Raw genomic sequence first — 60,948 nt, 5'->3', positions numbered from 1 at the left:
CCTGGTATATGCCTCCCCATGCTGGACCCCTTCCTGGTATATATGCCTCCTCATCCTGGTATACAGTATATACTCTTTATCCTGTGTTCCTGTCTGGTATATATGTCACCCATCCTGGTACAAATGCCACCAATCCTGTGTTCCTTCCTTCTATATACCGTATGTCCTCTGTCACACACACACACATGATGCGAGTAGTTCGTGGACCCTCTGTGTCACGGGGCCGGGCTTGCCTAGGAGGGGCGTAGCTATGCGGCTACATGGTTTTCACTAGAGCTCTTGATGGTGTAGTTAGACTTGAGCTGCAGGAAGCCACCAGGTGCCACTCCTAGACAGTCCCTGTTACTGCAGCTGCTGACCCCCAGGGGTCAGGATCAAAGACACAAACACGGGCTAGGAGTGACAGGCAAGGTAGGATTCAGACTCAGGTTCTGTGTCACCAGGCAGAATGGATACTTACACAGAATCACAAGCAGGACTGGATTTGGATACTGGAGCAGGCTCTTACAGTACGGACTCTGGAATGCTAACCAGAACAGACACTGGTGCTGTTTCAAGTACTAGCGGAACCCACTAGCGGCTACTAGTTCAGGTACCACTGATGTGGCTTCAGGTTTAGGTACCACTGGAGCATCTTCAAAGTTCAGGAACTGTGGATGTGGCTTCAGGGTTCAGGTACCATGGGTGAAACTTCAGTTTGGGTACCGTGTGTCACAACTCTTTTATCGGAATACCTTCCCTGTCCCTAACACTAGGCCCGCCATAGCTATTCCTGCTCCCTGGATTACTTCTGATGGTGAAGATGCCGGGGTCACGTGCCTTGTTGAACTTCTTAATCAGCCCTATATCTGTTCCCCTCCCTCACCAAGGGAAATGGGGAGTAATAGTGTATGTATATTCACATACCAGATGTCACGCTGTGATGGTCTTCGGTAAGGAAGGGGAGCCTCAAACTGTCCCTGGAACTGGTACCCTAACTATCCCTGTCCTCGGGGTGCACTTGGAGGTAGAGAGGCCCGAGTCTCTGACCTTACTATGCTCCTATTAAACCCTGATCTGTCCTCTCCCCAACCCCATGAGGCATGGGACAGAAAGATAAGGTAAACAAGACACAAAGACAAAACAGGGATAGCAGAAAGCAACAAACATACAAATACCACAGGTAGATTGTTAGCCCTTGCGGACAGGGTCTTCTCTCCTCCTGTACCAGTTGTGACTTGTGTTGTTTAAGATTACTGTACTTGTTTTTATTATGTATACCCCTCCTCACATGTAAAGCACCATGGAATAAATAGAGCTATAATAATAATTAATAATAATAGGTATATAGGGAAGAATAAGAATGTACCAACCAAATGGGAACAGGATAATGAGGAAAGCATACACCCAAAAACAGTAAGCAACAATCTCCAGTAGCAAGAACGATCGCCAATTCAGCACGTGTCCAAGAAGCTAGGAAGCAAAGCTTTCACTGGCAAGGCAGAGAATGTCTGGCCAGGTTTTATAGGGAGAGGTAATGACCTGATCAGAAGCAGCTGAAATGGAGCTGTAAGTTTCTTACCAGCATAGAAAGGGTCATTAACCTCTTCAGCACCAAAGGAAACCAAATCCATTTAACATGGGACACAAACATATGCTAAATGGAAGATTTGTGATTCACAATACGTAGTGATCTTCTAACCTCAGATCTCCCAGGAGGACGTGACACACTCGTGTCACCAGACTAATAAGGGAGGACATACAGTGATCAATGAAATGGAAAGCATACAAATATGCACTACAGACAACAGAGAGGAACAAAAGGAAGGAAAAACCAAATAGAGGATTAGGATTTGCACATAGCCGAAACACCAAGCAACAGTCACAGATTAAAACTTCAAATGCCTCTACCAACAACCGATTCCTCCACACCAGGTAGTACAAGACTAACACTGGCAATCCAGATTAACAGAGGTGATTATATATAGGAGAGGAGTGGCCAATACTGAACAGCTAAGATCATCCAAGAAGGAAAGCTTCAGATGCTCTAAGCTGAACAGTTTATCCTCTGCACTGCTAACAGAAACCTGCACCCTTTAATATGAAAGAGAAGTCTTCTAATCAGTGCAGGAGTACATGAAATCGGAGTCTGCCATCTTCTCGCCCCTCACTGTTGCAGTAAATCTGTAACACAGCGGGTGCGGCTTCAGATATCAGATGCCGCCGCTGCAGCTTCAGGATTCAGATACCACAGGGGCAGCTTCAGGCTTAGGTACAGAAGGAGCGGCTTCAAGGTTCAGGTAACATGGGTGCAGTTTCAGTGTTGGGTACTGCCAAAGTGGCTTCAAGGTTCAGGTAACGCGGGTGCGGCTTCAGACTTGGGTACTGCCGGAGCAGCTTCTAGGTTAAGGTGCCGCAGGTGCAGCTTCAGGATTCAGGTACCAAAAGTGCGGCTTTGGGGTTCAGGTCCTGGCCACACACAAACTAGAGGATCCAGGTTCCACTTAGAAGGACGTTGTACAGGCACATCCTTACAGGGACACGTGCCTTAAACACTAGATGTGTCCCAGCTATTGACTGAGTGCATTTCCAAGATGCGTGCATGGCCCTTTAAGAAAAAAGACACGCGTGTCGCCGGTAGCCCTGTGTGGCATGCGCAGGAACCCGGAAGCTGTGCAGGGCACGGAGGCACCGCTGTGCAGCTGGGACAGTGATTACGTTGCACCTTCTGAGACCGCGATCATTACATCCCTGGATGGGAGACCCTAAGAAAGTGGGGACCCTAAACAATTGCCCAGTGTTGAGCCCCCTAACGCTGGTCCTGACCCTGAAACCAACCTCCCTCTGCCATGTTGCACCCTTTAGAGTTGTAGCTAGCTTTTCTTCACTCATGGAAAGTTTGCTGCCCTGTACTCTTAATACCCTCCGCCAAGGCACAAACCCCACCATCATCCCTCTTGTCTAGAGATCACAGGCAGCAAAAAAAAGCGCCAAACGCTGTTCTGAGGATGCTCTGCTCAGGGCTCATCTCTATTCTGGCCAAACAAAACAGGTGTCATCAGCGTGACAGAAGACAGTCACCATTAATAGAGGCGACGCCTGAAAAACATTAACCCAATAAACCCGCAAATGATACAAACAAGAAAATAGTCAGTCCTTAGAGAGAAATCCATGGAGAGGCAAATGCAGAAGACGGCTGATGCGCAATGTTGGATGGAGATAGTGCGCATCCTGCAGATGTAAGACCTTAACATTGTCAATTGATAGGGTCTTCACAAAGCTAAGACCTCCATCATCCTGTTATTCCCACCATTGGGAAATCTTGAATCTGAGCCATACAAGCCAGCTGGCTATTAGTTATGCGCAGTTGTTTGGAGATGATCATTGTATGTTTTTTGGCACAGTATGGCAGTATTATTTATGCAGAATAATAGGATATTGCTCTTCTTTCTTGCTCTAATGAGTTTACGGATACTAAGTAGCACAGCTTAGGCTCAGAAGTATATCTTGAAATGTTGTGGGGGTGCGACCTCTGGGACCCCCGCTGATCCTGAGAATGAGGGAGATGCAGTGCTTCTATTTCTTCCTTGTGCACAGAGCAGCAGTTGCTCCACAGTGGGAACGCCTCAACGTGCAGCCTTGGCAGAACTATGGCATGGTATTACTGTATACCACTGGTCAAGTGAATGTAAAAAATAGAAGAGAATTGTGCAAAATGACAAAATTAAGTTATTGTGATATCAGTATATTTATTTATTTACACTAAAAATACAACGCAAACATTGTGAAATGTTGTTTATTTTTCTTTTATCCCTTACAATAAATTAAAGGGGTTTTCTGGGACATTATAACATTTGGCAACATGATAACATTAGTAAAAACCATTAGCTCACCTTTAAGTCCTTGCTGTTCCAGTGTCGTCATTCAGGTGGTTCCTGCTGATCCGGTTCTATTCCGGTGGTCCCTGCTTATTGTGTGCTATTCTGGTGGTCCCTGCTTATTCTGTTCTATTCTGGTGATCCCTGCAGTTCCATTATTACCATTCAGGTGGTCTCTATTGTTTTAGTATCACCATTCAGGTGGCACCTGTGATCCTGTCATATTCTTGTGGTCTCTGATGACTTTGTTCTCTATTTTGGTGTTCCCTGTCGATCCTGGTCCATTCAGGTGGTTCCTGACAATCCTATCCCTGCCTATCATCTTCTCTTTAGTTGGTTCCTGACTATCCTCTTCTCTTCTGGTGGTCCCTGACTATCATCTCTTTTGGTGGTCCCTGCCTATTCTCTTCTCTTGCAGTCCATGCATATATTCTGTGCTGGTGGTCCTTGCCTATCCTGCTCTGGTGGTCCCTGCCTATCCTCTCCTGTTCTGGTGGTCCATGCCTATCCTCTCCTGTTATGGTGGTCCCTGCCTATCCTCTTCTGTTCTGGTGGTCCCTGCCTATCCTCTTCTGTTCTGGTGGTCCCTGCCTATTCTCTTCTGTTCTGGTGGTCCCTGCCTATCCTCTCCTGTTATGGTGGTCACTGCCTATCCTCTCCTGTTATGGTGGTCACTGCCTATCCTCTTCTGTTCTGGTGGTCCATGTCTATCCTCTCCTGTTATGGTGGTCACTGCCTATCCTCTTCTGTTCTGGTGGTCCCTGCCTATCCTCTTCTGTTCTGGTGGTCCATGCCTATCCTCTTCTGTTCTGGTGGTCCCTGCCTATCCTCTCCTGTTATGGTGGTCACTGCCTATCCTCTTCTGTTCTGGTGGTCCCTGCCTATCCTCTTCTGTTCTGGTGGTCCCTGCCTATTCTCTTCTGTTCTGGTGGTCCCTGCCTATCCTCTCCTGTTATGGTGGTCACTGCCTATCCTCTCCTGTTATGGTGGTCACTGCCTATCCTCTTCTGTTCTGGTGGTCCCTGCCTATCCTCTTCTGTTCTGGTGGTCCCTGCCTATCCTCTCCTGTTATGGTGGTCACTGCCTATCCTCTTCTGTTCTGGTGGTCCCTGCCTATCCTCTTCTGTTCTGGTGGTCCATGCCTATCCTCTTCTGTTCTGGTGGTCCCTGCCTATCCTCTCCTGTTATGGTGGTCACTGCCTATCCTCTTCTGTTCTGGTGGTCCCTGCCTATCCTCTTCTGTTCTGGTGGTCCCTGCCTATTCTCTTCTGTTCTGGTGGTCCCTGCCTATCCTCTCCTGTTATGGTGGTCACTGCCTATCCTCTCCTGTTATGGTGGTCACTGCCTATCCTCTTCTGTTCTGGTGGTCCCTGCCTATCCTCTTCTGTTCTGGTGGTCCCTGCCTATCCTCTCCTGTTATGGTGGTCACTGCCTATCCTCTTCTGTTCTGGTGGTCCCTGCCTATTCTCTTCTGTTCTGGTGGTCCCTGCCTATCCTCTCCTGTTATGGTGGTCACTGCCTATCCTCTTCTGTTCTGGTGGTCCCTGCCGATCTTGGTTATCAGATAAGACCCTATTTGCGCTTTTTATCTCTCCAGTTTTACCATTTGATTTTCAGATTTCAACTTGTGACATCCCCCGGCTATCTACACCTGAGCCCAATGTCAGCAATAGGAGGTATACAAAGCAGAGTTGCGCTCTATGGTGCTGAAGCATGTCAGTGTGAAATAGATGAACTATGAATAGCTATAGGGCTTCTGGATACTAGGAAACAATGAGACGCGTAGCACATAACTTGTGGCAGTCTTTTGTTATAGTAATATGAGATAGCTCTGATTATAGTACTGTTCTTTAACCCCTCACAGGCTGCGGCACTTAAAGGGGTTGTCCATATTTGGGGTCTTTTTTTTAACTTTACATAAATGCATGTAGTTGGGGCTAATAAAGAAAAACATTATGGCAATTGAGTTTTATTATACGTTTTGCACTATTTAACTATGTAAAACAATATTAGGAAAAATAAACATATATATACACACACAGATTGCTAATATCTCATGTTACCATATGTTCCCCAAAATATGACTACAAGTACTGTAACATAAAATGATGTATGATGGCACACATTCATTGCCCTACCCCGAGTCCATGTTCTCCCCCATAAATGGCAGCGCCCAAATTCCCTGCAGTGTTGTATACGTGGGTCGCTGTACTTTCAGGCTGAGTTTAGGGGGGACGTGCAGACTTGTACATGTGTGAGCTGCAGCCACACGTAGCCAGTCTATGATGGGGGGGCAGCCGAAAACAACAGAACGCACTAAACCACGCCCATCCCAAGGATTTCATTTTTCTATTGGATCATACTTGAGACTCCGCCCCCGACTGGTATGTCTAAGCCAATAGAAGGGGCGGTGAGGCGTGGCCTCCGTAGCTTGTTGTGGCGTTCGGTGTGAACGTGTGTCAGTGTCTGTCCGGAGCGGCTTGGAGATGGCGGCTGTGATGTACCGGCTGCTGCGCGGCTCCTCCTGGAGGTCAGCGTCCGCTGCATACAGCACAAGCACGGATGTCGCTTCCGGTCCTGCTGCCGTCTCCCCCGCCCAGCCCAACTCCTCCTCGGGGACTCCTTCCCCGGCTCAGCCTCATCTCCCCCAACCCAGTGCCCCCACTCTTGGCCGCCGCTTCTCCTCCTCGTCCATCGCCCCCCAGATCGACAGCAAAAGCTTCTTGTGGTCCCGGTACGGGGAGATGAAGAAACTGGTGCAAGGTACACGCTGCAGTCACTTCTATAGGCAGCACTGCATGGGGGGGGCAGCTCCAGCAGGCCATGCTGGGAGTTGTAGTTCCCCCATGGGCTTCTACCTGCAGAGCAACTTCTAACCTGCACTGACTTGTGTTGTGGGCTAGCCTTCATTAAAAGGGGCGCTCCACCTGTGCAGGCTGGACCGGGCTGATCACTGGGGGCTGTCAGCTGCTCTAGGGGATTATTACAGGAATTCACGTAGACTTCAATGAGAAAACAAAAAATCCCCCCCTGGCTATGCATTGTACTGAGAGGGTCTTATGCTCAGACCACCATGGATGGAGAGCATTCTGCCTCTGTAACCTAATGGCAAATACTATTGGTTTACTTGGAGGCTTGTAAAGCTTTCACACTGTCCCTACATGCTACATCTGTAGAGGACTTTTTTTTTTTTTATATATATATATATATATATATATTTTATTTTAAAGAACCTGTCACTGTGTTATTTCATTTATTTTATCCCCTCAGTGTAGCGTAAATGCTTTTATTCTCCTGAATCCGGCAATGGTTTTTCTGTTCCCGATCCTCTCCATTCATGAGGTATGATCCTATATGTAATTTAGTTCTTAGCCAACTGGGTGTGGTCACAAACATCTATATTGGATTACTTGGAACCACTCCCTCTTAGCTAAAAAGGCTAGGTATTTTTGCAGAGATGAGACGATCTCTGGGAATAAGGAGACATTGTTGTACTCTGGGGAACAGCAGCATTCATACCAGGTGAAATACAAGCCGAAGTATTTATCCCCTTTTTTTTGTCTATGCAAAGTGGATGTGATTTCATAAACTTCTGCCCATTGTGTGTGTGTTCTATAGGTTCCTACGGGGAGCTTGTGGGAAAAAAAAATTTATATATATTATTATTATTATTATTATTATTATTATTATTATTATTCTCGTGTAATTTTGGTGCTGACACCTGCAGAGACCGTGTAGTGGACATGTATGAGATCAGAGGGGGGAAGATGCAGGCTGAGCTCATTTTGCCGTTGGGCCGGCCTAAGTTTTGACAGATTCTGCTCTAGAAGACTTCTTTACTAGACCATGGCTCCTCTGGGCATGCCTTGTTATCTATGGTCCCCTCTAATGCTGGCCACATGCATTGAATCCTTGGTGTAGAACGCTCAGACCTGAGCCGGTCCCATGGCTGATGTCCTGAGGCTCATCGTTTCTTTAGTACTGTGCACACCAGGCTTTTTTGGAGAGACTTGACTTTACGGTTTTCTTTGGAAAGTGGCCAGCCCAGTGCTCGTCTGCTGCCGGCGAGTGTCTCACTGCTGGGGATGTCTATCACTACCTGTGATGGAGAAGTCTATAGAAAGTGCAAGGTGTGGCCCTCCAGTGATGTTTACTGGTCCCCAGCACTAAGTGGCAGACTATCCCTGTATAAGTTACACCATAGTCGCTGTAATGCAGATGATGGGTTGTTCTTCTCCTTCCCGTACCTCGCCCCATTCATGTGTTGTGCCGCAGCCAGTCCACGCTTCCCCCTGATCGGTGACGGTCTTTGTGTCTGAAGCCTTTGTCCCGGCTTCTTTGTATTGTGATGTGGTTTGGGTGGGAATGCTGTAGACGCAGCCATGGTCCATTGCAGAGTGGATCTGGTCGCCTTTACACTTTGCGATGATTGTTACCACATATGATGCTGCTTCTGCCTCACCTTCATGTGCAATTTTTCATATAAAGAACTCCCATGGGGAGGGGGCGCTGTATTGCCAAGCCTAGTAGTTATGGGTCTGTCTCTGTGGAGAGAGAACTTTTTAGACTGGTTTAGAATAGAGTGCATTACTCCAATTGTTGTTTCCTTTTTATTATTTTTATAAAACAATACATAAGAAATAATCTGATATTATCGGTAGGGTCTTGGCTGAAACTAGCTTAGCATTTTGGAAACCCAACTGAAAATTTTGGCGATTAATGTAATGCCTCTAAGCAAACGGCAGAATGGAAAACAGATGCACTGGAACATTATTTATTTTGTTTCTCCTCTCCCCCCTTCCAGTGCGTTTTGATAGCTTGGCATTCCGTTAACAAAGCTCCTTGACTTCATGCTTTTATTTCAGTGCCAGTAATGAATGCCCTTGTGCCCACTGAGCAGTGTCTCCTAATCCTATTGTATAGGCACGTTGTGGCAGGGGATGCTCAGGCTACATTGCTGGCCGCACGTACCAGGAGGGCCGCTTTGTATTCAGATCCAGAGAAGAATATATGTGGCTGAGTCATTCTGCGCACCTCTACTTGGACTCCTGGGTGTCCTGACTATTACCTTTAATTATGGCTTTATAGACGCCTATGATCTGTACGGCACAATCTGCCTCGTATTAAGGAGTGATACATTGTTACAATAGAGTGCTACAAATGTGACTACTCGCCTTACGACATGTTACACCACAAAAACTGTCCGCCTTTCTTCACCTGGTAACCTCTTTAAATTAGTTGCCCAGGATTATAAAAACAACACTGCTTCCCCTCCCCAAAAAAATTACAAAAACACTGCCACAACTTCTCTATTACAACTCCTTCCTATTCACTGTATGGCAGCTGAGATGCAATACCAGACACAACCATGAGAACGTGTGGCACTGTTTCTGAAAGGAAGCAGCCCTATTTTTTTTAAACCTGGACAACTTCATCAGAAGGACATGTAGAGAAGAGTTGTAAGGTAGTCAATCACTTTAAGGGAACACTCCTAAGTCACGGCTTCTGTTACAAACTGTTCTCACTTCTGCAGATTTGGGTCATTGATGGTAAAAGGGAGAATCTGCGTTTATCAGTAGGATCATTGTGGATGTCACTTTCTATAATCCACACTGAGAAGAAGCACGGTTTCTTACTACAGTTTTATGTTGTGTGGTTAGAACTTTTCTATTTGTTAAATAACTTCATCCAATACAAATAAATGTATCAACTGACAACTTCGCAATAACAAGGTGCTGTAAACTCCAACCTTTAAGAACTTGCATTCTAAGGGAAGGTGCTGACTTTTTGGGGTATAAATGATCCTTTCTCGTCAGATCTCGGCAGTCTTTAACTGGTGACGTGGCAGTCCCTGAAGACTGGCAATGACGCGGGGCGATCTGTATCATTCTGTTGCCAGTTGCCGTCCTCTGCTTGGTTATTATCTATGGAAAGCTGTCAAAATTGCTGAAACGTACATTGCTGGGAGGGCGGAGGATGTCTGACATCTGTGCACATTGTGAAAGCATGCAATGTCAGCACTTACTGTTATTGTTGCTTTCACATATATTATGCTTTATGCAGAACTTCTACTTTTTTTTGCCTTTTAACTAGCACTTGCAGCATTCTTTTTAGTAGAGGGCATTTATCAGGACTGACCATTGTACACATCCCTGAAGTCGTATAACAATTCTAGCTACATGTGTATCAACCCATTATATTAACTGTAAGGGAATGTTCACATCTTACTTTTTTTTTTTTTGCTTCATTTGCCTATCTTATGCTTTGTGCTATTACAACACTATGTTCATGATTGTTTACAAATATTTTTTTTTCTTTTTGTTTTTATCAGCGTAATGAATTTAAATGTCTTTTATATTGTACCACCTGGTCCCCACTAGCCTGATTTTGGATTTGTGGCCCCTTCCTCAACCACAGCCATGCAACTTTTGTTTTGAAAGGCTTTCAGATTGGAGGAGGGTGTAAGGCGTAGTTCAAAGGAAATTCCTGTAGTTAGAACTCTTGCCGTGTGTGTGTTTTTTTTTGTTTTTTTTTGTTTTGTTTTTTTAATTTATTTATTACAGAACCCCCAAAGAATTGTGATTTGTGTTTGTTCTTGCAGAAGTCTCTGTACCTTGCTCTGAGTAGCACAGTCCATACATTGCTCTTTGCAACATTAAATTGGGTAAATGGAAAAGGATAGTAAACATTGCACCAATCCCAAAAAAGACTTAAAATCCATAGTATAATATATATATATTTTTTTATTTATTTATTTTTTCTGTGTGGTTTCTTTGTCTGTAGACCTCCTACCTCCCGGGGTGTGTAACCTCCTGAACTCATCCACCATCTACGCTAACAATGAAGTATGTCTCGGAGACATAGAGATCTATGGCTTTGATTATGACTATACGTTGGCGCTGTACTCTAATGCATTGCACTCCATGATCTTCAACACGGCCAGGGACATCCTGGTGGAGCAGTACAAGGTATGTGGGAAGCGGCAGCATGGCCCGGTGCTTACACTTGGATGATGGTTCAGTTCCAAGAGTGAATCTTCTTGGTGGAATGATGGGGGTTGGAACAGCTGCCTCACACCTCTTATGTTTCTCTGCAAGGAAGAGGATATGTAACGCATTGTGGTTGCTGGGACATTTATGGGACCTGATCCCTGTGATCTAAAGGTCAGCAACAAGTGGCACTCAGCTGTTCTGAAACTACAAAGCCCAGCATGCCATGCTAAGAGTTGTAGTTTCAGAACAGCTGCAGCTCTACAAGTTGCTGACCTCTGTCATAGTTGATCAAGTCTAAGTTACGACTTGCCCATTACACTACTCACAAAGTCAGGGATATTTGGCTTTTCGGGTGTAATTTATAATTTACGTAAAGGCTCACGCTTTAGTGATATTTTATCATGACAATTGGGCATTTAAGTAGAAGCCCCCAAAAAAGGCAGTGTCAATAACTTGTCCTGTGGCTATGAGAATCAATTACAGCTGACAACGACGTCTCCTGATGTTCACAAGTAGAGTTATTGTCTGCTGAGGTATGGCGTCCCACTGTTCTTGAAGATCAGTCCTCAGGTCATTGAGGCTCTGGGATACAGAGTTAGGAGCCTCTACAAGGCGGTGACTCGGCTGATCCCATAGGTTTTCTGGAGAAAGTCCAGGCCTCTCCATTTAAGGTCCCCCAGTCTCCAGCAGCCGCTCCCTAACGATACGACCTCGATGAGCTGCAGCGTTGTCGTCCATGAAGATGAGATTAGGCCTGTGTTGTTAATACTGATGTGAATGGTCAGACGTGACACTTTGGGTGCCTCACCTCCCTTAAATGTGCCTGGAGTTGTGTGGCATTCATCATCACAATTAATGGTCATCAGTGGGATGTGGCAGAGGACGTCCTCTTCTTTTACTGTGACTCTTCCAGTCTCTCTGTGACTATAAGCTTAGTGGCCACTTCCGTCAGAACATCTTGCCTGAAGCCTCACAATGAGGTCCTGGTGATCAATTGTTAGGGGTAATCTTGGTCACAATGTTAACAGTGTGATGAGGAGGACAGTTTAATACCAATTCTAATTGAACGCCAAAATGTATTGGCCGACTCATGGATCAAACACCTGTTGTGAATTTTGCCATTAAGCTCCTTGTTGGGGAACCGCAACTTGTGCAAAAAGTCCTAAACCATTGACCAGTTGGACATTGGCATCCCAAAGTTTAGAGACATCACATTAAGTTCACCTGAACAGGTTAGAGGGCATTGTAGGTTCATCCTGAAATTTCACCCGAAAGCCAAATAGCCCAAACTTCTCGTGAGTAATGTAGATCATGCTAAAGAAATTGGTTACTCAAACCTCCCTGGTGGGACTTCTTATAGACCAAGCGTTACAAGAGATTTTGATCCAAAGAGCAGCAAAGAATCTTTTTTATGTAACAGTATAACACTCAGACTTTGTCTCTTTCCTTGCTAGTACCCAGCGGGAATCTTGAAGTATGAATATCTGCCCAATTTTGCCGTCCGAGGGCTGCACTACGACATGAATAAGGTAATTTGCAGCTGGTCCATATTTTTAGCTTTACTTATAGGATCAGATTAACCTAAATGGAGCTCCAGGATTTTGGAGAATAGCCAAGAGCAATGGTTATACTTCCCGAACTCGCTCTTCTGTATGTGAATGCTGATGGCCACCTTGACTTTCATCTGAGAAGCATTTGGTGGAGATCCTGGCTTCTCACGCAGCATAGAAGGCTGTGAGGGGGGCGCCAAGGTGATGGTCATACTCCCATTCTAAAAGACAATGAAAGTAATGACCAAAACATCAGTTGTTACTGATGCAAATGGAGAAGAATGGTCCTGTAGTTCATTATGGACTTCCCTGGGTTCAATTATTTATCTTCTTGGATCCAATTGGACATCAATTTAACTTGTCTGGCCCACCCAGACGAATATGGAGGGAGTCGAGTTAAAACTGATGGAACCCAAGTAGGTAGGAAAGTACATTGAACTACATGACTGTGCATGCTGGGCTTCCACAGAGGACTTCTCCTTGGCTTAAACCAGAGGTGTATCTAGGTTTTCTGTAACCCAGGGAAAGAATTCAGGTTGATGACCCCCACCCCAAGCACATATGTGATTTACAGACTTGCACTCATGTGACGGCGAGCTGTTCTTCATAATTCTCTCAATGTTCAGTGAAAAACTTGAGAAGCTCATTGTCACATGACGGTAGTATTGAAAATCGCATGAGTGAAGTGGCCATGTGCTAGCTGCTGGAACCTGCAGAGCTGAATCCTGACAGGATAATATACCCTGTTAGGATTAGCTGCACGGCTTCATTGTATAATTAAAGGGTGTGTCCAGGTTTGAGTTTAAAGTCTTCAGTCACTATGACTGCAGGATTCTGAATTTTCACAGCGCATGCATTGCACACTTAAAGGACTCTCTGTTGCAAGGGGCAAGAGTGGACGGTCATGTCAGCACAAGTATGTGACTTGTATACTTCTGGCGACATTCCGACTTGATGTGTCTGGCCTTGTGCAGTTCTTTTTTTCATGGATTAAGAGCATATATGTCTTGTTGGCACGTGACCGCATGTCTGCAAATCGCCTGCACCAGAGAATCCTGACAGCATGCAGGGCGCACTGTGAATTCAGAAGTCTGCAGTTGCTTAGAATGACAGCAGACTTGGCACAAACTTGGACAACCCCTCTAATGCTCCTAACATATATAATATGAGAACTACTCGCAAATAACATTTACATCAAGGTAACTGATACAGTAGATGACGTCCTCTTATTAGTCATTCTATGTTATCTTTTTCTTATCCAAACTCCATGATGAGTTTCCTCATCCAAAGCCGTCTCTGCAGACTTCCATTTTATCTGCTCTGCTGCAGCACATTCCCACACGGCGCCCGTATCATTATAATGCTCCTGAATAAAAATATCTGCTCTATACTGAACCCTGGAATAAATAATTGCCCCTCAGTATATTCCCTGCACAAAATGTGACACGCGCACACACACGCACACAGTCCCTCTTATAGTCCATGTGTAATAAACAGGCACTGGGATGCAGTAACACAGATGCTGCAGAGCAGGGATCAACTATATTTAATTATTTAACAGTGGGAAGACCCCTCACAGGGAGATAGTAGGGTAACCTAAGGTAAAACTGAGTACACGTTGGTTAACTAAACAGTCTCTTGTTAATGGTTCCACTTACTGTGGCTCCGTAGCCTGTCACTATCTGAAGGCCCCGTGGATCGCAGAATGCCGGCGGTGTTCAATGTAATGTCGCCTAGCACAGGGTCCTTCTTCTGGCAGCAGCGGGTGGTCTCCGGTTCTACCCGCTGAGCCCCTAGTCCATAAATCTGTGGAGTAGGAGAGTAGAGCTCCCCACAAGATTCCTCTCGGTGCGGGTCTCTTTAAGCAGCCGCTGTGACCTGAAGGACTGCAATACTTTACCCGGCGTGTGCCGTTCTGGATATCAGCCGACATCCGGACGTCTGTACTGCAACTCTCCCCTGCTCACCCGCCGGTTTCGGTGAGTCCTTCACTATGTCGCCCTTTCTCCTGTCGCTCCCCTCTCAGCGTTTGTGGTTTGTTCCTCATCAGCATTCTGGCAGGACGACCGCTTCCGTTGCCGTGCAACCCTTTTTACCTTACACTGACTGGCCACGTGCCCCCCTGCCCAGAACAGGAGGTTCAGCCCCAGCATTTCAGCACCCTGGTCTTCTCATCTACACATGCCCTCCACCCTGCCCTCTCTATACTGGGTCCCCTGTTCACACTTAGACTATCCAATTTAGGACCCAGTCTCTACACTTTGCCCCCCTCCTGGCTGACTGTGCCCTTACTGTACACACCACACACACGCACTTTTCTCACCCCCCCCCCTCGCTCGCCATACTGCCTCCTCACACATCCCATCACCCTCACTCCCCATACTGCGTCTACATACTTACCCCCCCTTGTTACTCATACTGTGTTCCTACCCGTCACATCACCCACCCCCACTCATCATACGGTCTGCACCCATATCCCTACTCACTCTCCATACTGTGCCCGCTATGACACACTGGCAGTACTGGAGGGGAGGTATGTTTCACAATGGGTGTTTGCTTCAGTGATGACAACCTAGGAAATTGCTCCAGGACACAAAATGCTGAAAGGTGCATTCAGAGTGGGGTGGGCCTAGAGATGTGCTTTCATGTTAAGGGAAGCAGATTCCCGTAGCAACAAGGACTGTGCCATACGTCAGAGGTGTCAAACTGCATTCCTCGAGGGCCGCAAACAGGTCATGTTTTCAGGATTTCCTTGTATTGCACAGGTGATAATTTAATCACCTGCACAGAATGATTCCAGCACCTTGTGGAATGCTAAGGAAATCTTGAAAACACTCATGGTTTGAGGCCCTCGAGGAATGCAGTTTGACACCCCTGCCATACGTTGTCTTTGTTTTCCCGTCAAGCCAGGATGGGCGAAGCTTTGCTGTTGCACTGGTTTATGCAGTAGTGTTAATAAACCAGTGGAAGATTTAACGAGACCGTGTCCCCGTGTCTACCTCTATGTGCAGCCAAGTGAGCCGATCTAGCACACCACATATGTTCCCTCTGTTGGCACCCATTCTCCCCATTCTGTGTCCGCACAAATCCCCTCTCCCACTCACCATACTGTTTCCTCATACATGCCCCCCATCTCCCACCTTGCTCCTCATACTATCTTCACATTTGTCCCACTCTCCATGTTGTATGCACCTGTCCCCTCCTTGCTCCCCAAACTTGCATCCTCAAATCTTCAATGTCTTCAGCTTGCCACCAGTGGTCTGCACGCCGGTGAGTGACGTCAGCAACCTGATTTGATCACGCTGATGTCGCCCTGACCCGGCAGTCAGAGCTTCAATCGTTCACTGGGAGCAGGTGCTGCACCTTCTCTGACCCGGGTGTCACATTGACAGCGGCTCGAAGAACTGTCTCCAAGTCCGGGGGGTGGGGTCATGGACAAAACGCAGCCGCCGGGGGGGACCCCTCAGACGGCTGCATTAGGCAGCCCAACAGCACCCCCCCTCCCCCGCTGCCTGCACCAGGGCTACATAAATGAAAGCGTTCTGTCGTGCTGTGATAGAAATTCATTTTATCCTCTTGGTAGACCATGTGTTGCATTCTGTCTTGGTGCAGGGGCTGCTGATGAAGATAGACGCCTACCACTACATCGAGCTGGGCACAGTATACAGGTGAGGTACCATGGGCCTTTGCTGTGATGTGACTTAAGTTTTGGAAGTTCTGTTCACGTGGCGTAAATGTTCTCACATGCACATGACATGTTGCCGTCAGGGTTTTATTTTTTTAATCGTGCAGATTCCCCTCTTCTTTTTCTTCTTTGTGTGGTGTGTTCACCGTCCCCTTCATATTGTGACGTTAATCTGTTCTGCCTCCCTCCCCAATCACTAGGGGCCTGAAGCCGGTCCCTGATGAGGAGGTGATTGAGCTGTACCAGGGAACACACCACATCCCACTGCACCAGGTCAGCGGGTTCTACGGCAAGGTAAGGACCCACCATGCTTTTTGAGACTGACGTGTTCAATTTGGCTACAGACCAATCAGATCTTTTTAACGAGGAGGGAGGGGGGACATGGAAACTACATTTCTAGATAACAAATTCTTTCTTCCTTTTTGGTGAACCTTTTATTTTTGGCAACATGTCCAGTGCCTGGATAAGGTGTTATCTGAGCATGCTCGGGTTCTAACGGAGTGTTTTCGGCGTGCTCGAATAATATGTTTGAGTCCCCACAGCTGCATGTCTCATGACTGTTCGACACCCGCAAGACATACAGTGCCTACAAGTAGTATTCAACCCCCTGCAGATTTAGCAGGTTTAATAAGATGCAAATAAGTTAGACTTCAAACAAGAGCAGGATTTATTAACAGATGCATAAATCTTACAAACCAAAAAGGTTTTGTTGCTCAGTTAAATTTTTATAAATTTTAAACATAAAAGTGTGGGTCAATTATTATTCAACCCCTAGGTTTAATATTTTGTGGAATAACCTTTGTTTGCAATTACAGCTAATAATCGTCTTTTATAAGACCTGATCAGGCCGGCACAGGTCTCTGGAGTTATCTTGGCCCACTCCTCCATGCAGATCTTCTCCAAGTTATCTAGGTTCTTTGGGTGTCTCATGTGGACTTTAATCTTGAGCTCCTTCCACAAGTTTTCAATTGGGTTAAGGTCAGGAGACTGACTAGGCCACTGCAACACCTTGATTTTTTTGCCTCTTGAACCAGGCCTTGGTTTTCTTGGCTGTGTGCTTTGGGTAGTTGTCTTGTTGGAAGATGAAATGACGACCCATCTTAAGATCCTTGATGGAGGAGCAGAGGTTCTTGGCCAAAATCTCCAGGTAGGCCGTGCTATCCATCTTCCCATGGATGCGGACCAGATGGCCAGGCCCCTTGGCTGAGAAACAGCCCCACAGCATGATGCTGCCACCACCATGCTTGATTGTAGGGATGGTATTCTTGGGGTCGTATGCAGTGCCATCCAGTCTCCAAACGTCACGTGTGTGGTTGGCACCAAAGATCTCGATCTTGGTCTCATCAGACCAGAGAACCTTGAACCAGTCGGTCTCAGAGTCCTCCAAGTGATCATGAGCAAACTGTAGACGAGCCTTGACATGACGCTTTGAAAGTAAAGGTACCTTACGGGCTCGTCTGGAACGGAGACCATTGCGGTGGAGTACGTTACTTATGGTATTGACTGAAACCAATGTCCCCACTGCCATGAGATCTTCCCGGAGCTCCTTCCTTATTGTCCTTGGGTTAGCCTTGACTCTTCGGACAAGCCTGGCCTCGGCACGGGAGGAAACTTTCAAAGGCTGTCCAGGCCATGGAAGGCTAACAGTAGTTCCATAAGCCTTCCACTTCCGGATGATGCTCCCAACAGTGGAGACAGGTAGGCCCAACTCCTTGGAAAGAGTTTTGTGCCCCTTGCCAGCCTTGTGACCCTCTTGTCTCTGATGGCCTTGGAATGCTCCTTTGTCTTTCCCATGTTGACCATGTATGAGTGCTGTTCACAAGTTTGGGGAGGGTCTTAAATAGTCAGAAAGGCTGGAAAAAGAGATAATTAATCCAAACATGTGAAGCTCATTGTTCTTTGTGCCTGAACTACTTCTTAATACTTTAGGGGGAACCAAACAGAATTCTGGTGGGTTGAGGGGTTGAATAATAAATGACCCTCTGAAAAGACTTTTCACAATTTTAAACAAAAATAAACAAAGAAATAACATTCTTTTTTGCTGCAGTGCATTTCACACTTCCAGGCTGATCTACAGTCCAAATGTCACAATGCCAAGTTAATTCCAAATGTGTAAAGCTGCTAAATCTGCAGGGGGTTGAATACTACTTGTAGGCACTGTACAGGGATTGTCTAACAAACAGCCGCGAGACATGGAGCCGCGGGGACTCAAACATATCATTCGAAGATGCCGATGACTCTCGGCTAGCACCTGAGCATGCTCAGATAACACCTTATCACAACACACATCACTACTTGGTAGTTGTATATCTAATTGAATATCGAAAGGGGGTTTTATATATCCATTTTTTAAAAACTGATCTATGAGGCTCATGTGTCCTATTCTCCACCTTCTGCAGATCCGCCCCTGCCATTAATCTATAGGTATCTGTTAAATACTGAAGACCTACTTTGTACTTCAGTGTTACATCCTATTATTTATTTAGTTATTTTTTTCATTGATCCATTAAAATAAATCAGTGGACAAGTAAAAGGTTCAAACAATTTGCCTGCTTCAGTAGTTGAGAAAAAACAAAACTGAGAAACTGTCCATAATACAGCTTTATGCTACATCCACTTGTCTCGGTCAGAGTACAGACTGATGGACGGACTGACTGCTGATCTCCTGACCTGCACGCCAGTCTTGTAGGTTAAGGCTAAGCCATTTCATGCATGGTCTGATCTTGGACTGAAACAAATGATGTGTGAATCTGACCCTAGATGCTGCTGCTGGATAATTTTTGGACTTTGGAACCAGCTGTATTTCGATCACTTCTGACCTTGTGTTCTCTCCTGCCAGGGTCCCTCTATTAAACAGTACATGGACATCTTCTCTCTGCCTGAGATGACCCTCCTGGCCGTGGCCAATGACTTTTTCCTCAGCAATGACATTGACTATGACCCTGTCCATCTCTACAAGGATGTCACGGTGAGGAGTTGGCTCTTTCATACTGACTGCTGATCGGTCCATTCCTGACATTGCCCTATCTGAATTCATGTCACCCATACAAATTAGGAACAGTCTGATATAACTTTTTTTTTTTTAACCCCTACTCCCCCCGAACAGAGGCTTGGGCATGATTATTTTGATCTTCTCCCTTGGTTCGGTCTCTTGCTCCCAGCTAGGCGCACTGCCGGCCGTTGCTCGCTTGCGTTTGTGTGACTGAAGTCTAGAACTGTACACTCTGGGGAAAGTGTGAATGAGAACTTCTTCTGTTTTTGGAGAGGACTGTGGGTTGATTCCACTTTGTTTTTTGTTTTTTTTGTTTGTTTTTCACACATGGAGGGCAAAAACCCACACTTCAGCCTCAAACCAGCGTAGACTGGAAATGCAGTGCTGAGGTGGCGGGGGATTTGAGGAAGCTTCTGTCCTTGTTTTGGTTTGCTGTGGGTTCCCTCCTCCTCCTCTCACCGCAGGATTTGGGTGGGTTACTGTGCCTCAGCCTGAGGAGAACATGGTGTGCCAGAAAATGAGGCGGGGTGTGACGTCTCCGGGCGCAGATGTTTATTATCTCTCCAGTAAGGGGAGACTTTCTCGGTCAGGGAGATCTGGGGGGTTGGGAAAGAAGGAGGCAGGCTGATGAGAGGAAACGTATGCAGGCATGGCCGGCTGTCTTTGTTTTTTGCACTTTTTGTCTCTTTCTGGCATATATTGTGCTTTGCATCTTGCTCGTTGGCTGCAGCAGAATGGCTAAAGGATTACATGCTGGGACTTTATTTTTACCTGGGGGAGAGGTGTGTCGCTGATCCCTGACCCAACCCTGCAGCTGAGGGTGCAGCTCTGGGAGTCACATTCTCTTCACACCTGTTTTGGGCTTTCTAGTGTACGTGCCCGAAGTCATAATATAGAGATGGAGGCTGAACGGTGAAGAACACGATGGACGAGGGTCAATTGGCCACGGGCTCTTGTAGGGTCAGGAGGTAATAAATGGCATTTATGACTGTCAGGAGCTGAGCTTTTTTCTTTCCCCTGCTTTTTAAGGTACATGGCAGCTTGTTTCTTCTACCCTTTTTTTTGTTTTTGTTTTTTTTGTTTGTTTTGTGTGGGGGTTACTTCAAGGGTTTTGGTATACCACTTTGGGTCCATCAGCATTTCATTATATAACCTTGTCACTTTGACAGGACAATCATAAGATAAGGCTCAGCCCTGCTACCAGTAATAGAGGTGTGAACAGAGCCTTAATTTATGTAGCATAGCCTACTCCGTTGTCTCCTGTCCATTGGATAGGTGCCAATAGTTAGATAATGGCGGGTCAAACCACAGAGGTCCTCATTAGTGATGAGGGAACGTGCTCTGATGAGGTGTTATCTGAGCATGCTCGAGTGCCAACCGTGTCATGTTGGACAGCTGCAACACATGCAGGGAGTGCCTGTTTATGTGTAACAGCGGCGAGACATGCAGCAGCGGGCACTCGAACATCGTATTCGAGCATGCGGAAGACACTAAGTTGGCAAATGAGCATGCTGAGAACACCTTATCAGGGCAGTCTGGGATGCCTCTTTAAAGGGGCTGACCACTTGTAGGTGGCTTGGCTATTTATAATGACCATCATATATACCTGAGGACATAGTTTGGGTCAGGAGATCCACAGCTGGTTCAAGCTTTGACCACAAAATGCAGATGTGTGAATTTGGCTAAAATAGCCTTGAGCTTCCATATGCTCTTTAGATGGCTCAGCCGGACCGTCGTTGGGTTGGCATCGGTCTCTCCCATACACAGGAGGACTTCTTCAGTTAAGATCTCCTGTGTTCTCTTTGAGAACGGGTATCGGGCGCTTCTGGTGGCAGCGTACCTTTCTGGGAAAAGGATTGACAATCTGACATGTTGGCCCCCATTCATATTGAGTTGTCAGCCAAACCCATCAATGTCGGCAGATTTGGCCAATGTTAGTCGGTGTATGGTGGCTTTAGAATAAAATTTGCCCTATTGTAAATGGCCACCATTTATGTCATGATTTGACCAAAACATGTAGCATAAAAGTGAAAACAGGTCTCTGGTTGCTAAAGACCGGCCATACTGTCCACTGTGAGCCCTCCTCTGCTCTAAGAGGGTATCTGTAAGTGGACCCTCTGATGCTAGAACGTGGGTATCACATTGGTTCACTGGTATTCACCCCAGCAATAAGAAGAACTATACTACATTTCTAATTGGAGGTATTTGCTACTATTATTTCACCTACTACATATTGGGATAGGATCATGGAGATGATCATGAGAATACCTCTTTTAAAGGCTTAGTCTGTAGACTGTTTTTTGTCCTTGGGGTTTTTGTTTGTTTTTCTTTTTTTCCTCCTATTTGTACCCCTTTAAGACTTTTGCATGTATTGCCTTGGGAAGTAATATTCATCCTCGTCTTGGTGCTTAGTTCTTAGTTGTCAGGGAAGGGTCGGGTCTTAGGAGGGTCTCTGTAGGAGCTCATATATACAGCATTGATTTAATCCATGTGTAGGCGGAAGAGGCTGCCTGTGTTTGGTCATGTCCCAGAATCTCTCAAATATCTGGAATTATTTACACTGGGGGTAGAAGGGATTTCTTGAAAAACAAAAATGTAATATTAGAAGCCCTGTCACTCGCTGTGTGTGTGTGTATATATATATATATATATATATATATATATATATATATATATATATATATATATATATATATATATATATATATATATATATATATATATATATATATATATATATATATATATATTTATTTTATTTTTTTTTTTCCCCCTAAACCCATTGTCTTTTCTTCCTGCTCCTCTCCTCCGTTCCTGAGATATGACCCCTCTTCCCTCTACATAGATCTAGTCTTCCTAGACAAGTGGGCGTGACCCTAAATAACACACCCACATCAAAGTAAAGGGCTACACCCAGTTGGCTAAAATACTAGATCTCTATAGAACAGAATATTGTATTTCAGGAACAAACAAGTCTGATTCAGGAGATCGGTGGCATTTACTCCTGATACAAATAAATAAATACATCTGGCAAGTGACGGGTCATCTGTATGTAGAGCTACACTTGCTATTAAAGTGGACCTTGGGGTTTCTCACCAAGATGACAAATGCTTCATTAGGGAACAGGCAAAATAAGTATTAGAGGGTCTGCTGCTCGGTAACGTTCCCTCCCGATGTAAAAACTGAGAGCTTATATTAAGGTCCTGTGCTAAATAAAGGGCCATTCCTGTAATTCTACCTCCTACCTGCAGTGGCCGCTGTTGGCTTTCTCCAACCATAGCTGATCACTGATCACCAAACACATGGGGAAAGAATAATCGCTGACTAAACCACTTACAGTTGGGAAATCTAGAAGAAGCGTTCGGTTTCCATTAAACTATGTATGAAATGCTTCCTACTATACCCTGGAACCTACTGATGGGTGTATTGGGACATTGACTAGTCCTGGCCCCAATAGAGCGCACAAAGTAATACAGCGATGGTGAAAATGTGCGATACCGCCTTATAGAGGATGTATAACCTGCCATGTAACGAGCTCACGTCCTGCACATGCTCTCTTCCAGGATGCCATCCGCGACGTTCACATTAAGGGATTTATGTACAAGTGGATCATGGCGGATCTCGGTGAGTAAAGTGCCCGCATTACCTGTGTAATCTGACCGGCACATGGCGGAGCGAATTGTGGCCTATAAAAGGTGTCTGGACCCACTGATGTCAGCAGGACCAGATCTCTTGCATGTATTGGGGGTGGGTGGGCTCCTTTGACACTTGCTCCTTCTTGCCCCCCTAGAAGTACTTGGCAGCAGAGGGTTTTTTCAGTTTGAAGAGTATGCACACTCAACAAAGATGAGCATGCATGTGTGCGAAGTCCGAAAGCCTATAGGTCTGTGGTCGTCATCCCACTTGGCGTTCAGCCTGGTAGGGACGGCATTAGTTCTCGGTCCATATACACCCTGTGGTGCCCGGGCTGATCACGGGTCTCCTGATCTTACACCCCCTTATGTAGGAGTCTGTATGTTTAGGTCTGGAGACCCTCCCTGCAGCTCCCCCAGACTGTACTGGCTGTCTGAACGTGGCCTTAAAATGCATTTCTAGGATACGCATCCCCTTCAGTAAAATATGGCAGTAAATTGGAGGGAAAAAAATATCTTTCTAAAACAAAATTAATATTTTTAGTTATATATTTCCCTTATCTCCTCCCCTCCCCCCCCCCATGGCCACTGTGGTCTGTAGGTACAGTAAATGACACTAGCTGTAATAGAGAGAAGCCCTCCATGGTCGGTCTTTCTTCACTACTTGTGCTATTCTGACAGCCTGAACAAACTGCTGCAGTGTAAAGGCCCCGTCTCACATAGCGATTTACCAACGATCACGACCAGCGATACGACCTGGCCGTGATCGTTGGTAAGTCGCTGTGTGGTCGCTGGGGAGCTGTCACACAGACCGCTCTCTCCAGCGACCAACGATCAGGGGAACGACTTCGGCATCGTTGAAACTGTCTTCAACGATGCCGAAGTCCCCCTGCAGCACCCGGGTAACCAGGGTAAACATCGGGTTACTAAGCGCAGGGCCGCGCTTAGTAACCCGATGTTTACCCTGGTTACCAGCGTAAATGTAAAAAAAAACAAACAGTACATACTCGCCTTTCGGTGTCCAGGTCCCTTGCCGTCTGCTTCCTGCTCTCACTGAGATCCGGCCGTACAGTGAGAGCAGAGCGCAGCGGTGACGTCACTGCTGTGCTCTCACTTCTCACTGTACGGCCGGATCTCAGTGAGAGCAGGAAGCAGACGGCAAGGGACCTGGACACCGAAAGGCGAGTATGTACTGTTTGTTTTTTTTTACATTTACGCTGGTAACCAGGGTAAACATCGGGTTACTAAGCGCGGCCCTGCGCTTAGTAACCCGATGTTTACCCTGGTTACCAGTGAAGACATCGCTGGATCGGTGTCACACACACCGATTCAGTGATGTCAGCGGGGCCTCAACGACCAAAAAAAGGTCCAGGCCATTCCGACACGACCAGCGATCTCGCAGCAGGGGCCTGATCGCTGGTACGTGTCACACATAGCGAGATCGCTATGGAGGTCGCTGTTGCGTCACAAAACTTGTGACTCAGCAGCGATCTCGCTAGCGATCTCGCTATGTGAGACGGGGCCTTAAAGCATGGGGGAGATGTGGCAATTACCAGACAGGAGTTTGTTTTGGCATTGATTCCAATCACTAATCAAAAACTTATTGAGCATCAGCCAACATTAGGGTCATTCTGCTGTTATTTATGGTGCTAGTATTTTACATGGGACTGCAGGAGGTTACGTGTTAGAAGCCCCGGACTCTGCTACATGAGCTCCTGATATCCTGACCCTGGTGACTCCTTCCCTTTCTCTTGCTCTGACGGAGGCTGATGTATTGGTGGGTGGACAATGGCCCTAAGGGGGGGGATGGGGACTGTCGGCTAAATCCCATAAACAATGTCCCCTTTCAGCAGCGCATGACTGTAAAATCCTTGATCCTCACAAGGGTCACTCATTAGCCCTGAGGGTAAACTTGTTATTGGCCATGAGGGTCACTAATACACCCAGACTAAAGTTTAGTTTTCTTGCATTCTTGTGTTTGAATCTTCACTCCCCCCACCCCTGTCACATCACATGTCTGACCCGAGGGCTGGCCGCATTGTATTACAGCAATGTCATTGGCTGTCACCGACTTTCCAAAACTTCTGAAAGCAACTTTACAGAAACAATTAAATATATATAATTTTTTTTAATTTATTTAATATAACCTTTTCCGTTTCCAGAGAAGTACATCCTCCGAGGGGACGAGACGTACGCCGTCCTGCACCGCTTGGCCAGTGAGGGCAGGAAGCTTTTCCTCATCACCAACAGCCCTTTCAGTTTTGTGTAAGTTGTGTATAGTCGTGCTGGTCAGTCAGCGTGGATTACGGGGGGCACGGACTGAATGACCGCCCTCCATCCTGGGGCTGCAGGTTGAGGACCGATTGGGGTCATGGCAGAAGCCGCTCATGGGGCCTCCGGACAGGCAACGACGATTTGGACACGTTACGTCACATATGGATGTCCAGTATCATGGGCATAAACAATTAGTAATGGGGTCTGCTATGGGCTCAGCCCCTCTAACTCCTTCCTGATAAAGCCAATTTCCATGCGTTTTTTTCTTCTCATCTTACACCTTTTGGAATAATAGGGTAGAAGAAAAGAAAACCTGACTGTCCCAACTCTTGTGCCACGTATCTCCAGGATATTTCATGCTGCAAAGTCCTTTTTCCCTTCCACGATTCCCGTGTGGTTGTTCTGTAAAAGGAGATATATATTATATTATTACTTATATTATATTGTGTCTGCTCCAAGCTGAATGTGGTTTTAGTAATTTGTTCTTGTCCTCCCTCCCCACAGAGATAAAGGCATGAAGTACATGGTGGGCAAGGACTGGAGGGACTTCTTTGATGTTGTGATTGTTCAAGCGGACAAACCCCATTTCTTCAATGACTGCATTAAGTAAGTTCCTGTCTGGTCCCCATAGTATACGGTCAGTGGGATCAGACCCTGCCGCCATGAGGTGGGCACGCCAGTGCACATGTTGGGGATGACTGGGGACTAGGCTAACCAGAAGAACCTGTCCTGTAGGAGCTTAGTTATTGTATAATGTTCTCTTCACGGTATTGTAAGATCTTCTTGTAGTCAGTGACCGAGAACCGTCATTATTTGCTTCCATGGGATGGGAATCCTGTCCTGGCCATGAGATGGGCTCAATATTGTATAATGGTAGTTATGAGAGACCAGGACAGCGCCATCGTCTGGAAGTAAACAGGCATCACATTCACTGGTGGAAAGCAGAGCTGGTGTCTTCTGAAGGGTGAAGTGATCGCAGGAGGAAATCTAACACACGAACGCTTTTCTGAAAATGCAAATCCGTTAATGCTGCTGTAGGTGATCTGCATGGGACGGCTGCCATGGAAATGCAGACCCCCTAATGTGTGATACTACAGTCTGAGCACGGACTGGCCGCGGGACTGCCAACTCAAACGTGACCACTACAAAGCTGTTGTGCTCAGGTCAGGAGACCCTCGGTCGGACCGTGCACCGTGGTCCATGCTCAGACAGTGTTGCATGAGTCCGTAATCTGAGATGTTTGCAAGTCGCGTGGGCAGAATAGTGGTTTACAGGACTGTGCAAGGCTCAGCTTCTCCTGTGGGGACGCAGCAGGAAAATCAGTTTTTTTTTTGTTTGTTTTTTTTTTTGGGGGGGGGGGGGGGTGTTTGCACCCCCTCCCCCTCCCCCTCAGCCATGGGGACTCGAACATATTATCCGAGCACGCCTGAGATCCTCGGATAACACTTTATAGGAGCACGCTCTCTGATCACCACTTGCATCCATTCATTCCCCATGTGTTATCTCGCTGCAGCATGTCCACACACATGACCGTTGCATCCAATCCCAGGCCTAAGTTGTAAGATTGCAGGCCTGTGATTGGTTGCCTCAGTCATGTGATGTGAGCGCTGTGGCAAGTAAACAAGTGACTGTGTTGGACTTGTTCCATCTTCAGTGCCGGAGGATAATTGTGTGACCCTGATGGCTTTTGCTCTCCCCCAGGTTTGGGGCGGGTTTCCTGCTCACGTCTTCAGCGCTCTGAGTCTAGACGACAAGGGAAATGTGACGTCCGAATAGAAGGACTGCGTTCTCTTGGTTCTGGATGATGGTTTTCTTGCTGATACAAAAAGGAGTTTATTATTAGATGTGTTTTGTAGACCCTTCCGCCGAGTGGATGGGAACGGGGACCTGAAGTGGGACAGGATTACCAAACTGGAGAAGGGGCAAGTCTACAAACAGGTACGGCTCATCGACGGGGGCGGTGACTCCGAAACAAGGGGGCATGCGAGGACCGACACCTTAACAGGGCATTACTAGAATATGCCATCACTTACTGGTAATTAGTAGTCTGTCCATAAGGCCCCCAATCCTGAGAATAAAGGGGCTGCAGTGCTGATTCAAAACTGCATATTTTTTTCTTTGCACATTGGCGCCGCCTGGGGGTCCTAATCATTTTAATGGGTCTGTGAGGGACCAGAAAGAATGAAGGACCTGGCACTGAAGCCTCTCTAGTCTCAGGATCAGCGGAGATTCCGGAAGTCAGACTTTTGCAGGAAAAAAAACGATTTGATACTCTCTTGCAAAATATATATATATATATATATATATATATATATATATATATATATATATATATATATATATATATATATATATATATATATATATATATATATATATATATATATATATATATATATATATATTTTTTTTTTTTTTTTTTTTTCGCGATTTAGACCAAAGTGCAAAATTAATTTGGATCTTCTGTATCAGACTTTTTGCATGTGCTAACATTTCAGCTGCCCAGTTTGACTACAGCTGTTCACTGGCACAATAGTGCGGAGTCACACATCTGCCTGCTTCACCTCCCAGCACCGTCACATTTGATCCTGACCTCCGACAGCTATTTTGGCAGCAGGGCGCCCCTGGGGGGTCACGTCTCCATCCTGCTCCTCTTCACACCCAGCAGGAAAGCGTCAGCTGTGCATACGTGGACCTGCTGCCGTTCCTCTGGATATTACAGGATGTTTCTCTTGGGACTGGAAGTCTCCCGGCTTTGGCCCCAGTCCAGGCCCATGGGGTGTGTGTGTGTGCGCGCGCGGTTTTTTTTATTTTCCTCCCCCACCCATTTAAAGAGGGACCTGTGTCTCCTCCGCTGCTTACAGATGTGAACATACACTGAACCAGAGGACTATTTAAAGTATTTAGCTCTCCAAGCCCTTATGTTATGTTTCTGTAAAGAAGGCCTGCCGGTCCGGAGATGGTGGGGGTAGTATATGGGTGCGCCCCGGAGCTGTCGGGCAGTACATGTGTGCGCCCTGGAGCTGGCCCCTTGTTTTGCTGTCATGGTTGAGGAGTTTGGTTGTTATCTTGCAGCTCAGGGTGGAGTTCCCGCCCCATGTATCTGCAGAACTGTGACATTGAGATAGATTATATATCTATCAATTTTTTTTATTTTTATTTTTTTTGTGTACCCTCCGTCTGTCATGTCACCTGAGTGATTGCGTATTTGCTGATCTTTTCACCATGATGCCCTCTTGTCACTGCTAGATTTGCCATGTTGTCACATGTTTTAGTTTTCACATCCTGCAGGGTGCAATCTGTATAAAGCCCAGCAGAAGAAAGGGATAACAGGTTTTTCTGTGTGTTTTTTTTTTTTTTTTTTTTTTTTGTTTGGGGGTGGGATTTATTTCTCACATTGTAATTTAAATATTATGGCCGGAAAGTGTTAACATAAAGCAATTTATTTTCTGGGGTCCGTCTCCTCAAGCATTCCAAATACCATTTGGAAAGGTGTGTGTGTGTGTGTGTATATATATATATATATATATATATATATATATATATATATATAAAAAAAAAATATATATATATATATATATATATATATATATAAGTCAGAAGTTCTCCATGCTCTGGTAAATGGAGAAGCCCCCAGAGCTGTGAGGTTCTAGGTGTTACCCCCCCACATTCCCACATGCCTCACCTGTATTGGCTACTGAATAATAATATTATTATTATTATTTATTTATATAGCGCCAACATATTCCGCAGCACTTTACAATTAAGCGGGGACATGTACAGACAATAAATTCAGTACAAGTTAAGACAATTTCAAAATTTAAACAGTGACATTAGGAGTGAGGTCCCTGCTCGCAAGCTTACAATCTACAAGGAAATGGGGGGGACACAATAGGTGAAAGTGCTCGTTATTTCTGGTCTGGAAATTATAATAAATAGGGACAATATTCAACCTCTGTCTTCCAGTATCTTTCCCTCTTCATTTAAGCATGCCATCATACATCCATTACTTAAAAAAAATCCCTCAATCAAAACTGTGCTGCTAACTATAGACCTGTCTGTAATCTTCGCTTCATCTCTAAACTCCTCGAATGCCTGGTCCACTCCCATCTAATCTGCTATCTCTCAGATAACTCTTCTCGACCCTCTTTAATCCAGTTTCCGCTCTTTACACTCTACTGAAACTGCCCTCACTAAAGTCTCTAATGATCTACTAACAGCTAAATCTAATGGCCACTACTGATTCTTCTGGATCTCTCTGCAGCATTTGACACTGGATCATCAGCTCCTCCTCACTATGCTCCCCTCCATTGGCCTCATGGACACCTTTCTCTCCTGGTTCTCCTCCTATCTCTCTTACCGATCCTTCACTGTATGTTTTGCTGGTTCCTCCTCCCCTCTTCTTTCCCTTACTGTTAGGGTTCCTCAAGGATCAGTCCTAAGCACCCTCCTCTTCTCCTTGTATTCTGCATTGTAACAGCAGCCCAGACTAGTGGGGGCAACACCGGACCACCATGTATTTGTGGTGATATCTTTTACATGCATGCGGTAGCTGAGCTGCTGACATCTATTGATACCCACAAACAAGATGGATGGCATTCATGGATCTATTGATGCAGTGGAGAAGACATTGTCCATGTAGAAGAATCTATAAATCTTGACATGCTCAGTAGATGCCCCCACCTAAATAGAATTTTAGTGTTTGTTTTTTTTTCCTTGCTTCCCGGTTTCCCCTCCTGATAGTTCCAGTATTGGAAGTATGCCGCATCCTGGCTACAGAACTGGACTGACTTGAAAGATCTTCTGCATAAATTACAAAGTGCAGGAAGGAAACGCTTCAATGAGTGTCTTGTGCAATAGTCAAGAGGATGCAGTCTCATAGGAAGTGCTCCTCGCTCCGTTATTTGTACGCAGTGGGGCCTGTGCCAAACATCCAGTCTGGCGGGGAAGCTAGAGAACTTAATAAACTTTCTGGGCTTCACTTGTGATTTTAAATGCAGCGGAATAATGTGATTATTGTGTATTGGTACCACGGTGGTGTCCTGATGGTTTACAATGCAGAGCATCTCCTCGTGGGCATGTCCAGTGTGACTGACAGCTGTAGATCTAGCCTAAATGCCATCTAATCTGGGTTTGATGTATGTGTCAAGATCATTATCTATCTTTTTGTTCTCATACATTTTCTCTTCATCCTCCCAGGGTAACTTGTTCGATTTCCTTCGACTGACCGGCTGGCGAGGGTCCAAGGTGCTGTATTTTGGTGACCACCTGTATAGCGATCTGGCCGTAAGTGAGCGGTTATTCTTTATGGGCCAGTAACTAGAATACTCCATGATTTTTAGCAAACCCCTCTGATCATTGTTCTTGTGCAGGATCTGATGCTACGTCATGGATGGAGGACGGGAGCGATTGTGCCGGAGTTGGAAACGGAAACCAAGATTGTCAATACAGAGCAATACTCGCAGTCCTTGACTTGGATGCAGGCGCTTACTGGACTGCTTGAGCGCATGCAGGTAAGCGATGACCATAAATAACAGACCTCCATGTTGGCTATCGAGCACCCATTCTGCCGCTGAAAACTGGTTCTCTTAAAGTGGACTTAAAAGTTTATAAAAGTGTAGAGCTTCATCATGGGTCCGCTTTCAGTCGCAGAATTCTTTGACCTTCCTCCATTTCACACATGGCTGCGCTGAGACTGGACAGCTGCTTCTGGGCTTGGCTTTGAAGACCAGTCTCCTTATTGTCTTCTCCTCCCCACTCTGTTCTTGTTACTTTTGGCCATAAAATCCCATGTGTCTAATTTAAACCAGGTCGATGTTTGTTTGCTGTATGAACACCGGCTTTACAGTTTGTTTGTTTTTTTTTTGGTTTGTTTTTTTCTCCTAGAATTTCCGTGACCCGGTGTCCCAGCAGATTCTTCAAGACTGGATGAAGGAGCGGCAGGAGCTCAGGTACTGATTACTATTCTGACCTAGAAATCTTAGGGTATGTGCACACGTCCGGATTTCTTGCAGAAATTTCCTGAAGAAAACCGGAAATTTTCTGCAAGAAATCCGCATATTTTTTTTTTGCGTTTTTTTCGCGTTTATTTTTTAGCATTCTGCAAGCGTAATTAGCTTGCAGAATGCTAAAGTTTTCCAAGCGATCTGTAGCATCGCTTGGAAAACTGACTGACAGGTTGGTCACACTTGTCAAACATAGTGTTTGACAAGTGTGACCAACTTTTTACTATAGATGCTGCTTATGCAGCATCTATAGTAAAAGAATGTTTAAAAATAAAAAAAATAAAAAAAAATGCTTATACTCACCCAGACGATCTCCTCAGCGGCGTCCGTTCCTCTTCCTATAGCTGGTGTGTGCGCGCAGGACCTTCCATGACGTCGCGGTCATGTGAGCGGTCACATGACCGCTCACGACCAATCACAAGACAGTGACGTCATCACAGGTCCTTCACCGCACACCAGCTATAGGAACCGAAGCGGCAGCATGCAGCGGTGAGGCGGGAACACTGCGGGGGACATCGAAGGTGAGTATCGGACTATTTTTTATTTTAATTCTTTTATTTTTGACCAATTATATGGTGCCCGGTCCGTGGAGGAGAGTCTCCTCTCCTCCACCCTGGGTACCAACCGCACATAATCTGCTTACTTCCCGCATGGTGTGCACAGCCCCGTGCGGGAAGTAAGCAGATCAATGCACTCCTAGGTGTGCGGAATCCCCGCAATTCCGCAAATTTAATGAACATGTTTCTTTTTTTCTCCGCGATGCGATTTTTTTTCGCGGAAAAAATCGCAACATTTGCACAAAAAATGCGGAATACACTGTAAATAATAGGAGGCATATGTTAGCGTTTTTTCCGCGTTTTTATCACGTTTTTATAGCAAAAAAACGCTAAAAATCCTGAACGTGTGCACATGGCCTTACACTCTGGACTCAAGGGAGTCATCATCTTTATCATTATAGGGATTTAGGACCACCATTGAGATTAATTTTCCTGTCTGTGTAATTGATGCGGGTCCCATATCCGTCTCTGTTGTCCTTAGTGGTGAGGTGCTTGGAATTTCCAGACAAATTCAGGTCGTGAAAGGTGCCACCATCTCAAGATGTGACCTGCATATACCGCATAGGAATATCTAACTATGTACGTGGGATAATGTATATTATTAAACCCCATTCTCCTCCAGTCCAGAGCTACAAGTCTTCTAAACATGGTTAAAGGGGCATTCTCATCTTCTACATTTATGATATATGCCATGAATCTATTGTAGATGCACGTCTCAGGCTGGTTTCACACTTGTGTTTTGATCTGCAGCGTTTTTTTTAAAAACGCATGTGGTGAAAAAACGCATGTAAACGCGTGCAAACGCTGCGTTTTTAGACGCATGCATTTTTGCATGGAAAAAAAACCGTGGCGTTTTGACGCGTTTACATGCGTTTTTTTCCTGCGTTTGCGTTTTTGAAACGCATGCAGACAAGTGTGTGACAGCTGCCAATCATCAAAATCAACTAGAAAACCCACTATTAATAGAATTACATAGGGTTAGGGTTAGGATCCCTAGGGTTAGGGTTAGGATTCCTAGGGTTACTAGGGATCCTAACCCTAACCGTTACCCTAGGGATCCTAACCCTAAGGGTTAGGGTTAGGATCCCTAGGGTTACTAGGGATCCTAGGGTTAGGGTTAGGATCCCTAGTAACCCAAGGGTTAGGGTTTTCTTTTTTTTGTGTGTGTTTTCTTGTGTTTTTCTATAGAAACGCATGCGTTTAAAAACGCATGCGTTTACATAAACAGCAATACATTTTTTTGCGGCAAAAAACGCTGCTAGAAATTACTACAGGTTGCATTTCTGCAACTAAACGCACGCGTCAAACGCATGCGTTGCCGAAAACGCGTCAAAACGCATGTTAAACGCATGCGTTTTTTAATGTTAAGTATAGAAAAAAAAACTCATGCGTTTTTTAGCGCTAAAACGCTGCAGATCAAAACGCAAGTGTGAAACCAGCCTCACATGTTGGACCAGCCTTAATCTGAAACTGGGCCCTGATGTATGCCTCTGTTATTTGTATGGAAATTGCAACCTCCTCACCACTGAAAGCGTTTTTGAGATGGATGTGGAACCTGTGCCCACCATACAGTTAAAATGTACTAGATTAAAATGTCTTTAAAAAAAGAAAAAAAAACACTGCCAGCAACAGGTCCTCTTAAACTCTGAATTGTTCTTGCTTATCAAATATCTTATAACAAAAATATCTGAGCTCCCCTGATTCTGCCGGTTTTTCTCGTTTTGCTCTGCGTCGCTCCATTGCAGAGAGATTCTCATTTGTTTCTTCTGGAGCGCAGTATGTGAAATTGCTGTTTGCAGAACTGGGTGCTTCTTCAGTCATCTTTGGGGGGGGGGGGCGCTTTTATCCCTCCCTCTTAGATGCTGCAGATCACTTAGATGCTGCAGATCAACATCTCAACAGCTGTTAGAACAGTCTCTTATGCTGTCGAGCTCTGACTGGAAGTAAGGGGTGAAAGCATACAATCCTAAGAAAAAAACCCTCAAAAGATACACCTAGTTGTGCTACAAGCAGAGATTTCACACTGCGCTCTAGAAGAAACAAATGTTAATATCTCTGCAATGGAGCAGCACAGTGCAAAATGGAAAACTGTGGCATAAACAAGGAAGCTCAGAGATATATATATATATATATATATATATATATATATATATATATATATATATATATATATATATATATATATATATATATATATATATATATATATATATATACATATATATACATATATACAATTTTATTTTTTTCTTCCCCCCCCCCCCCCCAACCTCCGCCTCCTGTTAATTTCACACTGCTGAGGCGTAGAGCAGATTGTACTCAGATGCATCACCAGCGTTCTTAAAGGGCCACTAAAGCTAAACTCCATGGAGCTGCTAATATCTGCTTCTCCCAAATTTAAAGTGGCTGAAAACAGCGAGAAATAGATGACCTATTCTGTGCTTTCTCTTTACTTCCAGAGCCGTGACCAAGAACCTATTTAACCCCCAGTTTGGCAGCATCTTCCGCACCTGCCACAACCCCACATATTTCTCCCGCCGCCTCTGCCGTTTCTCTGACTTGTATATGGCGTCCATCAGCTGCCTCCTCAACTACGACCTGAACTATACCTTCTTCCCTCGCCGCACCCCGTTACAGCACGAGGCGCCTCTATGGATGGACCAGCTGTGCACCGGCTGCATGAAGACGCCCTTCCTGGAGGAGATGGCCCACATCCGCTAGACACGGCAAGGTCGGGGGGGTCTGGACCTCCAGACTAGTGATTGAACTTAATGACTCTGACCTTTTTGGGGAAAATTGATTTTTCTCTGTGCTTGAATGAATAAGCTGGGTAACTGGGTGTACAAAAACTTTATAAGGGTCCATGCATCCTGACCGATGAAACTCAACGCTCCTCAATCGTAATCTGGTTTATGATCCGAGCACAGATCTGACAGTGTTGGGGGGGGGGGGGGGAAATCCACACCCCTCATTTGACCCCTCTCGTTTCCTTACTGGGAAGCATTGTACCACAGCGTATTAGTCTGCATCACTTTTCCCAGGGATGCAGACTATCTGGATTAAATGCAATCGTCCTGAAACTTTGAGCTCGCAGGAGGCTGAATGGCTGCACATGTTCATACAGAAGTGTGAAAGGTTTCGGAATCCGCCACCTGTCATCGGCATCTGCTTTTGCTCTTTGCCGCCCTCCCCGAGCCGCTCCATCCATTCCTAATGACTGCCAAATGCTGATCGGTTTCCACCACATTGGAGGTGGTGTATAAAGAGAATGTGAAAATCTCCCTGGGAGTCATTTAAAGAGATCAGTAAGGATCAAGTGACTTGTTTGCTTTCATGAAATGTTAAAAACTTTTTTAAAAGTTGGAAAAACGCACAATTTTTTTTTTTTAATTCTTAAAGGGTAAAAATCTTAAAATTTCTTAATAAAAAAAAATCTGAGTCATTCAATATATTATCTGTGACTTATGGGAGGGGGAGAACCTGCAGGACCCCATCCGTCCAAAGAACAAACTCCTAAATAAGTGGGGGCTCGGCTGCAATACCGGACACGGCCAATAGATGAGTGGCGCTGTTATCTCCAATTACAAGGATCTTAAGCCATAAAGTTTCACCATGCTGGAAGTGGGGCATTACAGGGCTTATATTTACAGATGTCATTTTTTTTTTTTATTTTGGGTTGGAATACACGTTTGGTATTTGTCCTCAGATATAGCAAGGAAATGTTGGGCCGCATTCACGTATCTGGTCGCGGTCTCCTAATTGGAACTCTAATTCCTCATAGCAGTGGCGTAACTACAAAGTTATGGGCCCCGGTGCGAACTTCCAAATGGGGGGCCCCCCCCCCCCCCCCCCCGCAGCCCTGCCATACAACTCAAGGTAACCCCCATAGAATACAACGCAGCCCCCCTCATAGTGCTCCAATACCGTTGATTATTGCCCCATAGATGCTCCATAGAAAGCTGTGCCATATATAAGGCCGGGGTCACACTAGCGTATTGCATCCGATGCGAGAGCATCGGATGCGATATGCTAATGACCCTCGGTTCCTGCTCGCAGCAGAGCAGGAGCCGAGTGTCATGAGTCTGTGCTCCGATTCTCTCGCACAGGGAGGATCGGAGCACATCTGCGGAGGAGGCGGAGAAATGAATTTCTCCATCTCCTCCATTGCTGGGGTCCGCTTTTAACGCACGTCACTCGGATGATATCCGAGTGGTGTGCGCTGTCTCACTCGCACCCATAGGCTTATATGGGTGCGAGTGAGCCCAGAGTTCTCCTCGGTCCGAGACAATCGCAGCATGCTGCGATTGTCTCGGACCGAAGAAAACGGCCGACAAAAAGTCGGCTGCTGGGAGCTGCCCCATATGTTAACATTGGTCTGAGTGCAATACGATTTTTTTATCGCATTGCACTCGGCCGTTTAAAACGCCAGTGTGACCCCAGCCTAATGCTCTGCACCGTTCATTATGGCCCCATAAGATGCTCCGCACAGCCACTTGCCCCTTATAGTGCTGCACAAGCGTTATGGCCCCATAAAATGCTCTGTACAGTCACTTGCCCCTTATGCTTTTGCTGCCATAAAAAAAAAATAAATCACATACTCGCCTCACCTCTCTCTCTTCGCTCAGGACCCCCGGCATTTTCAATATTTACCTGGCTGCTCCTCGTGCGGCTCCATCTTCGGCACTGACGTTCAGCAGAGGGCGCGCACTGACTACGTCACCGCGCCCTCTGACCTGAGCGTCACTGCCAGAGGACGCTGATGACAGTGCCGCACCGGAACGAGGAGCGGTAAATATCACACAGCGCTGTATACTCACCTACTCCCGGCAGGGTCCCTGGACGTCCCTGGTTCTTCCAGCGCTGCAGATTCTTCCTGTATTGAGCGGTCACAGTTAGGGTACGTTCACACAGGACTTTTTTGCTGCAGATTTTTGCTGCTTTTTTTATGCCAATTTTCAGCTGCTAGGACACCTCACAATGGCTCTTCACACCTTACTACCAGGAACTCCCTCACAATAGATCACAATCAGGACACCTCACAATGGCTCTTACACCTCACTAACCACACCCCTAAGCTCTTGGCTGTGAGATCCCTTCCTGCTGGCCATGATTTTCTGCACAAAAAAACGCAGCAAATAATGCTACATGCGTTTTTTCAGCGTTTTTTCATCACCCATTCAAGTCAATGGGTGAAAAACGCAGCAAAAACGCTGAAAGTGTCATGCCCTATGTCAAAAAAAAGCAGCAAAGCAGAAAAAACTGATCAAACAAAAAACCAACGTGTGCATGAGATTTCTGAAATCTCATAGGCTTTACTGGTACTGTAAAAAGCAGCTGAAAATTAGCATAAAAAAAAGCAGCAAAAAAGTCCTGTGTGAACGTACCCTTACCGTTCAATACAGAAATGAATATGCGGCTCCACCCCTATGGGAGGTGGAGCCGCATATTCATTTCTGTAATGAGCGGGACCATGTGACCGCTCAGTGCAGGAAGAATCAGCAGCGCTGGAAGAAGCAGGGACGTCCAGGGACAGTGCCGGGAGTAGGTAAGTATAATTAGAGAGCGGTGACTGCTCCCTGCTGCGGGTCACTCACAAATGGTGGATCATCATCAATCATGGGTCATTTCATTCTCCTTCACTCCTGTCCATGGGGCCCCTAAGTAGTCTGGGCCCCGTCGCAGCTGCGACCGCGGTAACGCCCCTGCCTCATAGGCATATAGGAGACTCTGTCCAAGGGTCTCCAGGCCCAAACTTTAGTCAGTGCAGTATGGTCCATACTCTTCCAGCAATCTGACCCTTAGTAATTAAAGTGACCCCGTCAGGGCGTGCTGTTAGACGGGGGACATATAAGGGGCACTTCCATCTGTCTGTAACGGAAATCCTGCGTCGCTGATTGGTCGCGGCCGCCAGGGCCGATGGCACAGTCCGGCTGAGAATTAGTCCCTCCCTACTTCGTCCAGTTGGTGCCCGCTCCATACTCCCCCTCCAGTCAGCGCGCACACAGGGTTAATGTCAGCGCTAACAGACCGTGTTATGCCACGGGTAACGCACTCCGTTAACGCTGCTATTAACCCTGTGTGACCAACTTCTTACTGTTGATGCTGCCTATGCAGCATCAATAGTAAAAAGATCTAATGTTAAAAATAATAAACAAAAAACCTGCTATTCTCCCCTTCCATCGTCCGCCGATGCGCTCGCGGCTGCCGCCAGCTTCCGTTCCCAGAGATGCATTGTGAAATTACCCAGAAGACTTAGCGGTCTCGCGAGACAGCTAAGTCATCTGGGTAATTTCGCAATGCATTTCTGGGAGCGGAAGCTGGCGGCAGCAGCAGCACGTGCACCGGGACAGCTTCACTGGACGCCGGAGGGTGAGCATATATCTATTTTTTTTTTTAATAGGGATATGGTGCCCACACTGCTATATACTACGTGGGCTGTGTTATATACTGCGTGGCCGCTATACATACATACATACATACATACATACATACATATTCTAGAATACCCGATGCATTAGAATCGGGTATGTATGCCTGTATGCCTGGTTGATTTTAGGGAGATGAAATGGTGGAAATCCTGATAAAGTAAAGAGGTGATCTGGCTAATAAGGGTCCTGAATGGAGGCTGCAGCCTCACCCTCTGTATGTATATAGCTTGTTGAATTTAATGAATGTGCAATACCTCACTGCCCCTTTGGGGGTGCTGCAGGAAAATTAAACACTTGCTTTCTTGTACATACATTCATTGCAGCTGCTAAAAAGGAATGTGGACTTTTTTTTTTTTTCTCTATATAGCGGACACTGGTTTTGACAGCTCACGGCCCCATGTCGCTAGGGGCTATTATTGAGCTGTAGGTGACAGAGAAATGTGCCACCTGGGAGCTAGAGTTGGCTAATATGGCATGCATGTAGACCACGACTTCCTGCCCAGCCTACAGGATGAAGACCACATGGCCAGACGCATATCACCGCTGCTAAAGAGTACTGGGACCTCCATCCAACCCTCCACAGATCTAACCTGATGGTCCGGGTGGACTTGCTCCATGTGGGCTGTGAGTCTTCAGGTGCACAGAGGAACTTTCCTGTTTTGTCTGAAAGTCCACATTTCACCCCCTATGTTGACACAGAGACCTGTTTTGTCACACACGTACCTGGTTCACAAGTCATAGACTAAAATTAAACAATTATGCAATATTTTTTTTTAAGATGGCCATTACAGGGGTTTCTGATGTTTCTTCTCAGATGAGTGGTGGTTACACCAGGCACCCCTCCCCCGCCCCACCAGTCAGCGGCTATTTGCTCCTATCTGGAGGGAGCTGTAAAGTGTTTACTAGAGCAAATAACAGGTGATTACAAGGGCTGCCTGGCATCGGACCACCAACCATCTCATGGGTTCATGTTTTTCCACCAAACTTCCCCCTCCATGTCTATAGCGCTTGTGCACTGCGCACAGTCATGGGGGACAGATAAGGGTCTTCCCCAAACTGTTCCCACAAAGCTGGAAGCTACAATTGTCCACAATGTCTTGTGCTAAATTATTAAGATTTCCCTTCACTGGATCTAAGGGGCAGGCACCTGACAAGTCCATAGCATTATCCTTGCCCACCACCAAACTGTACAGCGGGCACAGTACAGTCGGGGGATAACATTCTCCTTCACCAAACCCAGACTCCTCCATCAGAAAGTGTGATCCGTCGCTTTACAGAACACGTTTCCTCCAGAGTCCAGTGGTGGCAGCTTTACACCACTACATCCGATTTTCAGAATTGTGCTTGGTGATGTAAGGCTGTATGAAGCTCCCTGCGGGGGCGCAATGTTTGTGCTGATGTTATACCAGAGGAGGTCTGGACTCTGCAGGTATAGGTGGCTTTTGACAAGACCCCAGATCCAGTGATGAATAAGGGTCACACTCCACAATAATAAATATTCAATGACGTAAGTTATAAAAATAAAAAAAGCCCCTTTAAGGCTGGCTATGGTTTGTGTTCGTGCTTATTGCTGGCGGCGGTCATAACATTTTAAGACTGACAAAAGCCCTTCATGGCGTCTTCAGCCCTGTGCAGAATAGTCGGACGGGTCTCATTTGTTTGTAGCCGCTGACTTATAATCTGTGACACCGGCCTGGAATGAGTGATCGGGTAAGGGCACGGGAATAAATCCTGGCATTATTGGTGGATCAGCTGGACTTAAGTATTCCCAAACGCTTGATGAGGGCAGTTCGGCCCTCCCGGGTCGGAGGTCTGTTTATTATCAGAGGTCTGGCCTGTATTTGCTTACTTTGTCTGATGTGTGCTATATATTGATTTTTACATACAGAACCTGTTCCAAAGGTATATGTATGTAAGCAGATCGGCTCTCCGCTCCCGTCATAAACATTTCCCAAATATCACCTTTTATAAGTTTGCAAGTATGTACAATTGACACACAGGGCCAGTTTTAGACAAAGTGGGTCCCTGAGCAAAAGTTTAAGGTACAGTTATATGAAAAAGTTTGGGCACCCCTATTAATCTTAAGCTTAATGTTTTATAAAAATTGTGTTTTTTTGCAACAGCCATTTCAGTTTCATATATCTAATAACTGTTGGACACCGTAATGTTTCTGCCTTGAAATGAGGTTTATTGTACTAACAGAAAATGTGAAATCTGTATTCAAACAAAATTTGACCGGTGCATAAGTATGGGCACCCTTATCATTTTCTTGTTTTAAATACTCCTACCTACTTTTTACTGACTTACTAAAGCACTTTTTTTGGTTTTGTAACCTCATTGAGCTTTGAACTTCACAGCCAGGTGTATACAATCATGAGAAAAGCTACTTAAAGTGGCCACTTGCAAGTTGTTCTCCTGTTTGAATCTCCTCCGAAGAGTGGCATCATGGGCTCCTCAAAACAACTGTCAAATGATCTGAAAACAAAGATTATTCAACATAGTTGCTCAGGGGAATGATAAAAAAAAGCTGTCTCAGAGATTTAACCTGTCAGTTTCCACTGTGAGGAACATAGTAAGGAAATGGAAGAACACAGGTACAGTTCTTGTTAAGGCCAGAAGTGGCAGGCCAAGAAAAACATCAGAAAGGCAGAGAAGAAGAATGGTGAGATCAGTCAAGGACAATCCTCAGGCCACCTCCAGAGATCTGCAGCATCAACTTGCTGCAGATGGTGTCACTGTGCATCGGTCAACTATACAATGCACTTTGCACAAGGAGAAGCTGTATGGGAGAGTGATGCGAAAGAAGCCGTTTCTGCAAGCACGCCACAAACAGTCGGCTGAGGTATGCAAAAGCACATTTGGAGAAGCCAATTTCTTTTTGAAAGAAGGTCCTGTGGACTCATGAAACCAAGATTGAGTTGTTTGGTAATACAAAAAGGCGTTATGCATGGCAGCAAAAAAATACAGTGCGTTGTATAGTTGACCGATGCACAGTGACACCATCTGCAGCAAGTTGATGCTGCAGCTCTCTGGAGATGGTCTGAGGATTGTCCTTGACTGATCTCACCATTCTTCTTCTCTGCCTTTCTGATGTTTCTCTTGGCCTGCCACTTCTGGCCTTAACAAGAACTGTACCTGTGTTCTTCCATTTCCTTACTATGTTCCTCACAGTGGAAACTGACAGGTTAAATCTCTGAGACAGCTTTTTTTATCATTCCCCTGAGCAACTATGTTGAATAAGCTTTGTTTTCAGATCATTTGACAGTTGTTTTGAGGAGCCCATGATGCCACTCTTCAGAGGAGATTCAAACAGGAGAACAACTTGCAAGTGGCCACTTTAAGTAGCTTTTCTCATGATTGCATACACCTAGCTATGAAGTTCAAAGCTCAATGAGGTTACAAAACCAAAAAAAGTGCTTTAGTAAGTCAGTAAAAAGTAGGTAGGAGTATTTAAAACAAGAAAATGATAAGGGTGCCCATACTTATGCACCTGTCAAATTTTGTTTGAATGCAGATTGCACATTTTCTGTTAGTACAATAAACCTCATTTCAAGGCAGAAACATTACTGTGTCCAACACTTATTAGATATATGAAACTGAAATAGCTGTTGCAAAAAAAAACAATTTTTATAAAGCATTAAGCTTAAGATTAATAGGGGTGCCCAAACTTTTTCATATAACTGTATTTACATGTGCTGACTTCAGACAGTTAAACGAGTGTGATCGACAGTATTGAAGTCGTTCAATGCTTGTTTCCCGGTCTCTTTACACCGGCTGAGGAAGAATGATTGCACAGAACGATCACTAGTAGATCAATCGGTCCCCATACAGTATCAAATTATCAGCAACACATCTACAGTTTACAGCTGACGGAGTGCTGCTGAGAAGAGTGATTTCTGTTCTGGCATAACCAAGCCAATCACTCAATGAATAGGCAGCAGTTAGCGTAATGCACTCCCCATCGTCCTCCATATAGTATAATGCACTCCCCATAGCCCTCCATATAGTATAATGCACTCCCCATAGCCCTCCATATAGAATAAATAGTATAATGCCTAACAGACCGGACATTCAGCGTCTCCCACTCACACACCACCTCCTCACCTCGTCCCCTATCTGTCGGAGTCCCGCAATGCTCAGTCCTAGGGCCCCTGCTCTTCTCCATTTACATTTTTGGCCTGGGGCAGCTCATAGAATCTCACTACTTTCAGTATCATCACTATGCTGATGACACGCAGATCTACATCTCTGGACCAGATATCACCTCCCTACTAACCAAAATCCCACAGTGTCTGTCCGTTATTTAATCCTTCTTCTCCACTAGATTTCTAAAAGTTAATATGGAAAAAACAGAATTCATCGTCTTTCACCCATCTCGCTCAACTCTCCCAACAGACCTATCCATTAAAGTAAATCGGTGTTCACTCTCCCCAGTCCCACAAGCTTGCTGCCTCGGGGTAATCCTTGACTCTGATTACTCCTTCAAGCCACATATCCAAGCCCTTTCCACTTCCTGCCGACTTCAACTCCAAAATATTTTTCAATTCCATACATTCCTCAATCAAGAATCTGCAAAAACCCAAGTCCATGCCCTCATCATCTCCCGCCTCGACTACTGTAACCTCCTGCTCTGTGGCCTCCCCTCTAACACTCTCGCACCCCTCCAATCTATCCTAAACTCTGCTGCCCGACTAAATCAACTGTCCCCCTGCTATTCCCCTGCCTCTCCCCTCTGTCAATCCCTTCACTGTCTCCCCATTACCCAGAGACTCCAGTACAAAACCCTAACCATGACATACAAAGCCATCCACAACCTGTCTCCTCCATACATCTGTGACCTCGTGTCCCGGTACTTTCCTGCACGCAACCTCCGATCCTCACAAGATCTCCTTCTCTACTCCCCTCTTATCTCCTCCTCCCCCAATCGCATACAAGATTTCCCTCGCGCATCACCCCTACTCTGGAACTCTCTACCGCAACATATCAGACACTCACCTACCATCGAAACCTTCAAAAAACCTGAAGACCCACCTCTTCCGACAAGCCTACAACCTGCAGTAACCACCGATCGACCAAACCACTGCACGACCAGCTCTATCCTCACCTACTGTATCATCACCCATCCCTTGTAGATTGTGAGCCCTCGCGGGCAGGGTCCTCTCTCCTACTGTACCAATCGTGACTTGTATTGTTTCAGATTATTGGACTTGTTTTTATTATGTATACCCCTCCTCACATGTAAAGCGCCATGGAATAAAAATGGCACTATAATAATAAATAATAATAATAATGCACTCCCCATAGGCCTCCATACAATATAATGCACCTCATAGTCCTTCATATAGTATAATGCACTCCCCTTAATCCTCGATATACTATAATGCACTCCCCATAGTCCTGCAGTATTATGGCCACCACATACTCATTTAAAAAAAACAAAACAAAAGACAATACTCACCGCTCCCAGTTTCCCTGCTGCTCCGGTCTCTGCAGCATCTTTCCTTAACCCAGAGGAGGGAGAACATCACCTGACACTCCCTCCTCCATCATTGCTTTCAACTGTATCGGTATCTAGGATGCCAATGCAGTTTAATGTGCTGGGGGGGGATGGCCGACTCACAGGCCCCATAGCAGCAGTGTCATCTGCCCCTATTAGTGGCACGCCACTGGCTGGAGGAATGGGGGCCCTAGGCAAATGCCTGTTTTGCTCTGCCCTAACGCCGGTCCTGATGACAAAGGTGGTGTTTGCTGATGAATTCCCCTAAAATTACAACTAATTTTTATTTGTTTTATTCAAATACAGCCATCATATTCCACAGCGCTTTATAGACATCATCTTCTCTGTCCCCATTGGGGCTCATAATCTAGATTCCCTAGCAGTATGACTTTGGAATGTGGGAGGAAACCGGAGAACCTGGAGGAAACCCACGCAAACACACGCCTTGCAGATGTTGTCCTTGATGGGATTTCAACCCAGGACCCCAGTGCTGGAAAGCAACGGTGCTAACCACTGAGCCACCATGCTCAGTGGCTAGCACTCAGATTGTATGAGAACTCTATGATCATGGCCAACACGAGTGACCAATCCTGATCCCACTGGATCAGATGCAGCTCATTTCATAGATTGTAAGCTTGCGAGCATGATTATTGTTATGCTGTAATGTCTTTTGTCTGTACAAGTCCCCTCTATAATGTAAAGTGCTGCGGAATATGTTGGCGCTATATAAATAAAATTATTATTATTATTATAATACTGTGCGCTTTTTGCAATGCAGGTGTTGTCTATGTTGTACAATCAGTACCTGTATCTATCTGGTGCTGGCTTCAATGGAAGAAGTTGGAAATGGGGTGCTATTGAAGGCCCCTGTGTCTGCCATGGACGTACCCCTATAAAGCCCCCTGTAATATAACAATACTGTAGTAATGAACTGTGCAACCAAGATCCCTAGGGGGACTAATAAAGGAATATATATATATATATATATATATATATATATATATATATATATATATATATATATATATATATATAATTATTATTATTATTTATTTATATAGCACCGTTAATTCCATGGTGCTGTACTTTTTTTTAAATCATCCTACTTTTCCCAGAATGTTATTCAAATCTAAACAAATATTAACATATCTGTTAGCATACTACTGCAAAAAAAAACAAGCCCTCATACAACATTACTGATGGAAAAACTAAAAACATTAGAGCTCTTGGAAAGCAAGAAGGACAAATCTCCAAAGGGCCGGCATATACCTGGATAGGGACCGCATGTACCTGGATGTGGCCCCCATATACCTGGATGGGGCCCGCATATACCTGGATGGGGCCCGCATATACCCGGATAGGGCTTGCATATACCCGGATGGGGCCCGCATATACCTGGATAGGGCCCGCATATACCTGGATAGGGCCCGCATATACCTGGATGGGGCCCGCATATACCTGGATGGGGCTTGCATATACCTGGACGGGGCCCGCATATACCTGGATGGGGCTTGCATATACCTGGATAGGGCTTGCATATACCTGGATGGGGCCCATATATACCTGGATAGGGCTTGCATATACCTGGATGGGGCTTGCATATACATGGACGGAGCTTGCATATACCTGGACGGAGCTTGCATATACCCGGATAGGGCCCGCATATACCTGGATGGGGCCCGCATATACCTGGAGCCGGCCCTTATCTGGCCTTTAATAGCTCTGACTTGCCCACATCAGTAGTCGCAGGCTCCTGACTTCTGAGCCAGTGGGTGGATGGGGCCATCTAGTGTTGCTTTCTCAGTACTACATCTATTTAAAGTACAGTAGCAGGAAACCTACTAAAACAATGTTTTGTAAACAAATCTAAGATATTTTTTACAAATATTGATCTAAAAATGGAAACTGTGACATCTAATAGTAAATAACCTGACATTTAACCATACGGCGCTTATTTTATTACATTATTTTTCTATTTCGCTGATCGGGTATTCAGAATATTTTACTATAACGCCTTTCTGCGGTTCGCTCCCTCGGGAGAGACTTATAATAATGAGATTTAATGAGTGCCGTCGCTTCTGAGTTTCCCATGGATTAGAAACAATCGTAGCTACTGAATAATTAACCAGCACTGAAAACAGAAGCCAGAAATGAGAGCAGGTCAGGATCTGCGGCGACCGTCCATACAGACCATTCCCTAACCGGCTGCGTCCTATCTGGAGGGTCCGAGGAGCGTCTGGTGATGTCACAGACCCCAGAGGAGAGAAACCTCACCAAGACCATGTAAGACAATCAAACTGTTACATTCTCCATTTTCAGGAAATATGACTAAAATTATGTTTATTTTCTTTAAATTTTGTGTTTTTCATTAATTTATTTTTTAGGATATTATAATATTTTAGGTAAAAACTTGAAAATGGGCTTAGATTGCTTCTCACTCTAGGATTCTTACCAACTTTCCTGATTTCCAGAGGACTGGCCCTGGATTGCAGAATTGCATTTTTTTTTAAAGGGGTTGTCCATGATTAGAGAAACATGTCTGCTTTTTATTTCAGAAATAGCGCCACCCTTTACTATGGGATTTGATTGGTACTGCAGCTCTGTTCCATTCATGTCAATGAGAAGATGTCAGAAGTTTAGATTAGAGGGGTTTGGGGTTATCAGACCATCACTAATTGCTGAATGAAGGGCCAGAAGCGATCATTCTAAGTAGGTTTATGGGAAGTAGGACTTCTACTGCTTCATTTTTTTAAGATCATGGAGGGGGGTCTCAGAAATTACCTTACAAACGATCTGCTATTATCAGCCACACATATACATGTCTGGAAGTTCTCAGACTGAAAGATACAGTATGTCAGTGGAGCACATACATTAATGGACTTCATGACAGCCACTTACCAGCCCGACATGGCTGAAAAAAAGGAGAACAATTGCTTGTATTGAACAAGCAAACTTTATGTTACTTTTAGTACCCAAAGCTTCAATGGTGAACAGGATACTGTAGGAGTGAGAATTATTCAGCCCACTAGACCACCAGGGATAATATACTTACATTGCTAGCACTCTGACTAGACTACTGGAAAGAGGAAGACTGTCCAGAGTACCGGAACAGGAAGAGGCAAACAGACTGTTACTTTCCATAAATAAAAATTACATAAGTGTGTATATATATTTTTTTTGAATTGACATAAATGCCGCTGTTCTCCTGAATCCAGAGATATTTTACTTTTCTTCCTGCTCCTCTCCATTCCTGAGATATAGCCACTTCTTCCCTGTATATAAATTTAGTCTTTATAGTCAACAGGGTGTAGGCTTCATGACTACATCCCGAGAAGATATTCAGACCACACCCTCTTGGCTAACAAGACTAGATTTATATACATGGAAGAGATGGCCATATCTCAAGAACGGAGAGGAGCAGGAAGAAAAGAAAAACATCGCCGGATTCAGGAGAACAGCAGCGTTTACACCACGTAAATTAAAACTTTTTTTCGAAAAGTGACAAGTTGCCTTGAAGTGGCGGAGGTCTGGAGTTTGCTACAACCTTGGCTTAGGGAAGTGCTGGATGCTGTACAGACATGGCTAATTCACAGCAGGGAAACCGGAGATCCGAGCTTCCAAATCCATTATTAAACATCTGGATGAAGTTTCCTAGATGCAGACGCTGTAGTAGATGAATGGCTACTGTAATGTTGTGGCTACAGACGTGCCATCACAGGCAGGGGAGGCGCCCACTTTGTTCACAATCCTGCCCTATGACCTCCATCTTTCCACTTTGTCATTGAGTATATATTTTTTTATTGTTCCACATTAAGTCTTTGATTTTCTGTGTGTCCCATACAGAGACCAGCAGTGGAGAATGAATCCCCCCATCCCACCGCAGTGCAGGTAACGCAGAAAACACATGAAGAAAGATCCATCAGCAATGATGGCGATATGAATGAATGCATGACTGACTGAATAAATGAAACTGCAGAAAAAGATATATTGGATTCTAGAAATATGTTAAAGTTGGAAGAAAAAAAAAACATCCCAGGGTCAAAAATTTCCCCGGTTCTGCCCTATGTAGGGGTCTTCACCACCCTCCTCAGGATAATATACTAACAGCATGCATAGAAGTGAGGGTGCCAGGATCAAAGGGCTTTTTCTTCTTCCTGACACTTTTATTTCACCCTCCTGACTGACCATTTATTTTTAAAAAGTTGCTGTCACTTACCATGAGTATTTTTTTTACCTGGTGTAAATGCTGCCGTTCTCCTGAATCCGACGTTATTTTTCTTTTGTTTCTACTCCTCTCCGTTCCCGAGTTATGGCCCTTTCTTCCCTATATAAAAATATAGTCTTTTTTAGACAAGTGGGTGTGGTCCTTGTAAATACGCCCACAGAGAAGAGTAGAGAGTTACGCCCACTTGGCTAAAATGCTAGATTTAGATCCAGGGAAGAGAGGGCTGTATCTCAGGAACGGAGAGGCGCAGGAAGAAAAGAAAAACATCGCGGGATTCAGTAGAACAGCGGCATTTACACCAGGTAAAAAAAAAATACATATTTAGGGTGAGTTGCATGTTCTTTTTAAGGGGACACTCTTGAAGGTGTTCTTTCCATCCAGTAACAAAGGAGATGGAAACCAACAAGGTTGAGCCATGGCCTTCTGTGATACGTTCCACCTAGTGGCCTTCAGAGTCCCGTTATGCTGAGCATATCCATTAAATATATTTTGATAGGACCCTCTGATTTCAGCATGTTCAGTCGGACATCTAATGTATATTGTGCCCCCCAAATCCCCAAAGAGGCAGATGGCAGAGGAAATAAGGATTGGCAAGTTCAATTTCAACATGACCGATACTTTTGTTCTTGGGGGGGATAAGCTGTTGCCAGAGGTGTCTGACAGCAGCTTACTCTCCTTTTGCTCGTGAGATACATATAGATGAATGCTCAAGAAAGTAGAGCGTGCATGTGCATGGGAGATCAGGAGAATTGTCTCTGAAGAGCTTGTGGTGTCTATATCGGCAGGATATCCCAAGAATTATGGATGTGGGCTAAATGCCAAGTCTTGTCTTCCTTGCGTATGCCCTTTGGTATTGGAACCAGTCTACCAGTTCTGAAAAAAGGTGGGTGACACTACCAGTTTTACCATATAAGTAGATAGCCTGACCTGCGACTCACAGGACTTGGACTCCTTCCAACAAAAACTACTACAAAAAGTTTTTTTTTCCCCCTGTATAGTCCCAGCTTAGTATAATGGTTGGGACCCCCAGTTTTGGTGACTTTTATTCTTATAGCTTCAGGGAAAGAAGGGTGTCGGGACTCCATGCTGCCCAAAATCCTTACTCCCTACAAACCTGACAACCCCATGAAATCCTCACGAACCCACCAGGAGCTGCACAGAGAACTACTGGTCACATACAAGAAGTAAGTGAACCTACCTAGACGTAGGCAGCAATCCCAGTAGTAAAGACGTCAAGATTTGTGCAAGGTAAGGAGGCTTATTCACCGTGCAATGCTCCTCTGGGAAATTAAAGATTTATTTATATTTATTTATATTTATTTAATTTCCCAGAGGAGCATTGCACGGCGAATAAGCCTCCTTACCTTGACAAGCCAGCTGGTATGTCTTTCTCCATAAGGAGAAACGTTACCCCTTAGACCCCAGTCCAGAGCCTCTCACCTAGCCAAATCAGTTCTCATGCTTCGCACTGACGAGGGCCAACAGCCCGAAACACCGTGTCTGAATTGAGATACTGATTTGGCTTTTATCCTAAGTCATATTGCACGACTCGTTAAAGGGTTGATTGTGACTTGTAGGATCGCTACTTCCAACAGGTGGCGCTATAGAGTTAAGTCCTCTTTTTCTCAGAAGAGGCAATTTGCAAGATTTGTGCAATCAGACTTCTCCAGGGGTCAAGTAGTTTGGTCTGTTTCTGTGCATGCAGGGGTTTGGTCCTCCATAGTAAGCCCGAACTACTGCGCGTTTTGGAGAAGAGAAGATCTCAGAGGGAGGAAGGTCAGGACACAAAGAACCCTCACTGCCCCCTTCAACAAGAACTGCACAAATGGCAGCAGCGAAGAGAAGAGGTATGTCTACAAACATCTCATGGAGGTTGTAACAGACCCCAGTAAATAGATCTCACATCTCCCGCTTCTTTATCATTTTTCTTATTCTTTTAATCAAGTAATTTTTTGTTAAAGTTTTCAAATAAATCAAATACAGACAAAAATAACTAAAATAATTCCCCCAACAACATGAACATATCTTTTATTCCACGCTCATACCTCCAAACCAAAGCTTTGGTCAATCATACCTCCTCACCTCAACTCTCATCATACCTCCTCACCTCAACTCTCATCATACCTCCTCGCCTCAACTCTCATCATACCTCCTCGCCTCAACTCTCATCATACCTCCTAAATTCAACTTTCATGATTCCTAACCTCAACTCTCATGATTTCTCCTAACCTCAACTCTCAGCATACATACTAACCTGATCTCTGATCATTCCTCCTAACCTCAACTCTGATCATACATACTAACCTCAACTCTCATCATACCTTCTAACCTCAACTCTCATCATACCTCCTCACCTCAACTCTCATCATACCTCCTCGCCTCAACTCTCATCATACCTCCTAACCTCAACTCTCATCATACCTCCTCACCTTAACTCTCATCATACCTCCTCGCCTCAACTCTCATCATACCTCCTCGCCTCAACTCTCATCATACCTCCTCACCTTAACTCTCATCATACCTCCTCACCTTAACTCTCATCATACCTCCTCACCTTAACTCTCATCATACCTCCTCGCCTCAACTCTCATCATACCTCCTCACCTCAACTCTCATGATTCCTCCTAACCTCAACTCTCATCATACATACTAACCTCATCTCTGATCATTTCTCCTAACCTCAACTCTGATCATACATACTAACCTCAACTCTCATCATACCTTCTAACCTCAACTCTCATCATACCTCCTCGTCTCAACTCTCATCATACCTCCTCACCTCTCATCATACCTCCTCACCTCAACTCTCATCATACCTCCTCGCCTCAACTCTCATCATACCTCCTCGCCTCAACTCTCATCATTAGGGTTGAGCGAAACGGATCGTTCATTTTCATAAGTCGCCGACTTTTGGCAAAGTCGGCGTCTCATGAAACCCGACCCGATCCCTGTGTGGGGTCGGCCATGCGGTACGCGATCTTGGCGCCAAAGTCGCGTTTCGTATGATGCGTTTAGCACCATTTTTTCAGCCAATGAAGGAGTGTGGGCAGAGTGATGACATAGGGGTTAGGGGCGTGCACGGCTATCATCATTTTATCGCTTGTGCGCAGTAGGGATTTGCAATGTGTAACACGAGATTTTCTGTGCTGGGACGGAGGGGGGGGGGAGAGAGAGAGAGAAAAAAAAAATCCCCATTGACGTGCATAGGGTTTCGTGTTCCGGCCGATCCTCGACTTTTCGCAGTAATCGGCCGATTTCGCCCGACTCGACTTTTCAAAAAGTCGGGTTTCGCGAAACATGACTCGACCCTAAAAAAGTCAAAGTCGCTCAACCCTACTCATCATTCCTCTTCACCTCAACTCTCATCATACCTCCTCGCCTCAACTCTCATCATTCCTCCTAACCTCAACTCTCATCATACCTCCTACATTCAACTCTCATGATTCCTCCTTCATCATACATACTAACCTGATCTCTGATCATTTCTCCTAACCTCAACTCTGATCATACATACTAACCTCAACTCTCATCATACCTTCTAACCTCAACTCTCATCATACCTCCTCGTCTCAACTCTCATCATACCTCCTCACCTCTCATCATACCTCCTCACCTCAACTCTCATCATACCTCCTCGCCTCAACTCTCATCATACCTCCTCGCCTCAACTCTCATCATTCCTCTTCACCTCAACTCTCATACCTCCTCGCCTCAACTCTCATCATTCCTCCTAACCTCAACTCTCATCATACCTCCTACATTCAACTCTCATGATTCCTCCTAACCTCAACTCTCATCATTTCTCTTAACCTCAACTCTCATCATACATACTAACCTGATCTCTGATCATTTCTCCTAACCTCAACTCTGATCATACATACTAACCTCAACTCTCATCATACCTTCTAACCTCAACCCTCATCATACCTCCTCACCTCAACTCTCATCATACCTCCTTACCTCAACTCTCATCATACCTCCTCACCTCAACTCTCATCATACCTCCTCACCTCAACTCTCATCATTCCTCCTCACCTCAACTCTCATCATACCTCCTCGCCTCAACTCTCATCATACCTCCTCGCCTCAACTCTCATCATACCTCCTCACCTCAACTCTCATGATTCCTCCTAACCTCAACTCTCATCATTCCTCCTAACCTCAACTCTCATCATACATACTAACCTGATCTCTGATCATTCCTCCTAACCTCAACTCTGATCATACATACTAACCTCAACTCTCATCATACCTTCTAACCTCAACTCTCATCATACCTCCTCACCTCAACTCTCATCATACTTCCTCGCCTCAAATCTCATACCTCCTCACCTCAACTCTCATCATACCTCCTCGTCTCAACTCTCATCATACCTCCTCACCTCAACTCTCATCATTCCTCCTAACCTCAACTCTCATCATACCACCTAACCTCAACTCTCATCATACCTCCTAAATTCAACTCTCATGATTCCTCCTAACCTCAACTCTCATCATACCTCCTACATTCAACTCTCATGATTCCTCCTAACCTCAACTCTCATCATTTCTCTTAACCTCAACTCTCATCATACATACTAACCTGATCTCTGATCATTTCTCCTAACCTCAACTCTGATCATACATACTAACCTCAACTCTCATCATACCTTCTAACCTCAACTCTCATCATACCTCCTCGTCTCAACTCTCATCATACCTCTTCACCTCAACTCTCATCATTCCTCCTAACCTGAACTCTCATCATACCACCTAACCTCAACTCTCATCATACCTCCTAAATTCAACTCTCATGATTCCTCCTAACCTCAACTCTCATCATACCTCCTACATTCAACTCTCATGATTCCTCCTAACCTCAACTCTCATCATTTCTCTTAACCTCAACTCTCATCATACATACTAACCTGATCTCTGATCATTTCTCCTAACCTCAACTCTGATCATACATACTAACCTCAACTCTCATCATACCTTCTAACCTCAACTCTCATCATACCTCCTCACCTCAATTCTCATCATACCTCCTCACCTCAACTCTCATCATACCTCCTCACCTCAACTCTCATCATTCCTCCTCACCTCAACTCTCATCATTTCTCGTAACCTTTACTCTCATCATTCCTCCTAACCTCCACTCTCATCATTCCTCCTAACCTCCACTCTCATCATACCTCCTAACCTCAACTCTCATCATACCTCCTAAATTCAACTCTCATTATTCCTCCTAACCTCAACTCTCATCATAACTCAACTCTCATCATATCTCCTAAATTCAACTCTCATGATTCCTCCTAACCTCAACTCATGATTTCTCCTAACCTCAACTCTCATCATTTCTCCTAACCTCAACTCTCATCATTTCTCCTAACCTCAACTCTCATCATTTCTCCTAACCTCAACGCTCATCATTCCATCTAACCTCTGCTCTCATCATTCCTCCTAACCTCAACTCTCATCATACCTCAACTCTCATGATTCTTCCTAACCTCAACTCTGGTCATACATACTAACCTCAACTCTCATCATACCTTCTAACCTCAACTCTCATGATTCCTCCTAACCTCAACTCTCATGATTTCTCCTAACCTCAACTCTCATCATTCCTCCTAACCTCAACTCTCATCATACCTCAACTCTCATCATTCTTCCTAACCTCAACTCTGATCATACCTCCTAAATTCAACTCTCATGATTCCTCCTAACCTCAACTCTCATCATTCCTCCTCACCTCAACTCTCATCATTTCTCCTAACCTTTACTCTCATCATTCCTCCTAACCTCCACTCTCATCATTCCTCCTAACCTCCACTCTCATCATACCTCCTAACCTCAACTCTCATCATACCTCAACTCTCATCATTCTTCCTAACCTCAACTCTGATCATACATACTAACCTCAACTCTCATCATACCTTCTAACCTCAACTCTCATCATTCCTCCTAACCTCAACTTTCATCTTACCTTTTAACCTGAACACTCATCATACATACTAAACTCTCCTCTTACCTACAAATCTCAACTTTCATCATACCACCTGTAAGATAGCGCTCACTATCTGTGTTGGGGAACACTCACTTGGCAGCGGATTAACATAGTCAGGCACGGGTTTTCTCTTTAACAGTCCATGTGGTTTATTATGAAGTCATAAGCCACAGAAATATGAACAACAAGCAAACAGTCTTTACATCAATCTTCACATCATAGTATACGGCTTTGAAATGCGGTCACTAAACTGTGTCCAGTTATCGTGGGGGAACGCATGCTGTTGTGAATTAGACTTTTTGGCTCCCTCTTGTGGTCACTAGTGGTATGACTCTGGGATTGTCTTTTTTCTGTTTGGCACTCACCTGGGTCGTTAGTCCAGGGGTGTCGCTATATTAACTTCCTGGATCCTTAGTCCAGTGCCTGGCATCGTTGTAATCAGATCCTTCTGTTGCTCCTGTCTGCTGGTCCTGGCTCTTGCAAAATTAAGCTAAGTCTTGCTTCTTTGTTTTTTGAGTTACTTGCTTTGCTACTATTTTTGTCCAGCTTGTACTAAATGTGATTTCTGACCTTGCTGGAAGCTCTAGGGGGCTGGTGTTCTCCCCCCCGGCCGTTAGACGGTTCGGGGGTTCTTGAATATCCAGCGTGGATATTTTAATAGGGTTTTTGCTGACCATATAAGTCATCTTACTATATTCTGCTATTAGCTAGTGGGCCTCTCTTTGCTAAATACCTAGCTCATTCTTATGTTTGTCTTTTCCTCTTACCTCACCGTTATTATTTGTTGGGGGCTTGTATCCAACTTTTGGGGTCTTTTCTCTGGAGGCAAGAAAGGTCTTTCTTTTCCCTTCTAGGGTTAGTTAGTTCTCCGGCTGGCGCGAGACGTCTAGAACCAACGTAGGCACGTTCCCCGGCTGCTGCTATTTGTGGTGCTAGGATTAGATATATGGTCAGCTCAGTTACCACTGCCCTATGAGCTGTTTTTTTGTGTTTGCAGACTTGGTATTTATTCCTGAGACCCTCTGCCATTGGGGTCATAACAGCATGCCATACGGTTCATTAATGTCCATGGAGCACAACAGGCACCAACATACGACATTACGGTTGCAGTCTCTAATCATGCTGGACCTTTATCCGTCCAGTTTCCACGGGTGACTGCACAGTTCCCCATATGCTGGGTTACCCTCCAGGAGCTCCTGCTCCACACGCTGACTCCTGTCAGTACTCTCTCTCTCAGGGAAGCTGCCGAACTGGGATCACCATCCCCGGCAATGCCTTGCTCACCAGGCTGTTGTGAACTATATTTCTTGGCTCCCTCTTGTGGTCACTAGCGGTATTACACTTGGATCATCTTTCTCCAGGTTGGTACCCACCTGGTTCGTTAGGCCTTGGGTGTTCCTATTTAGACTTCCTGGAAACTCAGTCTAGTGCCTGGAAACGATGTAGTCAGTCTATGTCTGTTTGCTCCTGACTCCTGGTCTCCTGTTCTTTGCAAGATAAGCTAAGTCCTGCTTTCTTATTTTTGTTTATTCGCTTTGCTTCTATTTTGTTCCAGCTTGTTCATAATGTGATTCCTGATTTTTGCTGGAAGCTCTAGGGGGCTGATATTCTCCCCCCACACCGTTAGTCGGTGCGGGGGTTCTTGGATTTTCAGCGTGGATATTTTTGTAGGGTTTTTGCTGACCGTATAAGTCTCCTTCCTATTTTCTGCTATTAATTAGTGGGCCTCTCTTTGCTAAATCTAGTTCATTCTTACGTTTGTCTTTTCTTCTTACCTCACCGTTATTATTTGTTGGGGGCTTGTATTATAACTTTGGGGTCCTTTCTCTTGAGGCAAGTGAGGTCTTATTTTCTCTGAAAGGGTTAGTTAGTTCTCCGGCTGGTGCGAGACGTCTAGAATCAACGTAGGTACGTTCCCCGGCTACTTCTAGTTGTGCTAGGATTAGATATACGGTCAGCCAAGTTACCACCTCCCTATGAGCTGGTTTTTGTGTTTGCGGACTTAGCTGAAACTTCTAAGATCCTCTACCACTAGGATCATAACACCAGGCCACCTGACAGTCCAGATCCTCAGACGGACTGTAGCTTCCCCAAACGCAGTGCCATCACGGACTCTGAACACGCGTCCTCTCTGTGCTCTATTCAGGACGTCCATCCCCATCTGGGACCGTTCAACACACAGGCCCCCAGGTCCAAGGCCTCCCCCATGTGCTCTTCAGGGATCTAGTCCTGCTCCCAGGACCTCCCAACACAGAGGCCCTCCAGGACCTGGCACACAGACCACTCAGGTCCATCCATCTTTTTTCCATGTGACCCACATGGTCACATTATATACTTGTAACCACTCCCATAGGTGGGAGGGGTGTGTGGCTAGTTCAACCATTACAATTACAGATATGCCTCCATGCATATCCCGTGGAGCACATGCAGCGCCCCCTAGCTGTAACAGGGTTCACTGCATCACACACCTCAACTCAAAACACTTCTCATCATACCGCCTATCCTCAGCTGTCACCATGCCTCTTAACTCCAACCTTTAACCTCAAACCTCCTCAATTTGGCTCTCATTATACCTTGTAATCCCAACTTTCATCCACTATCCTAGTCTCAATCTCCTTACGGCTCATCTTCCGAGCACTAATCATTCATTCTACCTCTTAACACTACAACTAGTATTAAAAAAGGTTAAATAAACACAAGCTTTGCTTTTTCTTTGGTCTCTTAACATTGTAGAGAGAACAGAAACCAAGTGAAGGTCCAGTTGTCCATGAGTTCCTCAGAGTAAGGGAAAACCTCCGGAAAGCCAACAGAGATGTTCAAAGTCCTCCACCACCTGTCAGCTGATCATCATCATCAGTCTTGGACCTATCCAACTTGACATTGACACTGTACATCTGGGAAGCTTTGCAAATGGTTTGATCCACCATATGTGGTCTGATGGTCATAACTAAGGGAAGAAACCAAGCCCAAGATAACCTATTTTATGTTTGGTTGCGGAAAGTGTAAAAGGCAGAGAATGTCACCCCACAATTATAAGGAGGTCAAGTGTGTAAGGTTTGAAAATGATAGGAATGAAAGATCTTGGTGTTCCAAAAACTAGAGAAGAAAAGAGTTTGCTCTTGGGTGGATCCTTTCGTTCAATGGGTGCAGCAGTATACTCTAGCGCACTGTGTTTGCTCATGGGTGGGCACTATTGATCAACTTGTGGAGCAATATCCACAAGTGCCCTCTGTATGCCAGAGATGTAAATTAGTAGCATAATTATTGGATCCTCATCCAAAGTTCCACAACACTACATAAAAGCCTTATAACTTCCAAATGCTTAACCGTCAGTCTTAACTTTAAAAATGTCTGGATGGCGGTCACTCTCTAAGGGTCCATAAGTGTTAAATATCCTGAAGTCTTAAGCCCTCCATACACATTAGTCTAGATATTGTAATATGTATAGGGGCCTTGAACAATTTATTGTAGGGAAAAATATCCATTTCCATTTCGGACTGCACATCCTATTGTCTCTCAGAGATAAACTGAAGCCATGCCTGTTGACGGCTCTCTCATAGAGAATACAGGGACACTTGGCTTTATATTCTTGTGTATTGAGTAGTCAGTCGAGAAAGCTGCCGTCTGAGCAATCATTTGGCCTAATATATATGTGGGGAGCTATAGGAGCCCATAACTCTGGAAGAAAAAGGGCCAAAATAGAAGAATTTATATCCAAGGATATCATCAGATACAGCAGCAGGAGATGTGTGGGATGATTTTGCTGCAGGCAGTGTACTGATTACTCATGTAATTATTTTACTGAAAAATAAACTTTATTCTGTGATATAAGCAGGTCATGTAAGCAAGTTCATAGATTCTTAACATATTACATTAGTACAATAAAACTGGGGTAAAAAAAAATTACTTATTCAATAAGCACAAAGTTCATACTTCTTATCTTTGACCTGCTGTACTTTTTTTTTTACTTTTAGGACATTTACATAAGTAAACCAGACTTTTCAAAATTAAAGTTTATCCTCTGTTGATTAAAAAAGTAAGGTTAAAAGGATGTTCTAATGTTTTATTTTCAGGAGCGCACCGCTGCCTGCCTTGGGTACAGTGAAGATTGACAGTTTGGGCAGCGGCATGATCATGCCGCTGGTCCGAACTAAGCACACCTTCGGTGGTCAGGCTAACTTCAGAATGCTGTTGGCAAGCTCTACAGCAAGGGTGGGAAACCTGTTTACTGCCAAGGGTCATTTGGAAATTTCTACCATTATTCAGGGGCCGCACAAAATTATCATCTTGGAAATTGGAAATTACCAGACTATATTCCGTCAAACATTTAAATAACTCACCCCTAATGCGATGGCTGGAGCTTCTTCTCTTTGGTGCGGCTTTAATATTAGATGTTATTGAGCATGTTGCTTCTAACAACTCCTTTCCCAGGCTTGCTTCGGGTCTGAAGCGCAGTCAACTCTTTTTATAGTGTATACACATCACATAGAAGATGCTGAAACTGCTGTATAACATCACATAGGAGACGCTGGAACTGCTATATAACATCACATAGGAGATGCTGGTACTGCTGTATAACATCACATACGAGACGCTGAGACTGCTGTAAATACATCACATAGGAGACACTGGGACTGCTTTATATACATCACATAGGAGACGCTGGGACTGCTGTATCACATTTGAGACGTTGGGACTGCTGTATAACATCACATAGGAGGTGCTGGGACTGCTGTATATATATCACATAGGAGACGCTGGGACTGCTGTATATACATCACATAGGAGACGCTGGGACTGCTGTATATACATCACATAGGAGACGCTGGGACTGCTGTACATACATCACATAGGAGACGCTGGGACTGCTGTATAACATCACATTGGAGATGCTGGTACTACCTCATAACATCACATAGGAGACGCTGGGACTGCTGAATATACATCACATAGGAGACACTGGGACTGCTGTATATACATCACATAGGAGATGCTGGGACTGCTGTCTATACATCACATAGGAGACACTGGGACTACTGTATATACATCACATAGAAGCTGGGACTGCTGTATATACATCACATAGGAGACACTGGGACTGCTGTATATACATCACAGAGGAGATGCTGGGACTGCTGTCTATACATCACATAGGAGACGCTGGGACTGCTATATATATACACATTACATAGGAGACGCTGGGACTGCTGTATATACATCACAAAGGAGATGCTGGGACTTCTGTATATATCACATAGGAGATGCTGGGACTGCTGTGTATACATCACATAGGAGATGCTGGGACTGATATCTATACATTACATAGGAGACGCTGGGACTGCTGTATAACATCACATAGGAGACGCTGGGACTGGTGTATATACATCACATAGGAGACACTGGGACTGCTGTATATACATCACATAGGAGATGCTGGGACTGCTGTCTATACATCACATAGGAGACGCTGGGACTGCTATATATACACATTACATAGGAGACGCTGGGACTGCTGTATATACATCACAAAGGAGATGCTGGGACTGCTGTATATATCACATAGGAGAGTCTGGGACTGCTGTATAACATCACATAGGAGATGCTGGTACTGCCTCATAACATCACATAGGAGACGCTGGGACTGCTGTATATACATCACATAGGAGACGCTGGGACTGCTGTATATACGACACATAGGAGACGCTGGGACTGCTGTATATACATCACAAAGGAGACGCTAGGACTGCCGCATATATATCACACAGGAGACACTGGGTCAGCTGTATATACACTTCTCAAAAAAGTAAAGGGAACACCTAAACAACAGAATATAACTCCAAGTAAATCAAACTTCTGTGAAATCAAACTGTCCACTTGGGAAGCAACACTGTTTGACAATCAATTTCACATGTTGTGCAAATTGAATAGACAACAGATGGAAATTATTGGCAATTATCAAGACAAGCTCAATAAAGGAGTGGTTCTGTAGGTGGGGACCACAGGCCACATCTCAGCACCAATGTTTTCTGGCTGATGTTTTGGTCACTTTTGAATGCTGGTTGTGCTTTCACACTCGTGGCAGCATGAGACAGACTCTACAACCCACATAAGTGGCTCAGGTAACGCAGCTCATCCAGGATGGCACATCAATGCGAGCTGTGGCAAGAAGGTTTGCTGTGTATGTCAGCATAGTGTCCAGAGGCTGGAGGCGCTACCAGGAGACAGGCCAGTACACCAGGAGACGTGGAGGGGGCCATAGGAGGGCAACAACCCAGCAGCAGGACCGCTACCTCAGTCTTTGTGCAAGGAGAAACAGGAGGAGCACTACCAGAACCCTGCAAAATTACCTCCAGCAGGCCACAAATGTGCATGTGTTTGCACAAACGGTTACAAACCGACTCCATGGGGATGGTCTGAGTGCCCGACGTCCGCAGATGGGGGTTGTGCTCACAGCCCAACACCGTGCAGGACGCTTAGCATTTGCCACAGAACACCAGGATAGGCAAATTCGCCACTGGTGCCCTGTGCTCTTCACAGATGAAAGCAGGTTCACACTGAGCACATGTGACAGACGTGACAGAGTCTGGAGACGGCATGGAGAGTGATCTGATGCCTGCAACATCCTTCAGCATGACCGGTTTGGCAGTGGGTCAGTAATGATGTGGGGTGGCATTCTTTGGAGGGCTGCACAGCCCTCCATGTGCTCGTCAGAGGCAGCCTGACTGCCATTAGGTACCGAGATGAGATCCTCAGACCCCTTGTGAGACCATATGCTGGTGCGGTTGGCCCTGGGTTCCTCCTAATGCAGGACAATGCCAAACCTCATGTGGCTGGAGTGTGTCAGCAGTCCTGCAAGATGAAGGCATTGAAGCTATGGACTGGCCTGCCCATTCCCCAGACCTGAATCCGATTAAACACATCTGGGACATCATGTCTCGAACCATCTACCAACATCACGTTGCACCACAGACTGTCCAGAAGTTGGTGGATACTTTAGTCCAGGTCTGGGAGGACATCTCTCAGCAGACCATCCGCCGCCTCATCAGGAGCATGCCCAGGCATTGTAGGAAGGTCATACAGGCACGTGGAGGCCACACACACTACTGAGCATCGTTTCCTTGTCTTGAGGCATTTCCACTGAAGTTGGATCAGCCTGTAACTTCATTTTCCACTTTTATTTTGAGCAAGAATCCAACTCCAGACCTCTGTGGGATATTAGTTGTGATTTACGTTGATAATTTTTAGGCTTTATTGTTCTCAACACATTC

The 60,948-nt window shown here is 45.2% G+C and overlaps 2 protein-coding genes across 2 annotated transcripts; both read left to right on the top strand.

Annotated features, from left to right (window-relative positions):
* Positions 1-6,280: 6,280 nt before the first annotated feature.
* On the top strand, positions 6,281-34,492 carry LOC143804977 (5'-nucleotidase domain-containing protein 2-like). Its single transcript, XM_077283660.1, has 14 exons — positions 6,281-6,620; positions 10,641-10,825; positions 12,304-12,378; positions 16,012-16,067; positions 16,285-16,378; positions 18,924-19,052; positions 22,640-22,700; positions 24,871-24,973; positions 25,487-25,588; positions 26,839-26,920; positions 30,182-30,268; positions 30,355-30,495; positions 30,869-30,933; positions 34,004-34,492. The coding sequence occupies exons 1-14, from the start codon at positions 6,344-6,346 to the stop codon at positions 34,263-34,265; spliced, it is 1,719 nt and encodes a 572-aa protein (XP_077139775.1). The 5' UTR covers positions 6,281-6,343; the 3' UTR covers positions 34,266-34,492.
* A 14,282-nt stretch (positions 34,493-48,774) lies between these two features.
* Positions 48,775-56,834, top strand: LOC143809263 (actin-associated protein FAM107A-like). Its single transcript, XM_077292370.1, has 3 exons — positions 48,775-48,878; positions 49,400-49,541; positions 56,414-56,834. Exons 1-3 carry the CDS (start codon positions 48,778-48,780, stop codon positions 56,522-56,524), a joined length of 354 nt encoding a protein of 117 aa, XP_077148485.1. The 5' UTR covers positions 48,775-48,777; the 3' UTR covers positions 56,525-56,834.
* The last annotated feature ends 4,114 nt before the right edge of the window (positions 56,835-60,948 follow it).

The sequence above is a fragment of the Ranitomeya variabilis genome, chromosome 2 (assembly GCF_051348905.1).
Source record: "Ranitomeya variabilis isolate aRanVar5 chromosome 2, aRanVar5.hap1, whole genome shotgun sequence".
Taxonomy (NCBI): Eukaryota; Metazoa; Chordata; class Amphibia; order Anura; family Dendrobatidae; genus Ranitomeya; species Ranitomeya variabilis.
This window is presented reverse-complemented; position numbering and strand designations above follow the sequence as displayed.

Coding starts and splice junctions, on each gene's coding strand:
- LOC143809263 (XM_077292370.1), top strand. CDS start 48,778: ATGCTGCCCAAAATCCTTACTCCCTACAAACCTGACAACCCCATGAAA. Junction 48,879..49,399: donor CTACTGGTCACATACAAGAA/GTAAGTGAACCT, acceptor CTGTGCATGCAG/GGGTTTGGTCCTCCATAGTA. Junction 49,542..56,413: donor GGCAGCAGCGAAGAGAAGAG/GTATGTCTACAA, acceptor TTAACATTGTAG/AGAGAACAGAAACCAAGTGA.
- LOC143804977 (XM_077283660.1), top strand. CDS start 6,344: ATGGCGGCTGTGATGTACCGGCTGCTGCGCGGCTCCTCCTGGAGGTCA. Junction 6,621..10,640: donor GATGAAGAAACTGGTGCAAG/GTACACGCTGCA, acceptor CTTTGTCTGTAG/ACCTCCTACCTCCCGGGGTG. Junction 22,701..24,870: donor GTGGATCATGGCGGATCTCG/GTGAGTAAAGTG, acceptor TTCCGTTTCCAG/AGAAGTACATCCTCCGAGGG.